Here is a 72,089-nt window from a genome sequence, read left to right as displayed (position 1 = left end):
TACAGCTAGTCATTTTTGTACATGTAAGATCCTGTATTTTAGAATTTACAAAAATTGTGCTTTGCCGTTCTGAAACGCTGCTGTTCTGGCTTTGGTTTGGGTTTATACCGTGAAAATAAGTTAAAATCTCCAGGCTTTCCTGACACAATTTACATAAGCACATGTCTGGTTAATCATCGAAATATCACTGATTAGCAGACAGTTTCCATTCTGTGGCTTGTTTGTGGCTTTTCACTTTTGATTTGTAGAGAAGGTTTGGAGCAAACCACTGTGCAGTTGTTTATTGGAACAATGGTCTGCTTGTAAGTTCTCACGAAATATCTTTTTCTGCACTATGACATACTGTACAATGTATGACACAGAAATACATCATGCATTGGAAATTAAATGTTTTTTTAACAGGTGAGCAGAGAACTTTGAATGGAGACTAATAATGAAGCTATGGGAAAAACTGAGGAAAAACTCAAGAGACAGGGTGCAAAATCATTCAAAGTTGGTCTTAAAACAAAAACAGGACGCAAACTTGACAACCACATGGAATGAGAGGTCATTACAGCACAATCATGCTGCAAATGAGTCTTTCAGAGGCAACGTTCAAGTCATGCTGGAGAGCTTCCAGATTCATACAACAAAATGGCAGTTTTATTAAAGATGACTGTGGTTTGTTATACTGCACTTGGATAAACCTTTTTTTTTTTGTCTAAAATGGCAGCCAGGACGAGTAACTGTATATTACTTTAGGGAGTATGTTTTTTTTTTCAATGGTCTACATAACTTCCATGCAGATAACAAGTACTAGACTCTTGAGATATAACGGTCAGATACACACATGTAAGCCCATCTAAAGCACCAGACCATCTGCAGGGCCTCATCTGTTCTCATCATATTTCTCATATATATTTTACACTCAAATATATTCAGACACACCCACACACTTGAATAAATGCCAAAGTGTTGGACTTTTCCTTTCCGGATGAAGTAATATCAAAGCTCATTTCCGAAGCAACCCGTATTGCAGATAAGCATGGGTTAAGATGGCGTTTCACTCATTTCAAAAGCATATGTTCTTAATGCACAAACTGTGGCTCGTTTGTTATTTCAGAATTGCATTTGTGGCCGATTAACAGACTTGTTTAAGACCCCATGAAATCCAAAATTGTAGTTTTGTGGCTTTTAGTCAATGTTGGCTTTGAATCCAACTATATATTAGTGTACTCCAAAAAGTTGACAGTTATCTTTTAGCAGATATAAACATTTACAATTGATAGTCTTTCTCTACTGGGAAAACCAAATTATTAATGTTTCATCTTGTGCTTTTGCCATTGTTTTTAATGCTACTTGCAAACATTCTCATTTTAGACAGCAGGTTATAGTTTATGATGTTGTTTTCAATTCCAGTAATGCTTGTATAAATAAATTAAATAATATATATATAGTTGAGTCATGAATCTCTAGATGGCACATTCTGACACGGTGTTAACGTAACTAATGATATTCAGAGAGTTAAATGACTTGGCACAAGCTGATTGGTTTATGCTGCATATGTAGCCAATGAGCTTACTGCCTTATATTAATATGACTGGCTAGCATTCACTTGACATTCCTGCAGTGCACTTTCAGAGTTTTCTGAAACCCTCCTCCTTCTCCAGTTCCACCTGTATTGATCTGCTATGGGGTTATTTTATGGGCAGTATGTCTTAAATACTCATGGCACCGTATCGCCATATGCATTGGCAGTAGCAAGTTCCTGTACTTGCTTTCAGCAGCAGTAATAATCTACAACTACAGCAATAACCAACAGTAGCAGCAATTCAGCAGCAGCGTAGCAGATCTGTTCCGCCAAGACCAAATACATTAACATTGTAATATCCATCACCATGCTAAAATGTTCAGAGAGTTGTCATGATTGAAAAACATGCGCACCCACACACACACACACACACTGGGGTTGTGGTGGTGAGGAAATTTTCCCACCGGTTAATTGATGTGTGACAACACTGGTAATACCGGTATCACCGTTGGGGTGGGGGTGTTAGTTCGATTGAGTTTCCCTGTTTTCTTCGCTTTCAAATGGCTTGTAAAAGTGCCGTGCACATTTTACTTTCACTTTCAAATTATCGGCAATTGAATAGTTGCAATTTGGCGTCAAGCAATTGTTCTTTGGGGTTTCCCTCTTTTCCTCTGATTTCTTGGCTTTCAAATAGCTTGAAAAAGTGCAGTGCGCATTTTACTTTCACTTTCAAATTAGTGGCAATTCGGCATTGATTCAATTCAAGCAACAACAACATCAAACTCATAGAACTTTATTAACAAAACAAATAAAAATACACAATATATGCCTAATAAAAACAAATTACTTAGGCTTGGTAGGCTATGTAAAACTGAAAATCAGCAAACACTGTGGAACCAAATAAATAAGATACATTTGTTTATTAGCAAAATGAATAAGAAAACTTGGAGGAATGGCATATACACCTTGATGTGCAATAAAATAAATAGGCTAAAATACACAAAGTTTTAATAAAGTAATCAGCAAACACTGTGGAACCAAATAAATAAGATACATTTGTTTATTAGCAAAATGAATAAGAAAGCTTGGAGGAAAGGCATATACACCTTGATGTGCAATAAAATAGGCTAAAATAGTTTTAATAAAGTAATCAGCAAACACTGTGGAACCAAATAAATGTTTAAAAAAATGTCCAGTCAATAGGCTTTTCAAAATCTAAAATATTGCCAAACAGGCACCTTTGCATTTCCTTTCTAAACAATCTTCTGCCACCGTCTTGTCTTTCTCACTTCACTCTTGTCATTCAGCTTGACTCACTTTCCCCACGTGATTCACAAAAACTGCACACTGTTCGGCACGCTACATTGATCATTTAATTTTTAAAAGTGTCTGTCCTTTAACTGTACTAGGCTAAATTATTTTTGTTAATATAAAAAAATCTAAACGATGGTGGGAGGCGGTGCCATAGTAGGCAAATGACGTAACCAATGTTCCAGCTATATACACCGGTATAACCAAAAACATCATCTATTGTATATATATATATATATATACAGACCAAAAGTTTGGAAACATTACTATTTTTAATGTTTTTGAAAGAAGTTTCTTCTGCTCATCAAGCCTGCATTTATTTGATCAAAAATACAGAAAAAACAGTAATATTGTGAAATATTATTACAACTTAAAATAATAGTTTTCTATTTGAATATACTTTAAGAAAATAAATTATTCCTGTGATGCAAAGCTGAATTTTCAGCATCATTACTCCAGCCTTCAATGTCACATGTAACATCCAGTCTATCACATGATCATTTAGAAATCATTCTAATATTCTGATTTATTATGAGTGTTGGAAACAGTTCTGCTGTTCAGTGTAGTTTGCCCTAAACAGTAATTCCACTCACTCATGTGAGTCATCTGTTCATAGTAAAACCATATAAAACCTCCAGCCTGATCTGTTTCAGCTCGGGTCTCTGTGGGAGAGTGGGTACCATCCATGGAAGTGGTCGATGGTTTCAACCACAGGGATTGTAAATTTTAGTCTGCATTAATTTGTAACAATGACGGCAGCAACTCCTAAGCACACAGAACGTGGTTAAAAATAAATAAATAATAATATTTGGGTATTTTACAGATATAGATGTACTTAGAATTAATTTGTGAAAGTCTTCTACTGTGTTTCTGTGAACAGGAGCAGCTCTTCCAGTATTTAAATGCCACGTTACATATGCTCTTTTAAGTTGAACCGTACTTTCATAACACATTGTTAGAGAATGCTATGATAGATTCCCCTCTTTTCTCTCCAGATGTTTTCTGACAAGCGCTGGACGGGTCAGGTGTTTTTTTTATACAAGCCTGTCTTTCTGTGTATGTACTTGTATGTAAGACATCCTTGTAGCCCCTCAGGGTCCAGAGAAAAGCTCCCTCGGTCATGGAGCCTGATGTTTTTGTGTGCAGTGGTGCGTGAGCCAGTGAAAACACACCTGGATTCACCGTCAGAGACCGAGAAACTGATCATACCAGCTCTTAGAACGTGGACATTCAGGTCATTCTGTGTTTTTAGTCACTAACAATAACTCATCAATTGAGGAATGTGGACAAATAAATCTGAAGTTATCTTGAAATTTAATTTTGAATTACCTAAACCTTCCCCTATCCTTAGTGCTCAGTGTTTGTGTAGAATTTATTTAGGGGATACATCTATGCATACACACATACAAAAATAGACATGTGGCTTTACTTAAGCTATCAGCAGACATGGTCTTATCTCCAGCTTCCAAACTTTTAAGATAACATTCCTTTCAATTTCAAGGGTTTGTGGCAAATATTATTTATATCAGAGTTTTTAGATTAGATTTTTATCACTGTTTTTTGAGATATGAGTTGAAGCTTAAGGAAAAGACATGCCTCACCTCACTGTATGAAGCTAAAAGCTTTATCTGACTCAGACAGACATTATGGCTGCCAAAACAGCAATGCGTTAAGACAGATTAAGAACAATCTCAGCTAAAAGGGTGTGCTAATGCATCTATAAAATCCAGCATGGCATCCAGAAGAAAGCCTGGCAGTGAAGTAAATCTTGTCTTGTCATGACAGTCCCTGCTCTGTAACTTATTTTGTTTGGCTTTGAATGTTGCTTCTGAAGAAATGCAGTAGTTCAACCCAAAATATAATTATGTTGTACCAATGTTTTTTTTTCTTCTTCTTTTGTTTAGCATGAGAAAAAGCTGACACCAAGAGCAAGTAAGATAACTATAAATACAACGACATATATTTTTTCGTCCACACCACCGAACGATAACTGTCTGTTTAGGCCAAACACACGCTCATCTGCGATTTAAATTCTCGAGCTTGTTATAGCAGGTTTAATTCTGATTGGGTGTCAATCTTTTTATTGTTCATCAGCTGGAAAAAATCTGAAAGTTCTGAAAGTGATTCCAACGATATTGTTTCTCTGTGCCTTTATAGTTATAGCTGTGGCGTGGACACTTTTATTTAATATTGAGAACGATTTCTAGAACTGTCTCTTAATCTTTATCTTTATAGTTGTCCTTGGTGTGAACGGGCCTTAACAGCCTATTCTGATCCAGTTATAATAGGCCTATAAGATTAAAGCATGAAAGTCATGAGAAGTACTTTCTAAAGGTTCTTTTATGGTGTTTTTGGTCTATTTAGTTATGTTGACTTGAAACAGCGTTGCTTAAAATAAAATACAAAAAAATAATAAAATCTTTGAATAATATTTTTAATTGAATTAATAATTGTATTTTATGTTAGCATAAATTACGATACTAAAAATCTTTTAAAATAATGGAAATGGTAAAAGGAAAACATCAAGATTTTTTATACTAATAAGAATTATGAGGTAAAATATACTAAAACGTCCTGGGAAAATAAGGTCCTAAATGTAGGCTTAAATTTCTCTCCTTCTTCTTTCCTCTATGCACACATGCAGACTGAACACGTAATGGGCATGTGTATGCATCACCGTTTTCACAAACGTGCATTTTTGTAGTCTACACAGACAACAATGGTATCGTTTTCAGAAATTTGTACCATTTTCAAAAGTTTGCATTTTCAGGACCCAAAACGCATACGTTTTCGGTTTCATTTATTTTTTGTTTGTTTCGTTGTTTTCTCTTTTATGTTTCACAGAAAATAAAAAAGACATATGGGTTTTGAACAAAATGGGAAGTAAATAAGGACAAAATTTCCATTCTTGTTTGAACTATCCCTTTAAGAATGTGGTTTAGTTAGCCAATATTGTACATCAAATAAGTTTGTAATTGTAATATTTGATGAAGATGGGTAAATAACATGATGCAAGTAAAACAAATATAGACTCTAAATGTTTTAGTCTTACCATAAGGCAGCTAGAGACTGACCTGCAGAGCATGAGATTGTACAGAACAGTTAACTTAGTTAACTTCTAAATCGTGTTATCAGCCTCCAGCATTCACCTTAATACTACTTTAATCCTGTCTTGTTGTATTCTAGTTCAGAGAGGCAGAGATCCAACATTGTAGACTTCGTTGGCTAGGTCTCAGTGTTTTTTAGAGAGGTTGTGTCTTCTGACGGTCATCTAATCTCATGGAGCTTTGGGCGGATATTAAAACAACAACAACATCTCCTTAATGAAAAAAGTGCTGAGAGTTCTATTTAAAACAGTGATACCTGATCAACTGTTTGAATCATCCAGGCATCTGCGTTAAAATCAACTTACAGGCTTTCTTTTGAAAATGGACCTGCAGCTGCTGACATTTGAGAAATCACCTCAGCTGAAATGGGTTTTATGGAGAATGGTCTTGCCAGTAATCTTCTGCTCCGCCATGGTCCTACAGAGCAAGGCTTTGTTGTGGTACTGACTGGAAAGTTGCACTTCATTCTGTGTTAAGTGTAGCGGAGAGGCCCTTCTCTCGAGGCTCTTAAATCGCTCTGCCTGCTCAACCGTGGCATTGTGATGGATACATACTCAAACTTTAAGGGGAACATACTACTACTTGGTCATGGCCGATCCATTTCTCTACGGCTCTCCATGTGTGAATTTCCATACTTCTCTCAAACAAGTGATTTTTTGCCATTCAAGACCTTTGAAAAGCCTTGAATCAAAGACTTGCATTGAGGGATTGTCTTTGATCAGCGTTTTCTTTATGCAGACTGCCATGTTGATAATGTAAGGAATAACTGACAATAGATGCTTCATGTCAGAGTGGCATGTTACGGTATGCATTACATTTTCAATAATTCAATGGTTCATTGATTTGATGATTCTCACAAAACCTTTCAAGAAAATGTTTAGGTCACATTCTATAAAAAAAAAAAGTACTTAATTTTAATAATAAAAATAGGTTTAATAATTTGAGTAAAATATTTTATTTCTTGACAAGCTTTTCACCCTTTTGTTCCTTAAATGCTTTCTTTCTTTTTTCCCCTTTTTTTTGTAATTGTAATTGTTAACAGTTACTGTAGTTATCTTGCGTAAACAGTTGCCATTACAAATTCTAGTGTCCACAATAATGTAAAGTGATATGCAGCAAAAATGTGGATCTTAAAAGCTGTGCAATTGCTGAATCAATTAGACAATGCTATAATATGAGTTAATGCATACAATTTAAGTATGCATAATATTTTGTGATAAATTGTGAATGCATGCAACAAAGAGGACGTGATGCACACCTGTGTAACTAGATGAAGAGCGAAATTCACTCTGAAGATGAACAGAGCTTTTGTTGCAGGCCATAGACTAGCACCCCTATTGAGCCGTCAGTCTCTCGTCCATGTGTTTTCATTACAGGGTGCGTGTTTCACCCTGTCAGCGCGCTCCTCCCACCTCTGTGGTATGGCTGTCTGCTGGCGGAGGATGTTTTCATAGCATTTACATGAGAGAAAATATTTTCACTACTGTGTGAATCATGAAAGCAGCGGCTCCAGACAAGGTCAGTGGGAAACAAATCTCTGACATTAACACAGAATTAAACTGTCTTTTTTTCACACAGCAAGCCGTCTGGTTTGACAGGAGATGTGGAAGGGGGGTTTAAAAGGGCACTGCGAAACAAACTTTCCTGGGTTATACTTGGAGAAAGATCTTTGTGCTCGACAGATTAAGTGTGCTTTTTTAGTATTATTTCACATGTTTACAGTATTAATTGGGGAAGTCATGGCTTAATGGTTAGCGATTCGGACTCATAATCCAAAAGTTGCGTGTTTGAGTCTTTGGCTGGCAGGAATTTTGAGGTGGGGGGAGTGAATGTACAGCGCTCTCTTCACCTTCAATACCACGACTGAGGTGCCCTTGAGCAAGGCACTGAACCCCCAACTGCTCCTGACCCTGGGTTCTGCAGCATAAGGGCCGCCCACTGCTCCGGGTGTGTGTTCATGGTGTGTGTGTGTGTGTGTGTGTGCACTTTGGATGGGTTAAATGCAGAGCACAAATTTATTTGTTTCAGCTATATTTAAATGACCCAAAATGTTTAATTGTAGTCTTAGTTTTATTTCACATCAACAACACAGGTAGAAATTAATTGTTGTAATGACATTATGCCACAAATGCAGTATTTGCACTGAACTCTGAACATTCCCTTTTCTCCAGGGAAGTGGGGGAATTAAAGACCCTTGTAATGTCACCGTTTTAAAAAATCCTCTTATGTTTGTGTTTGTAACTTAATTTAGTCACCTTAATAAAAAACTTTGTATATCTCTTTATATCACAAATGATCGTTTGAAATGCTGTGTCATTTAAAATCAGTGGTAGTGAGTTATCAACATTTTTTCTTCAGCTAATCTAAGAAAAAGACACATGTCCCAAGAAAATGTATGACAGGAGAGATATAAAGCAATACTATATAGTATACTATATCAGTATAATAGGGGTGTCAAACATACTGGCACTAGCAGAGTGATTGCTGATGACTTCCTTTGCGCTGGCACAGCTGCCAAAAGCCTTCACTCTATTTCTCTGTCTCTCATTCAGCTGGAGATTGTAGGGTGACTGTCTGTATACCAGATAGCTGTTATTATAAAAGAAAATGTGAAATAAGTGGATAATGAAAGGTTAGGGGAATGGGCAGCAGGCAGATGGTGACTGACATGTATCAACTCATTCACAAGACTGAAACACAGCCAATGCTGTTCAAATGGCAGAATGCAACACAACACTACACACTCACTCAAGCTGGGATTTCATGCTGATTGTATTCAAAAGGAACCAATTAGTCATTGTTCAATAGCCTTGCCGATTTTATTCTGATGCAGTCATCCTATGGAATAGTAAGATGAGAATGTCTTTGTTTGCACTACTAAAATTGAAAAATCATTTTTAAAGTATAGTACACAGAATTCTTCTAAATTGTGAATAAAACTGATTATTGGACTGTTTGACAAGAACATTTTATTTCAGTCTCTTCTAATTTGATGTGCAACTTGCCATTTCTCTCACTTTTTTTATTTTCACTCAAATTGCTAGTAAATTTCATTTTTTTTCATGTTACAGTATATAGGAATACTCCATTCAAAAATCAAAATTTAGATCTCAGTTTTTCATGGACTATTTGTTGAAACTAAGCTACAAAAAAACTTTTTTTTTTCTGAAATTGTTCAGAAATTGTTGTTCAGAAAAAAGAACTCCTTGTATGTTCTATTTTATGATTTGTAAAAAAACTTTTTTTATTATTATTGTTTATATGTTTTTATATTTTATTATTCTGATTTTTTTCTTTAAATAATACATTCATTTTCATTTGTGTGATCTTGCTATCTTCATATGTTTTGGCAGAAATTTTGTTAATTTTATTTTTATCCAAGTTTATTTTTTTTTAAGTTTGCTATTAAAATATAAGAATATTAACGACTGGTTTACGCTGTTTTTGGTCTAAACTATATTTATACAGATTTTTGAGTTATAAGCTAAAGTGTTTTTCAGAATTTTGTGGCCAAGTACTGTATTTCCTACAGATGAGGATAAACTGATTTTTAATGAGTACTAACAGTGTGGTGTTGTTTGAATGGGAAAGGTTTTTTTGATCACTTTTTGATGAGGAATAAAAAGTTAGAGGTCCAGTAGAGTATTTACAAAGCAATATGATGTCACCCAATTCAACAAGCGCAACCAGTATGCCATATGTGGACATAGAATGAGATCATCTCAGAATTTAACAAGGATCAGCTGCCATTGGTTTACGAAATAACACAGTGCAATGAACAGAGTGACCTAATTTCTTCTTAGATGACAGGCGAATGACATCGATAACTTTTTAGTTGATCTAAGTGCTGAAGGTCTGATCAAGTAATTCACATCAGTCACAGGCTGGAGGAACTTAAACTAAGAGGGACGTGTAGATATGAGAATGACAAAGAAAAGGAGCTTGAAAGAGAAATGTTAAGTACAGTTTAATGGTGCTCACAAAAATAATCATAGGTAAACACATAGCTGCTCTATAATGCAGCATTAGGCTGTGTAATCGCAGGCGCAGATGAAAGTGATTGCCACCAAAGCTCAAGATCTACGCTGTGAATTGATTGTTTGGTCATTATCAGAGCATACGCGCTCCCTCTCATTTTTCATTGGTGGTTTATATGAATGAGTGCACATCTGATCTGACTTCTGTCCTTCATTTCCATCTTCTTTTGGCAAACTAATGTGTATAATATTTGAACACAACAAGATGGAATCTGTAAGGCTACTTATGTTTGCCTGGTTCGAACCCGAGTTCAGTTACTCCCCCATCCTACTGCACCCGCTGGTTTGTATTCATACTGTGTTTTTTCGGGATGTTTGTGTCATCAGAGTTTGTTAGGTAATTACTGTGCAAAGGACGGCAAAATAAATGGATACTTGCTTCATTTTTTGTGCTTCAGATTTTGAATTTTTTTATTCATTTCCAAAGTGCCAACACAGAATGGCACATGTGTCTATCTGTCATGACTGTAATGCAAAAGTTCAAAAGGACTTTTAGGTGCACACCCAAGTTTAGAAAACAGCTTTCACATTATCCAGACAAACCATACTGATGTTTGATATCAGATGAACCCAGGTTTGCACCAAAAGTGCTAGTGTAAAAGCCCACTAAGAGGAAGTGATTTCCTGCACTGTATTTGAATTTGTTTGAGATTGTTTTGTTACCTTGAGTTATTGCTTGCTTCAGATGAACTCTTCATGCTAAAAGTGCACTCTATTATTTGCAGATTTGGGCCGTTGCTGCACTCTTTACACTGCTAAATAGATAATGGAAATATTTTTTCCCCCTCTAGCTATATTTCTAATGGGTGCAGTTATATGTTTGCAGATGCATTTTTGAAAAGACAGGATTTCACCTTTGAATATTGTCTGAACAATGGTTAAAGAAACACTACTCTTTTTTTGGAAATAGGCTCATTCTCTCCCAGAGTTAATAAATTGAGTTTTATCATTTTCGAATCCTTTCAGCCGATCTCCGGGTCTGGGGATAGCACTTTTAGCATAGCTTAGCATACATCATTGAATTCTATAAGACCAGTAGAATCGCGTTCAAAAATGACCAAAGAGTTTCAATATTTTTCCTATATACAACTTGACCCTTCTGTAGTTATATCGTGTACTAAGACCAGCGTAAAATGAAAAGTTGTGATTTTCTAGGTCGATATGATTAGGAACTATACTTCAAAACTCAATGTATTAACTCTGGGGGAGTTGTAGAATGAGCTTATTTTCAAAAAGTGGAGTGTTCCTTTAACATGACTGCACCTTAACATATACATATTGCATAAAGCTAAATTTAATCAAAATACACTATTGCCACTTGTGCCAGTTATAAATTTGATCAAGTACAGCTGCTATAAAGATGGATATTCGGGTGCTTTGATTTGATGGTTGAACATATTTTCAAGGAAAAGTAATTGGGATCCCTGCTTTAAATTAATATGTTTGCATAAGAGAGAAAGAACGAGGATGAGAAATTAATTTTGTTTACTTAGTAAAATCCAGAATTTTTATTAGGATAAACTGCTAAACCACTGCACAGAAAGAGAAAGCGAGCTACTGAAAGAGAAACTGTCAAATATATAATAAACAAATAATGTACAGTGATATGATGCAAAGATTTGGTCCCAGTCTTGAATGCCGGTTCCATTTGGTCAGTGGCTGTTGCTTAAAGTCCCTATTCTTTTAAGGACATAAAGGAAATACTGGCATTCATATTTAATTATGTAATACATTTTTAGCAATTCATGATCTTATTTAAAGATATATTTCAACAAAAATGTAAATTCTGTCATCATTGAAAGTCAATGGACTTCAAAATATCATTTCCACAGGCTTTTCAACAGAAATTTCATTTTAGTTTGAACAATACCTTTAATTAAATCTCGTTCATTGATTTATTTTCATATATTTTATTGTTTGGAAAAAAAATGTTTATTTCTTACTCCAAACATTATTTCTTTGACTTGACTTTGAAAATGTTTACCCCCCCCCCCCCCACAAATCTAGCATAATTACTTTCATTTGGACATGTGCATGAATAAATATATTATATGTGGATATTCTGGGGAAGAAGGGTTTATATGACACAGATTTTTGATTAATTAAGTCATTTGCCAGCTGTCTTATTCAGATTTCCTGAAATGTCTTATATTGTCCAACTGCAGTTGTAGTAACCACAATATGACCGGATTTCAATATTAATGATAATTTTTAGTTGCATGTAAACACGATCCATAAGATGAGAACAAAAGTATGTCATAAATAGAGGAGAACGCAAGGGTGGAACTAAGAGAGTGAAAGAGAAGGGTGGGGGTGGATGAGAATTTTTGGCTGTTGTCCATGTGTGCAGCAGGGGAGTTGAAGCAGTCAGGAAGGGAGAGAAGGCTGGCACGTGGAAGGGCAGTATTTTACAGAGACAGGAGAGAGAGAGAGAGAAAAAGAGAGAGAGAGAGAGAGAGGGGGGAAAGAAAGGAGGCTTCTTCTCATTAGAGGAGGTGGAGGCTCTCCCAGATCAGTGCGCTTGTTGTCTGACACACGCTTGCACTCACACATTCTTATGAGTTTGAGGAATCCATCGCCTGTGGTAAGAGTGACAGGAACAGTCAGCCAGGGTTGAGTCACAGCGTTGCGCATTGTTTAGACACTTTCTTCACACTGGAAGCATCTCAAAACACACCTTAAGTGTCATTGAAGTGAGTTTCAGCACACTGCTCTAATGACAGCAAACTAATTTTTCTGTAACCGGCAATTCATTCTGTCAGCGAATGGAGGCTGCTCATGGTGGATTGTAAGGAGTCTGTGTGAGACTTGCGTGAGGATGGCATGGGGCATGTGGACCTTCATGCTTTGCGTGACACTGTGGATCTGCTCTGCAACTCAATCAGCAAAGACTGTGAATCCAAGATTACGACTGTCTCACAAAGGTAAGGCAACAGGTGTGTGTTGGTGTTCGTGCAATGCTTGAGCATGAAGTTCACTCAAGTTGAAGCTCATCATTTTAGACTCAATATGTTTTAAATGGACATCCCAGTACAGCTCTTCCAAATGACTTTATACAGGTTAAGCATGATTACTCTAACACTTTCTTCGACTGTTAAAATAGAGAGTTGTCTTAAAGAATTAAACAAGTAAATTTATAATAATTTTTTAAATGCTATTATTAAATTTATATGTATTAATATTAACATTTGTTTTATAGTTTCACGGTGGTACATTTTTAGTTTCATACTATTTCATTTGTACAATTTAATACAATTTCATTTGCAAAGTTTTATATGATCTCATTTGTACAATTTCTTTTGTAAAATTATGTACAATCTCATTTTGTATAATATAATTTATACTATTTCATATGATCATATTTTATACGATTTCATACGATATTAATTATAATCTACTTTTATATGATCTCTTTCATACAATCTCATTTGTACTATTTGTAGTATTTTATACAATACTTTTTTATGATTTTCTTTGATCTGCTTACGCTCCACTAAAGATAAGGTTTAGGGGTGGACCTTCGTGCTAGGTTTTTTAAATAATTTTTTTTTATCTTGACTCAAATCATTTACATTTTATACAAATTCACCAAAGTGTAAAATAGATACCAATATAATAAAATATCTATTTTTTGAAAATATTTTTTGTATTTATTTATGCTTTTGAGTGTACTACATATTTAATCTGTTAGAAAGTGTGAATGAATGACAATGAAGTTGATTATGGACATTTGGAGGAAGTCATAGATGCTGCCATAAATGCATATGGATTCTATTTTATTTGTGTTTTTCCTCACCATTGCGGTGGTTGAGCTTATACAATGTGCTTTTCTGCCAGCTTAAGCGGTGCACTGAAGGAATGTCAACTGTTCTTTTTACTATCCTGGTCTCCAGACATGGGGACTTGTGACTTGGTGACTTGGACTCGAGTCGCTATTTTTAAGACTTGTGACTTGACTTGACAAAAAATAAAATACTTGAGACTTGACTCGGACTTGGAAGTTAAAGACTCGAGACTTGACTTGACTTGAGACAGGATGACTTGAATGACTTGAGTGTTAATCACATTATGTTTTCAGTTTGAATATAAAATATATAAATTATTTTTAAAAAATAAAATTGATTACTCAGCTGGAGCGCAGGCTGAGAATCGCGTTGTCATGTCATGACATCATCAGTCATGCCCTCTCTACCTTACGCAGACCACGCCCACTTAGATCAGATATCACATCACATCAACATCTCAGCTTGAGGGGTACTGAGGGTCATCGCTTTTGTCGTCAATAATTCGCGCCTAAAAACGCGTGGAAATCGCTAGTCGCGCCGCTTTCTCATTGTTTCCAAAGCGCTCGGGCAGTTGCGCCCCTGAGGCGTCGAGCGTGTCGCACCGCGTGTGCGTCGCGACCGCGTTGCTTCCATTATGAGCGCGCATACCGGTGGCGCATACATGGTGGGATGGGCCTCATCGTGCTCGGCTTGCAGACAAGACTCTCGAATCTTATATTTTGCAAGTGCAATACCTTGTAGTAGAGGTAATGACTTACGGATGTACTCTGAGAGAGAGAGAGATTGTGTGTGTGTGTGTGTGTGTGTGTGTGTGTGTGTGTGTGTGTGTGAGAGAGAGAGAGAGAGAGAGAGAGTGAGAGAGAAACACACTCGTGCTTCACCTGATGAAGGAAACCCAAACTGAGTCTGACTCCAATCACAACCCCAACATTCAGAAACTAATTGACAAAAATCTGAAGTATAATTATGATGAAAAATTAAAAAAAAAATGAATTTGAGCTCCAAACCAAACTCCAGTGTTATTCGGCCCTAAACAGAACCACAAAACTGGCAAATTACTTATCACTCAAGCAATTAAAAGAAAGACAAATCCTTTCAAAATATCGACTCAGTGATCATGATTTGGAAATAGAGATTGGTAGACATAAAAGATCCTGGCTACCGAGAGAAGAGAGGCAAACACTGTGAGCTGAATCAAACAGAGGATGAGAAACACTTCCTTCTTGTCTGTCCCAAATACAGCACTACAAGAGAAAACATTCTTCCCACAGTTTGAAGCTTTGAATCGTTCATTCTTGTCTCTAAATGACTCAGAGAAACTACTCTATATACTTGGAGAGAATGAGACGGCAGTCACAATAGCTACTAAATATTTATACACCATACCATACGAAAGGGATAATTTATTGTATTCAAATGTTTTATTTTATATTCTTAATTCTATATAATTACTATTATTAATATTAGAAATATCTGCTGCTGCTATTTTTATTGTATTTTATTGTAATCATATTTTATTCTGTATCTAAATGCTAAATTTGGCAATACTGTAACTCAAATGTCATGCCAATAAAGCAACTTGAACTTGAACTTGAGAGAGAGAGAGAGAGAGAGAGAGAGAGAGGAGAAATGTAAGAAAGTTTAATGTTGTATGTAAACTGTGTTTGAGGGGAAGTTGTGGCTTAATGGTTAGAGAGTCGGACTTGCAATCGAAGGGTTGTGAGTTCCAGTCTCGGGCCGGCAGGAATTGTTGGTGGGGGGAGTGCATTTACAGTTCTCTCTCCACCTTCAATACCATGACTTAGGTGCCCTTGAGCAAGGCATCGAACCCCCAACTGCTCCCCGGGCGCCGCAGCATAAATGGCTGCCCACTGCTCCGGGTGTGTGTTCTCAGTGTGTGTGTGCACTTCGGATGGGTTAAATGCAGAGCACGAATTCTGAGTATGGGTCACCATACTTGGCCGAATGTCATGTCATGTCACGTCGTTTGAGGGAGAGGGGGGGGGGGGTGTTCAAAGAGGAGTCTGTTGGATGTTTAGCTGTTGTTTTATGGACTCAATGTTGAAAATGTAAAACATTTCTGTTGGCAGAAGTGAAAAATAAATAATTTTATGAAGTTACAATTTTGTTTGATTCCATGATGTATTTTACTGAACATGAGTATTTACAATGCAAATCCAAATTATTTTAATTTACTGTTACTTATATCTTGTCTTTAACTTTATTAAGATCAGATTCTGCAGGTAAAATTACAATAATAAGGTGACTTGACTTGACTTACTACAGGACTTGACTTGACTTGACATAACTTGTGACTTGACTTGACTTGACTTGCCCAAGAAAAAAATACTTGGGACTTACTTGAGACTTGAAGGTTAAGACTTGAGACTTACTTGAGACTTGCACATGTGTGACTTGGTCCCATTTCTGCTGGTCTCTCATTGGCATGTTTACAGTGAAATTTGGGGATAGATGGGGGCACCCTTTGTAGATGAACTCCTTACCCCGAAGCAAAATAGCCCAAGCCTCTCACTCTTACTCTTTGATCAGAATGCTGTGGAAACTGTCATATTAAATCCACACCCCAGTGTTGGTCATGGTCGAGAGTCCTTGTGGAATTTCAGTGCATGGTAAATCTATGAGCTATGTGTAAAACCTGCTCATGGAAACAAAACTTCTCCTTTGAGAAAACACTGACACTATGTGCCCTGGCCAAAGCTTTTAGACTGAGGTGTGTTTGAGTGGCTTTTCTCATTAGATTTGTCATAATATTGATTCTCAGTGTCATATTCAGTGGGTTGAGTGCATGGCTGCTGGCAAACTGAAGTGAATTGGGACTGACATGTGAAGAAGGAACCGGCTGGCAGCAGGGCAAATGTCCCCAGGCAAAGATAAAATGTGGAATTTCTTTCCCAATCCTCTCAGTTTTTTTTTTTTTTTTTCCAAGGTTGATTTTGAGGGGAAAATTTTCTACCCGATGTGACATGAAATGGCTTTTATTGGTGTAAGGTTGTTATATTCATAGAATTGTTCATTTAGATTAACTTTATTTTTTTTTACTTGTACTTTTTCAGATTTGTTTTAGACATCATTTTCTCTTTTATTAGTCATTTACAGTTCTTCTCAGTTCTTCTCTAAATCTTTTTTTTTGTTCTCTGCGTGTCTAGACTGATAAAGTGTTCTCTACTCAGCAGAAGAAACATTTCTGTTTGTATCCTATCATTATGGAATGAAAAACATATATGCTTTAAATTTTGAATAACTTGAAGACCTCAGAGGTATTTGAGGCATTTTTGTATACTTTGGAGGCAATCACAAGAAGTTGACTTGTGGTTAAACCCATTGAAATTCTCCTCGTAAATTTGAAAGATGTCTTAAACTATAACTGGAATTAAAACCAGTAGTTGATTTAATTAAATATTGCCCTGATCTGCCTGCGGCTGCATGTGTTGTGCTAACCAGAGTGGGAATTTTTTTGCCTATATACCAGACATAGTACTTGACTGCCCAATTTACCATACCGTTAATTATAAAACTGAGTAAAATTAAATTTTCAAACGTTCAAAGGATTAAGTGTCAGTACTGGTTTCACATCTAAGTCCTTTTTAGAGTCTGAGTAAGTATTTTAGTCTGAAGATATTGTTAGTAGCCCAAAAATGAAGGTAAATGGGTGGTGGGGTCTCTTTTGTCCTGTTTACTGCTGTATAGTCTTGTGTAGCTAAACCTTTGACCTTTTTGCAGCTTATTATGGGCAAGAATTACCAACTTGGATGGAAGAGACTGTACGTATATCAGACATGATAATAATACAGACTGGTTTGTCATATTTCATGTCCTGAAAAATAGTAATTTTTCGAAAGGTAGCCTACTGTTTGTGGACTTGTGAATTCTCCTAGCCAGTTTCTTGTAACAACCTGTGTTTTGTTTGCTTGAGTGGAATGTATTTTACATGCTTATCAATATCTATAGAGCTTGAGTTTTTCTCCTCTGTGGACTTTATGAATTCACTTTTGCTTCCTGCTTGACTAGAACAAGCAGCTCTGGTTATTACATTTTGGTTTGTTGCATTGAAAAGCTACTACAGTGCAAAGTGCTTTTCTTCTTAATTAAATACATTTTCAATTGTGTAGGCTGAAAAGTTTCAGTGGGATTTTAAGCTTCTAAATTTGTTTCAGTAAGCATATTAACCCTCGGTTAGGGCTTGACACACACTAATAAAAAGACAATGTAAAGTCTGGATTATTCTATTCTTGTGATTTTTTTTTTTTCTCTCAATGTTGCAACCTTTGCGGGATGCTATTCAAGTGGAAAATAAAGTTCAAAGGGAAATTCGCAATTCAAATTTAAGGGCAAGGTGCTGATCTGCTTTGATTTGGCTAAGCTTTGCTTAAATAAATAAAAAATAGCTACAGCAAATGTTAATTAGGTGTAAAGGAATCTTATTTCAAAAAGCCATGTTTTGGCTTCATTGTCTAACAGCTGAAGCAACAACTCATTCAGCTGGTTTGTAGGTGTTTGGGTGTGATTGTGTAGGTGGTTGCATATTTGATATTTATTTTTAAATGGTTTTGAGGGTTTAATCAGGCTAAAAACATCAAAAGTGGGAGTTAAGAGATTGTGATTGAAATTGGTTTAATTAGTAGGAGCTACAACTTGGTAAAAAGTTTGTTTATGAGGGAGAATAACTCTCCCGTGATTTCAGGCATGAAAATTGTCAGCTGGATCCCAATGGTGTATTCCAAGTCTTATGGCCACCTTGATTATATATGTGAGAGAATTGGATAGTGAGGCCGAATTATTTAAGCTGTGTGAAAGCAAACACGTCCCGGGATTGATTCCGGCATTGAACCCGGGTTGGGAACCTAGTAACATTGCCGGGTTCAACCCGGGCCGAGCGCTGTGTGAACAAAAGCCAGATCTAATGCCGTGTCGTAGATGACGCACGTTATCGCACGACTCTTTTACCGGCTGTTTTGAAGGAACATCAACGTTCGCGACAAAAAAATATGTGCAAACTGTAATGAAGCAGAGATCAGGTAGTTCCTCACTTTCCGCGCTGATGCCGAGATCGTTCGCCAGCTTCAGTAAAAGTATAACGTGACTCGTATATTACACGTCACGCCCTGATGTCACGTGTTGTTACGGGATCTTTACGGGTTGGCTGCATCCGAAAACTTAGGCAGGTGACTTGCTGCCTTGCTGTCTAATCAGGCAATGACTTTGCAGGCAGCGTTTTTGCCCAAAGGCACCTCATGAAACGGATTTCGGACAGGCTTCTGAGGCGGAGTAATGGTTTAATGATCTACAGCAAAATATAGAGAGCTTTGGTGATAACTAAGTGGATATTTCATTACTGCAATATTAATTTCTCGCTAGAAATTACATAAAAAGTGGAAAACGTTGTTCAGAAACATACATTTACACACAAACTTACCACCGACCGCAACTTTCAGACGCCATCTTTATTTTTTGGCTTAACTGTCACAGAGTGGAATGCACAGGATTGTGGGATATCGAAGGCAGTGAAGGATACATCTATTCTGCCTTCAAAAACCGGCCAGATGAAGGCATCTCAGGAGACAGGAAATGAAGCTGACATTGATTTTGGACGTGCCTTGATGCCTTCCTACCTTGGAATGCGTCCTCCGAAGGCAGCATTTTTCAGATTTCGGATGCAGCCGTTGTGTGTGAAAGCACGCACATATCCCGGGCAATCACTGGCAGTGTGAAAGTGCAAAATCTAGCGACCCGGGAACAATTGCCGGAAAACTTTACCCGTGTATTTGCCGGAATCGCAGTGTGAAAGGGGCTTTAGTGGTGCGATTGTACGTTCTTCCCTACCGCAGGGTCCGAGGGGCAGCATGTTAAGCACATGATCTGCAAGAGTTGTATATTTATTCGAGAGTGAATTCAGTTTCAATCTACTCTAAACATTATTTCAAAACACTTCCAACTGGTTTTGGAGTGTCTGACCCCGGTTTGAGGTAATGTCATGCTGTTAAGACAGAGTTTGAGTTTCGTGCATCAACTTGTACAAATAAACCATGCTGGCTTTTGTGCGGTATTACTGAACAGTTACCCCTTGCAAAATGTCAACAAGGAGCCCTCCAAAAGCTCTCCAGAGCTTTCAGCCCTTGTCCCAGCTACTTATAAAGAGTGTCAATTTCTTATCCTGAGTCATTCAAACATACAAATCCTCACGGACCTCCAGTTGTCCCTAGCATACAGTTTTATGAGTTTTTTTTAAACAACCCAAACATATAACATGTTAGCCCCCTATTCATGGGAGAAAAGAGACATATTTTGAGCTCTCTGACACTTTAGTACAGTCAAATAGGTAACATACTTCAGTTTCACCATGTTATGTGGTCTATAATAACAAGCTATATTAGCTTTTCCATCGTTAGTCATTACTAAACGACTAATCACAGTTTGAACACTCTAAATCCGTTTTTCATCACCTTTTACTGGAGAACATGATCTTTAAGTTTTGAATTCAGCCTTGGGATTTGTTTTACAGAGCTTTTGGCTTTTAGAAAGGAAAGGTCTGTGTTTAATTTTTTTTTAAATTCTGTTTTAAATTGACAGTATTACAATCCATTAGACAGCTCATTTTACGTTTAGGCTCGGGTCATAATGACTAATGTGCATGTCTCTTCTGCAATTTTCAACCTACTTCAGTGTAGACAACAAGGCTCATATATGTTCAGATGACTTTAAATGATTTTGCCAAGGTTTGTTTTCTTTTTTGGTGAATAGGGGAATTGTATTCCCAAACGGAATACTGTTTTTGTAACATTTAGAGTAAAATATCATATTCAAATGTAATATATTACCAATCCACATGATTTCATATGAAGGTTTTCATGTACCCATTTCAGTGTGCCATCCTTGTCCGTGTTATAAATTGGCATAATCATTATTAATGTGTTTTCCCTCATTAGATTGCAATCAGATAACTAAAACTATTTGGAGGTGGTCTGGAACAGATGCTGACCACATTTAAAGGGAAAATTCACAATATAATTTTTACAACACCACAATTTCTTTTTTCCCCCAAAATTCTGTAATTTACTTACTTTCATGACATTCCAACCCTGTATCACTGACTGATTTAGAAGATATATTTTGAAGATATTTTGAAGATATTCTGAAGAGCATTGTGGTTCAAACAACATTAGACCATATTGACTTATATTGAATGAAAAAAGAGAACTTTTACAAAAAGCCTTAAATGATCGTATGTAATATTTTGTTATTCCAAATGCAAGTTTTGCTTTGAATCCACAGCACATGAAAGAAGGACTTATACAAGCAAACCTCATGCTGTTTCATCACCCAGTCATTGTATCCAGATAGCGCTGCCTGTGATTTGCATGGCCCGCAAGTCATTGCATAATTAATTATGTTCTTTAAAACGTTTGTTCTTGCTTTGCTCTGTTCTTGCTTCTTCCTACCTGTCACTGTGTCTTTCTCAGTATTTCTTCTGACAGTTCCGAAAGGTCTGTTAATTATAATCATAATTTCCTTTCTAACGGGGCATCTGAAGGGTCTTCATGGAGATGGGTTCTTCAAAGGCGGCAGGACAGGAAGGAAGAAATCCTGGGTTTTAATAAACTTTACAGTCAGTACAATCAGCACAGGACAGCAGCTCAACAAATGGCCCCAGAGAACAATGGTTTCCTTGACTTAAAGTGGCTTTAGTGAATGCACATTGTTCTCTGGTCAATGAAAGATCTCCAATGTCAGGTAATTCACAATGTATCCATCAATCAGCTTGTTTCTCCACATCAAACAGCCCGAACAACCATTTTCAATAAAACAATGGTTTGGAATTTCATCAAACGTTGAAGATTGGCGGTCTATGTGACACACTCTTATCTTTGATATATTGTACTCCATTGAAGGCAGTTGAAGGTTTTTGTTTGGAATGTCTCTGTCCTTCATGCTCTTTGTATTCATTCCCTCACTTTGTGCCCATTTGGCAGTCATTTTAGAGGCGAGACGCAATGACTTTATAGTGTAATTTTCAGTCATCCTGAAAAGCTTTCAAACTACTGTTCCTCTTAATCCACAGAGAAACATAGCGTCGATAAATGATTTCATACTCCTGAACTTTGGTTGGAAGTTGACCTCTTTTTTTGGCACCCATCCTCTACAGACTTTTCTCTTGAGGTATTTGTGGCAGTTCTTGAGGGAGGACGTTGGAGTAGAGCTAATCGTCTTATATCTGTAAGTGAATTACGATGTGGCATTACTCAGGAGATCTACTTAGTCAGGTTTAATCTACTATGACTGACAGTCCAAGAATTATGATGTACTGTATACTGTAAATGTCAATGTTTATTGTTATTTAAGTAAGTAGTAAATTTGTTCTTACAACATTTTTTGCTCTCATGTTGTCCAAGGCTCAGTCAAGGTTAAAGAATCTTTGCCGTCTTTCAACCCATCTGCTTTGGGATGTTGAAAAGCTTTTTTTTCTTTTCTTCATGAAGTGAGTGAGCGATAGGCCTTAATGTATTCAACACTTGTGTTTTTTGAGAGTTTGGCAGCTTTTAAACATGAGCGGTTATTCCAGGTGGGAGAAAATTATAGGAAATAAAATCATGGAAAGCTCCTCAGTTTGTTTTCAAAGGATACCACTTAAAATGTGTGTTTATCTCCGTACATGCCGAGACATTGAACTGAACGAGTATCTTAATAAAACATTCAGATGGTTGAGGTTAAAAAGTGAAAAACTCATCCTGTAGAAATCCTGTTTCCTGTAGAAACGCTGAGAGTGGTTTTCTTTTAATCACACATGTATTTTAAAATACTGTGTGAAGGCTGACTCACCTGGCATTACATTAATGTAACAGGTGCATAGGCTTTATATTTATTTATTTGTAATTTTTTATTTTTGTCTTTACGATTTTTGTTCCAAGTACTTTAGGAAATAATAAGTACACAACAGTAACTGATATAATTTTCTTTATTGCTGATTCCATATACTGCATGACACAAGCAACAAACATAACAATTGCTAATATTTACTAAGATCATTTGACAATATAATTTGAACTTGCTAAAGTACAATATATATGTAAAATATATTTTACGTAATGATTTAGATGGCTATTTTTTGATAATTTAAACAACCAACACATCTATGCATCAAACCATAGGTTTGCATGGACAGCAACTTGCTTGACAGCAACTTGTTCTCTTGCTAGAAGTTTCCAGTTTTTTACGTGACAAGCCAAATCTGGTGATTTCCATGTGTCTGTCCATGAGCCTCATACGGTCCACAGCATGTTCCATCAGGAGGATCTGACCTCTGTCTGCTTAGCCCTGCCTACTGGATGACTGACATACGTTTTGTGTTTGTGCATTTGATAATTTGTTATGTATCAATATATCATGTGTTCTAGCAGGAAATTGAAGTTTATTTCTCAGCCACTGTGGAATCACCAGTAGCATGTTGTTTCAGTCATCACTGATGTTTGAAATAAAAATACCTTTCTGTCTTTGTTAACTTGATTGACAGGTCAGAAAGACCCTGGCCCATAAAAAGGGCAGCAGATGGGGCTCCCCCCCCCCTTTTTTTTCTGTGCAACATGATGGGCCACACTGCTCTTCATTTTTTTTTCATACAAAGCTAAAGCATAATATCACACTCCAGTGGCGGCTTGTGGATATTAAAATAGAGGAGGCACACTAAATTGTACACTTTTTACCACTTAATAAAAGCCTACTTTTGGCTACGTTCATGTAGGAAAACGACATTGTGCATATACAGCAAAACGTCTCAGGTTACGACTGTAACCTATGTTCCCTGAGAACAGGGAACGAGACACTACGTCAGAATGACGCTTTGGGGAACGCCTCAGGCGTGACAGGTGTCTGAAATCACTATCAAATCACGGCAATCATAATGACCGGCGACAGCCCGTGAATCATTAACGTGAATGATTAACGTGCGACCTGCAAGTATAAAAGGGAGCCTTGCAAACATGACAAACATCCTATCGTCTGAAGGGACTGTTGCAGGCAGGCCCCGAGGCATGGCAGGAAGACGTAGTGTCTCGTTCCCTGTTCTCAGGGAACATAGGTTACAGTCGTAACCTGAGACGTTCCCTTTCGAAAGGGAACTCTACACTACGTCAGAATGACGCTTTGGGGAACGATATACCAACGCCACCATGCTAAGGGGAGTGCCTGCCAAGCGGCAGTGACAACTGACAGAACTAGCAAATTCAAATGAAACGCTAGAACCACTCACCCTCAGGTCACACTGGGCTGTCAGTGACAGCACTCCCTACGGTCATAGCCCAAGCTATATGATACCACAGAAAAACCTCCATAAACATAGTTTTAGTGAAAGGTCTACCTGGGCCTGCTCAAGGGCCTAGGACCACACTTCAACTTCTTAGAAGGGGTCCCTTCTAGGGAATGTGGCTAGGGAACCTGAGGGAACCCCAGCCAGTCACTATTCAGGGGAACGTGCCACCTGAAATGCCACCAGGCAGGCCTTACCTGGTGTCACCATACAAGACACTATAGTCTGGCCACTTCCTGTCTGTCCGAAGACAGAGCCTCTGGACACTTGCCTTTAGGAAGGCATCCAACCCGAGGGACTGCGAAGCAGGCAGTGAACCACTCGGACCGGATCTCAGAGACGGGATATCCTGGAGAGTATGACTCAGCATAGTGCATTACAACCCTTGCCAGCGAGGGGAGTTTCTCTACTCGATCCACGGATCAACCCAGTGTTTGTGTTTCAAAACACTAAGGAGGCCTGTGAGGGCCTAAGGACTGATCTAACTGGGAGGCCTCATGAGAGGCCTACGACCGACTGATCAGACTCAGGAGACCACATACTCATACTGACCCTCAGTGAGGGGAGCATTAGATCTACCTGGTAGGCAACCAGGCTGTAGCAAGATAAAGAGGTTCCAGGAGGGAACCCGTAGCAGAGAATAAAAACTTGAGTCGAGCCAGGGCGCAAGCTCACCTTTGGTAGCTGCCTGATAAGGTCTGCTAAACTGAAAGTAAGCGGCCACTAGCTTACAAAACCCAGCACCACTGTGAAACTACTCAGGGAGACCTGGAGAGGCCTACTACCTGACAACCACAGTATGTGGGAGCTCACCATCAGAGAGGCCTGGTGCAGCCTACTATCTGATAACCATAAAACGTGAGAGCTAACCTTCCAAGGAGGCCTGGAGAGGCCTACTACATGATAACCACAGTATGTGGGAGCTCAACTTCAGGGAGGCCTAGTGAGGCCTACTACCTGATAACCACAGCGCATGGGAGTTCACTTACAGAGAGGCCTGGAGAGGCCTACTACCTGACAACCACAAAACCTGGGAGCTCAACTTAAGGGAGGCCTAGTGAAGCCTACCACAGTACATAGGAGTTCGCTTACAGAGAGGCCTAGAGAGGCCTACTACCCATTACCAGAAACCCCACATTAAGTGGAAACTCAAAGTATGTTGGAACTCAACTCCAGGGAGGCCTGGTGAGGCCTACTACCAGAGAACCATGACATGAAGGAGCTTACTTTCAGGGAGGCCTGGAGAGGCCTACTACCTGAAAACCACAGCTGACAGTGGGCCAGACTGGCAGTCCAGTTGACTGTCTATGGGGCTTTGCCTTCAGGGAGGCCTTATGAGGCCTACTACCTGATAGTTCAACCTCAGGGCCACTTAGTACCACAGTATGAGGGATTCAGCCCTCAGGGAGGCCTAGTAAAGCCTACTACCTGATCTCCACAAAAAATGTGGGAGCCCATCTTCAGGGAGGCCTGAAGAGGCCTACTTCCTGAAACGGTCTAATCAGCTGGATGTGTACTGCTGCTGGGGACTCGCCTAACAGGGAGGCCCGGTCGAGCCTACTAGCTGATAGCGAGTCTTTCTGCTACTTTAATGAACACTGCTGGAACCATACTAATAAAAAACTTTCCTAAAGTTTTGACCTAGTGTATGCTCCACAATGTTGTGACCCACCTCCGAGGAGGCCTGTTAAGACCTACTACTCGGTAGTGAGTCTTCTGCCCAAACTACCAGGGCCAACCACCAAAGGTGAGCTGGCCTAGGAGCCCTATCTTAGGGGTTACCCAGTCAAGGAGGCCTGCTGGGGCCTACTACCTAACTGTGCAGCCTTCAAGGCAGAAAAACTGTTACTACAGCGCTTACAGCATCCTGGTACCTAATCACATTGCCAAAGGCAGTGTACTCAGCAAAAAGCAATACCCTCATAGCAGGGGAGTACAACATACGCCACTCTGCCTAGTGGAGGCCCCATTTTAAGGGCCTACCTACTAAATGCAAGGGCATCAGCTCATGGCAATGCTCTGGCTCCAAGGGAGCGGAGTTCAAATACCGGAATGAAATGTAGTTAGAACTCCCTGCTCAACCGGAGCCATCATGGTGTGAGGTAGATAATACAGAGCTGAGAATGGATTACTCAAAACTACCCTGCGTTAGCGGGGGAGTAACACCATATGCCCCTGAAATGTTAGACAGGGAGCGGGCCTGCAAGTGGCTCCAAAGGGTGACAGGGATTTGGCCTGTGCCCAGCTTGGGGGAGCGGAGCTTGCTTGCAAGCCAACCAACTTTCACCCATCGTCCGAGCGGTTCAGCTCAACGGGCTGAGTGGAGCCAGCTCTAGAGGCCTAAAAACAAGTAGCTCTGTTCGGCAGGGTCTGGCAAACTATCACATCGCAGAGCGAAAGACAGCCTGACCCGCCTGAAGGATCATACCTCAACTACCACCCTGCATTACTCTATCACCCCTGAATGCAGTGAAAGGGGCGGGCTTTGGCCAACAACTCCCATTTAAGGGAGGAGGCTGAAATCTCGGGGAGGAAGCCTACACATAATAAAATGCGGCAGCTATACTTAGCAAAACGCCTCCAACATCCCAAACATAGCCTAGGCCAGCTACAGAGGCGGCCCGGGTTAGGGCCGACCTACAAGCATAGATCTACCTGAGGGCTCGGAGGAGCCACAGCCTACTTGATTGAGAGGCTGTGAAACACTCAACCTACTGCCAGGGGAGCGAAGTACTCAGGATACCAATGTCACAAACCGAAAGGTAGGACATAAGATCTATCTGAAGCGCCAGCGTCAGTCTAAACCTAAAGTAAAAAAGTTTTTTTTTTTTTTTTAGGAAGACCAACTACTCTACCCCTAGGCGGCTTAAAGCCCTGAGGCTAACATAGAAATGAGTGGTGGCCCACCACGCATAAAAATGTCATGACAGGAAGGCCATCACCTACTCACACGGGAGTCAAATCTTTTTTTGAGCTTCTCCCTAAATCGTTCTAGCCACAAGCTGGGGGGGGGCTTCAGGGCCCTGAAGTTCCAATACCTTACCTCATTGCTCCTCTAAGAATGACTCCCTAGGTCTATACAGGGAACAAGGTCTGTAGAGAAATACAAATCAGTGTTAGTATACACACAGAAATTATATTAAAAACCAACCAGTTCACCTGCGGCGTGCAGAGTGAAGACTCGCCAGAGAGTTCTCTATGAACCTGGGGGCCATCACTTTACATGCCTGAAAGAGGCGCTCTCACCAACCAAGCCGAGGCGGGCCATCAGAACCTTGTTCACATCCTAGACCCAGCCCCAGGCCTGGTGTAAGAAACGCCTGGGGAGTCGGGAAAAAGAGGAGAGGGCTAGGATAGTAACAGCCCTCCAGGAGATGATCCATCACTAACGCTGTGATCGTTTGTACTGGATCACCTCCCTCAGATCCTTCTTTTTCCTGCGGGAGTCACGCCTCCTCTGTGACCTGCTCCTACATGGAGGGGGTGCACGAGAGGCGACACTAGCTCTCTGGCCCTGTCTACGGCCCTCAGGTCGTGAAGGGCCAGGCTCTCCCGCCTGTCTGGGCTCGGATCCGGATCTCAGCGGTATACAGGTCTTAAACGCCGCTGAGCGCGCCTTCGCCTCCCTGAACTTTCCAACCACCGCCTCCGCGGAGGTGCCAAAAAGTTCAGAGGGCGAAACCGGTGCATCAAGGAGAAAGGCCTTCTCTTTCTCCCCGATGCCAGCCAGGTTCAACCACAGACGCCATAGTGTGCAGGGCAGCACCGGCCTGACCCGCTGCCGTGTATGCTCTGCCATTCAAACGCGCTGTGGTCTTGAGCGGTTTGGATGGCAGGGCTGGAGCACTCAGTGTCGACGCCCGCCCAGACACGAGATGGTTCAATGGGCGGCATCGACACATACCCATACTCGCCGATCCCCTCAACATCAGCGAAACTAGCCCGCTGATGACGGTGGATCCGAGCAGAGTATGGGTTCTTCCATGCCCTCTCGATCTCAGTATGGAGATCAGGAAGAAATGGAAGGCTCGCCTGAGCTGGTGGTCTATGGCCGGGGAGAAATCGATCGTCCAGCCTGCCACGAACAACTTCTCTCCTAACGCGCCGCCATGGCAGTTGCAACCTGTCAGTGGCGCGTTCCATTACATCCAGCAGCTCAGCATACACGGGGCAGGGTGGCTGAGAGGGTTCAGGGTCCACCTGAATGACCTCCTCCTCATCCATCACCTGCCCGTCCTGAAGAGCATCTGTTGCAGGAACAGTAGGAGAAAAATCCTCTTCGTCATCCACCTGCAACTCACCCTCGTCATCCGCCGAATCATCTGAGAGGTTAACACCCCTCTCAAGACGATCGGCGAGATCCCTCTGGGAACCCCATGACGCGAGTCGCCGCTCTGCCTCAGCGCGAGCGGGACCTGAGCCACGAGGTACAGATGGTGAGCCCTCCTCACTCGAGAAGAAGGCTAGACGAGAGCGGAGCGTTTTCAAAGCAAAACGCTCACAGTTTGCACAGACAGCTCCCTCAAGAGTCGCCTGTGCATGCTCTTTGCCCAGACAGAGAACGCACAGTTCGTGTGAATCACCCGGCGTCAAATACCTTGGGCACGGATCCGCACACTTCCTGAAGCTTTCAGCCTTCTCCGTGCGTTTCATTTTCTTTGCCGACTTTTCCAGCGATATCAAACAGACAGTCCCTGAAGACGAAAAGATGTTTGTCATGTTTGCAAGGCTCCCTTTTATACTTGCAGGTCGCACGTTAATCATTCACGTTAATGATTCACGGGCTGTCGCCGGTCATTATGATTGCCGTGATTTGATAGTGATTTCAGACACCTGTCACGCCTGAGGCGTTCCCCAAAGCGTCATTCTGACGTAGTGTAGAGTTCCCTTTCGAAAGGGAACAATATATTAAAATATTTACTCACCTATTACTTGAAGAAAAAATCCATGCTCCTGTCCTTCTTAGCGGCAAATGTGTCTATGACTCTGTCATATAATACACCTGTCATCTTTAATTCATCAATTTAGGCTGACTCCAGAGAAATTGTTTCTAAGTGTGACAGTCTTTCTTGTCCACACTTACTGTATATATTTTCTCACCCTCTTCAGGCCAGAGAAAGACCTTTCAGCAGACAAAGTTGTTACAGTTGTTACAAAGTTGTTTAACAGTTCTGGCAGGGTGCTATGCAAATCGTCCTGTATGATCATCTGAAGCAAGTTGCTCGGTGCTTTATGGAAATGCATCTCTTCATAGACCACAAGCATTTTTCAACCTCCAACTGTCAAAGAGTGTACACTTTTAAAAGTGAGGCCAGTTATGAATCAGGAAACCCCTTTGGTTTAGCAAAATCCACAAATGCAGAAAATTACAGAAGTCAAAAAAAAAAAAAAATCAGACTTTTCATATCGCTAAATCTCTCTGTCATCTGACATATAACTGCATCCATAAACGATCGCGTCATTATCCCAGCCTGATTCAGTCACGATTCGGTCAAAGACAATGTTCAGCCTTCACATACTGCATTCATGGCGCAGCTGTAGCCTAATGGTAAGAGAGTCGGACTTGTAACCAAAAGGTTGCATGTTCAAGTCTCGGTGCTGGCAGGAGTTGTAGGTAGGGGTGGAAGTTTATGAACAGCATTCTCTTCCACCCTCAATACCCATGGCTGAAGTGCCCTTGAGCAAGGCACTGGACCCCCGGGTGCTAGATATATAGCTGCCCACTGCTCTGGGGGTGTGCTCACTTCTCACAGCTGTGTGTATGCACTTGGATGGGTTAAATGCAGAGCACCAGTTCTGAGTATGGGCTACCATACTTGCCAAATGACATGACTTTCACTTTTTTTTCAGCTATTAAAGTTCCACTGAGTAGCCGAGCCTCCAGGAATTTGAACTGAATTGTCAGCCTCAGTCAGTAAAGTATTCCTTTTGAATGATTGAGTGAAAAAATTGTGGAAACAGTCCAGTGCGGCAAAAAACATCTTGGCATCTTGAATATTTTTTGTCCTCTGGGCCAACACTAAATTTAACCTTTGGACATAACAGTGCCCAAAAAGTGCATGTGGGCATTGTTCTTTCACACAGGCCCTCACATCCCCTCGTTGCCTACTCATACAACTTGTGCCGTCATATGTTTGACAAATTAACTTGTTCTACTTCTGAATTATTTTCATTAACACTTCAGAAACTGATTTGGCATCTCTGTCAGCGCTAACATCGTGGAAACACAGAAATCTCTCACAAATAGCGCCACTGACATTCACACAATGGAGAATTACAGACAGCTGGCATTTACATGAGACATCGGTAGTGTCATCTGCTTGTATGGCAAAGAAATCAGTTGACTGAATTTCTTGATCTATTTCATTATTTACAACAGTGGCTATACAGTCAATTATGTCATTTTGAATTGATTTTGAAGTACCTTTGAAAACGGTGGATGTTTTCAGATGCTCTGCAAGTGCTGCGACAAACTCTAAAAAGGTTTCTGAAAGTTCAAAATGCCTTTGTTTTTACTTGTAGCAGATTCATCGTGACCAAGAAATGCTGGTTCTTGTTGGTCCAAATATAAAACAGCAATGATCAGTTTGCACAAAGAATCACGGCTTTTCACATCCTGCTTGTTATGCCTCAGTACCCCAGTGGCAGTGGCCTGGCTGAGATTCCTCATAGATTCGAACCAGTCGTAATCCATGGATTGAATCCTCCATTAGATTTATCAAATAGAAGACAGTGCCAGAAGAAGAGTTTTTTCACTGAGCCTGTTAGCTACTCGGTTTTGCTAAATTATTAATTTCTAAAGCAGCGCGTTCGGACGCATAATGAAGAATAATGAATGTTTTATATCCAGATTAGGCATGGGTCTTCCTTAATTTTAAATTTTTAGCTGCTGCTCAAAAGGGAGCTTTGTAAATGTATTTGCGATAAAATATTCAATATCTCGTCCCTCCATATTTACTACATTATAGGCGCCACAGAGTCTTTCAAACATATTACAACACCATTGAGATCTCAATGGTGGTTAATTGATAAACCAAGGGAGGCTAGCCTCCTCTGTAAAATAAGAAATAGAGCCGCTCTGCTGACACATAGAAATACTTGATGCCGATTGGTTAATTTTTTATCAACGGAGGCCAAAACCTCCGTTTTTGGATTGTTTTTCCCCCTCCACTTCTCTATCCACAGAGACGTTCACAAGAAATTTAGTAATATTAAGTAATATTTTATTGTTTGCAATGGTGAAATTACAATTAAGAAATACACATTATGAAGACATTATATTATCTTGAGATTTCATTCAAATTAAATTGTAAGCTACTATTACTATTTTTCACCTCAAAATTGTTGCGTAGGCTGTGCCTCCCCCGACGTGCCACCACTGTCACACTCCATGACTTTGGTCACATTATACCATCACTTAAAGCTTCAGCACAAGGGTTTATCATTCAGCAAACCCCCATTTCGGCTGCTCGCTCATGTATTGTCCAAGCATCACTGAGATTGTTTATGGAAATAATCTTCATCTAAGTCCTCCCCATCTGATATCTTCACCCTTAACTGAGCGTTGCATCTAAATGTGGAGTCAATGTGCCACTGTTGCTTTAAATGCTTTGGTAAAAGCTTTAATCTCAAACTACATACCATGAAACACAGACAAAACACCTCTTTGCAATGTGCTTTATCTCTAAAAGAACCATTGTTTCATCATAGAGATAAAATGAGAGTATGGGATTATAAGATATTTCCCATGACATATTTAGCTGATGTCTACATAAATGTTTATAAACAACTGCAAACACAATGCAAAGGATGTGTGTGTGTGTGTGTGTGTGTGTGTGTGTGTGTGTGTGTGTGTGTGTGTTATATAAAAAAACATTACAATTTCATATTGTCATTAAATGTGGTTAGTGCCTATACACTGAATCCATCAAGTGCATCAATGTGATGATCAAAGGTCTGGTGCTGCTGTGGTGCTTGAATGTGCAAACTGAGTCAGAATCTGTCTTGTTTCACCCCTATATTTCATGTTTTCAGTCTCCTGTAGTGTTTTGATGAGCAAAGGGCAGGTTGATGTTAGCCAGCTTCACTTCCTCTGTACTGGTTCATTGAAGTATGACAGCTGCAATTTAGCGTAGATTGAAAGTACAAACAACATGCGTCATAGCTAATTATATGTACATAATACACAATGCAGTAAGAACCTTTAATGTTATTTAAGGCCCCAAGTCATATTACCTTTACAAGGCCACACCGAAACATCTCCATTCCAGTCCACCCACAAGAAACAAACCCCTCCGGGCTTCATATATAAACCAAAAACCTTCACCATTCCAGAGCAGCAGAAACTAATGTTTAACAAGCTGTTGAGTTTGTTAGGGAATAAATATTTTAAATATGGTGGATTGGATTATGTTCAGGCTTCACAACTTTGGATTTTTTTTTTTGCTTGTTTTTTTCACTTTAACATGTATTTTATTATATGGAATCTAAACTACAAATCAGTGTGTATTGAGTTATACAGGGCAGCGTTTTGATTGCTCATTGATTTTGTTTGATTGTTACTTATTTATTTTATTAGTAAGCAATAAATATTGAATCCACTGATTCCATTACAGAGAGCTGAAATTGCGCATGATATAAAGCCTAACACAAACATGCAGTCTGGAAGAAGGCAAAGATCATATTCCCAAATACAGGATAACCCTTACGATAATTACTAGGGTTAGCAGGTTAATGCAGTCAATATGCTGTGCTAGAGGACAAGAGTCTCTTGGTCTTCTGCTCAGAATCAGATCTTTTACAATAATTAGCTTTGTCTTTTTGCCTCCTTGTTGACTGAAATGAAATGGACCCCGGTTCGTACAGACAAGTTCACCTTATACGACAATGAGGAAAAATATGATTTATGTAAAGTCCATCCATCGTGGGGCCCTTCAAAATGACCTTTCCTGTTAGACAAAAGATGGGGAACTCAGAGTGACAGATGAAAGAAGGAAGCTCTTTTCCTTCCTAGGATGAAAGCACTTCCCTATCTTCGATAGCCGATAGCCCCTCAGCAAAGGGAGTAGACAGCCACATCCGCAATCAGCTCTCAATAATTCTGGAATCTTTCAGCCTCCAAAGTCCTCTTTAGGGAGAATTGGCACTTCCTTAGACCTGCTCACCCCGGCTGAGGTTCAGACGACTTAGGCAGAGGAAACAGGTCTTTAGTTTGGTTTACGGGGAAATACAGCCAGTTCAGCACATGGGGATTTGGATTAGAGAGAGTTTGGGTCATTTCACTTTCAATAACTGCTTTTTCAATTTTATTAGCTGACAGGCCTGAGAATGGGATTGACAGTATTTTCAGTGAAGAAACGCAGTCGCTTCTTGTCTTATAAGCATAGGGGGGCCCGTAAAAAAGACTTTAACTTACAGTTTGACTTAATAAATTATTTTCCAACAACATACACACAAATTATTGTTTATCCATTAGTTCTGTTCCCCGAATTTGATTGTCCAGTCAGTATTACGAGAGTCTTATTTGTGTTTTTCATACTAGTGGTAGATATTTATCAGCAACTCTTTCTGCAACTGTGGTTTTACCAGTAGGTGGCAACAATTGATTTTGGCTTTTGTATAAAAGGAGTATGAATCTCTAACTTAAAACTTAGTTCAGGAACAAAACAAGTGACTTTTTGTGCAAGTCGTGGAATCTTTTGCTCAACCAGTTTGTTGAAAAATGCTATTCATTCAGTAATGCTGAGCTGTGTACTCAGAGATCCAAGATGTAGATGATTTTAATTCTTCATTGGAACAGATTTGGAGGAATAATATACATAATATACATGTACATACATAAATGCTCATTGTAATATACCTGCCATACATTGTCAATTTGTATATTGTCATTCCTTACCCACCTATTTGTATTTTTTTGTATTTTTTATTCCTTATTGTGTTTTTTGTTCTGTCGCTGTTATGTTGCACTGAGGAGCTTCTGCCACGAAAACAAATTGTGTGAACATATGTGTGAACATACCTGGCAATAAAGCTCATTCTGATTCTGATTCTGGAATTTAGCATTACACAACTTCCTCACCAGTGGATTCTCTGCAGTTAATGGGTGCAAAATGAGAGTTCAAACTGCTGATAAAAACATCAAAATGATCAACAAGAAATCCACAAAATTCCAGTCCATCACTTAACATTTGTGTTTGTAAGAAACAAATCCATCCTTATATTATAATTAGTTACTCAGTATCACACTCACACATATTCAGGCATTGAGTATAATAAGGGTACATTGCCCATGTTTTTAATTTATAACAAGAGTTAGATGATTGTCTTTATTTCTTCCCCCACACCTTCTCTGAACAGTCTAATGGTACGACCCTTGCCCGACCAGGGGCATTGTGTTAATAACGGTGAGAGGTTAAAATGCTCATTGCCTCTGGGAGTCCAGGATGATTTTTTTAGCTTGTGTTGGGACATGTGCAATTTGCTGGTTGTTCTAGAAGTAAGGTCTCTTTATAAACATTATTATCCTATATGCATCTCCATTGTGGTTTCTGCTGATAAATGGAGTATATTAACTAAATATTTATGGTGGATGAACCGTCCCTGTGAAACATCTTGTATAGAGGCCAGTCAAATCATGAGCCAGGTCTGGTTTTCTTTCTTTCTTTTATCTGTCTCATTTAGGGCTGAAATGATTCCTCGAGTAATTCGATTACAAAAAATGATCGAGGCAAATTCCTCTGCCTCGAAGCCTCTTTTAATTTATTTTAAATCTCACGTCAGGTTCTTTCGCAATGATTTTTTTTAATGTGACACAACGCGTTTACGTTACCCACAAAGCGGAAGGAAACACAAGCGCTGCGTCCGAAATCGTATTCTGCAAGGAGTCAGCAGTGTTTTGATTTGAGGGAAAACGTAAAGAGAACGTGGACACACGTCGTGACGCGGAGGGAATCGCGGAATCCAGTCCTAAAAATGGATTTTACAGTTTAACGCGGAATGGCATGGAAATTTGCCAAATTATGAATGAATTAATCAAAAATAGGTCAATGCACTTACATCAGATCACGATATGGACTAATATCTGTAAATATTAAGCCTATTTAAAAGAACAGTCTATTTAAATATGATTCCTGCATGTTCTGCATGTCTCTGTTAATGAATGGAGCAGAAAGCACGTCTTCCTTTATTAACACACACTGAAGTGCGCGTGACGCCGGTGATTTCAGCGTCTGCTGTCTCACTAAATAAGGACGTGAACACATGAACCACATCTCCAGAACTGCTCTGACAGAAGAAAAAAAAATCTAACATAATTTTTTTTTTTAGGTTTGATCACACAACATTTCTTCCATGTTTTATTTTTAATAGTAAATCCCCTTTGTTTACCAAAAAGTTAAGTTTGCTTAATTTTCAATAATTAAAAGATAAATTAAATTAATGTTTTATGTGTTTAATGTTTAATGTGCATCTCAGAAAATGCTTTATTTAAAACCCCAACTGAATGACACTTAAATGCACGTAATTCATCTGTCAACTTTATTGTCATTGTTCACAGTACAAGTACAGACAGGGAAACAATAGGTAATAATTAAATGTTTATTTTTTGATGTATGCATTGCATTCTATGCATTTAAAAAGTAAAAATATTTTTTTTCTAAAAAAGGAAACTTAATTCTTCGTTTTAAGAGACCCAGGAGTCTTATTTTCTCTTGCATAATTAAAATTGCACTTTAATTAAGCAAAAACACATTTTATCCGATTAATCGATGGAATTTTTGGTAGAATACTCGATTACTAAAATATTCGATAGCTACAGCCCTAGTCTCATGAACAAGAGGCCAAACCCATAGACTTAGAATGAGAAAAAAGCTCATAATCAAAATGAATGAAAGAGGTCTAGTGGATGTAGTTGAATGTAAATAAAACAATGACAGGTCAAATAGACTCAAGGGCAAAGACCTTGGATTAATTAGAGTGAACTGTGAAATTATTCATCCGATTTGTTTATTATTTTACTGTATATATGGTCATTGAGCTGTAACTGATTCCTGAAGGCATTCAGCGATTCTTTTCATTTTTCTCCTTAGCACAATCTTGGTTCTTTCAATATGCCACATGGGCACCACAAGTTGTGTAAGGTGCTTGATACTTTATAACTGATAGTAATTTGTAACAGCTTGGAAGAAAATGTTTCACTGGCTTTCAACATGAGGACACCATATGAACATCTAAATAAACATATGATATGTTGCACATACACTTACTCCAGTCCAACATTTGAGACCACTAGTAAAAATGCTTTTATTTAGCATTTGTCTAAGCTAATTTATTAATAATAATAAACTTTCTTCTTCTTTCTTCTTGTCGTCTTCCTTGTATTCTTTGTCATAATAGTGGTTGTCATCAACTTTGTCTTCCTCATCTGTTTTTTTCTTCATTGTTTTCATCTTTTTCTTTGTCATATAACATTTTACACAAATGTTCCTTTTCATTTTATGTCATAATGCTTCAAAATCATTCCTAAAACTTTTTTAGATCTTGAATCCCAGATTTTCAGTATTGTCTTGTCTTTTAGACCCCACGGTAAAAGAGCAGACTGAGGTATTAGACTGCTTTCCAAATGAACTTGAACAGTTTTGGTGTGTGTTTTTGTGAGTGTTACTTGTTTTCATGTTTTTGAGAATCCTAAGGCATTTCTATTAACCGCAAGACTCATAAACATAATAAAAGACACGTTGAGTGTCTTTCAGAAGAACTGCTCTCAGACACTAAAATGTGATCAAAGTATGTCTTTTTAAATGTCTGTCTTTGAACTTGTCGTTCACTTTCCACTTTATCACTTCTGCTATCGTTTCACTAATCCAGTTTTATCCTTTATCTGCCTGTCTGCTTCCCTTATCTTCTTTACATACATGGTTTCGCCCTTCAACTTTCTAAGTGGCTCTTTTAAAGAATTAGTTCACGCAAAATTGAAAATTTACTCCCCCTCATTTCATTCCAAACCTGTATGACTTTCTTTCTTATTTGGAACACAGGAGGAGAAATTTTGATCTCTCTTTTGTGCGTACGACTGGAGTGATAGATTTGGGTGAAAACTGTGAAATTTAAGCCATTATTCAATGATGGTTTTCTCTTCCATTGAGCTATAGCTTCTTTAATTTCAGTTTGTTTCATTGTAAGCTTCATATGAAGCATTTTTGTGATTTTTATGTTGCTTTTTGTCCTTTTGGAGCTTGAACGCCTCAAACCTTGTGCACTTTCATTATATTGAAATAAGTGGTTAGGATATTCCATTAAAAAATATGCAAATTAAAGGGTTACTCCACCCCAAAATGAAAACTTTGTCATTAATCACTTACCCCCATGTTGTTCCAAACCTGTAAATGCTTTGTTCATCTTCGGAACACATTTTAAGATATTTTGGATGTAAACCAGGAGGTTTGTGACTGTCCCATTGACTGCCTAGTAAATTACACTGTCAAGGTCCAGAAAAGCAGTCAGCGGATATTCTCCAAAATGGTGCTACAGTGATGCGGAGAGACACAGAGGAGACAAATCGTAAAATAAAGTCGTTATTTTTGTTTTCTTTGTGTACAAAAAGTATTCTTGTCACTTTATAACGTTACGGTTGCACCACTGATGGTAGATGGACTATTCTGATGATGTCTTTCATACTTTTCTGGACCTTGACAGTGTAAAGTTAATTTACTTGGCAGTTAATGGTACAGTCACAAGGCTCCCGGTTTTCATCCAAAATATCTTACATTTTGTTCCGAAGACGAACAAAGCTTAATGGGTTTGGAACGACACGGGGGTAAGTTTTTCATTTTGGGGTGGAGTATCCTTTTAAATGAAAGAAGAAGTCATACGGGTTTGGAAATTTCGTTTATAGTGAGTAAGTAATGGGAGAGTTTTCAATTTTCAGTTAAATTGTTCCTTTTTTATTTCTCTTTTAATTTGTCTCTTTTTCCATGTGTCACTGAACTCAGCCAGCATCCAGTGGTGTGTGTGTGTGTGTGTGTGTGTGTGTGTGTGTATACACTCATCGATGGATCTGCCTGCATCTGAGTGTATTGGGAGGGTGCCATTATTATTTTTTTTAAAGCAACCAGAGAGCATTTAAAATGAAGAACACATTTTATCATTGGGTGTGTATGACTGGAGGGCCAACTCACACACGCTGAATAAATCAGAAGGTCAAGACCATTACGAGGGCAACTCCCCACGGAGCAACCCAACGCACACACGCAAGCACGATCAGGAAGTCACTGACATCCCATACTTTGATTAATCATATAATACAATTTCTCTCATATCACGATTCACTGAAGCATCTTTGTCTGATTTTGGTCATATATGTGGTCTGTTTAATCCTGTTCCAGCTGCCTGACTTCACCCTGTGGTGGAAAGAAATGCAATGGATAGAGATTAGAGTCATGAGCTTTATAACAATTCAACATACATGTACACTACCGTTCAAATGTTTGGGTTCAGAAAGTGTTTTACTGTTTATATATATATATATATATATATATATATATATATATATATATATATATATATATATACACATATATATATATATATATATATATATATATATATATATATATATATATATATATATATATATATATATATATATATATATATATATATATATACATACATATATATATATATATATATATATATATATATATATATATATATATATATATATATATACTTTCATTTAGCAAGGACAAATTCAATTAATCAAAAGTGATTGTAGAGACATTCATAATGTTACAAAAGTTTTTAATTACAAATAAATGCTGCTCTATTAAAAAAAGAATGTATTATGGTTTCCACAAAAAATATTCATTAACAAATCCCTAACCCTACTTATTCAAAAATAGCATTTTCAGATGATAAAAATGCTTTTTAATTTCCGTCTGTAGAGTTATGGGAGCTGAACAGGACGAGGGTGTTCCAGTCTGGAGAGGGGCGTCTGCAGCACTACAGTATGTTACTGGATGAGACTCAGGAAAGGCTTTTCATCGGAGGAAAAGACATCATGTACTCTCTCAATCTGGAGCGCATCACTGCCCCTCACAAAGAGGTTTGTTCATTTTCGTAGCTGTTCTTAGGATTTGGGCGTCATGTCTGCCCAGCATTGCCATCAGTGTGTCTGTGTGTGTGTGTGCATGTGTAGAACAGTTTATCATCTCATTTGGCTCATGACAGTATGATGCTCAAAGCAATTTACGTCTGTTGCTAAATAAATCTCAGGATAACTTCACACATACTTCTACAAAATACTTCTACTCCTACAAAATAGAACCCAGCGATTGTATTGTAACAATCTGCCCCCCTTCAATTCACAAACATTCACAAATCCTTGTTCTCATTTTAAAAATTGTTGCCCTGAAACTGTCATAACTATATATAGTTGAAGTATCTATCAATGTACTGTATTAACTGTATTAAGTATGCAGTTAATACTTATGTTGTGCTTGGCATGGACGGAGCATCAAGCAAAAGTAGGCATTTTTGGTTATTGATTGCATTGTACTGTAGAAATACCAGAGGTAACAGATGTCACCCATAATTTATGCCAAAAGAAAGCGTCCGATTTTCATATTTCTGCCCCTAATGGCAGTTTCGCGACTTTCAGATTGGAAGCAGTCATTACCCTCTGCTTTTTTGAAATGGTAAAATGAATGAATAATAAATCAATATATCCATCCACAAAAAAAGTGGCTGCTGATACATTTAAAAGAAAAGCATTGTAGGTTTTCTAAGGCTTATCTACATTAATACGTATGTAAGAATTAAAAATAACGATTTTGGATATAATTATTCCTAACTGCAATTTTACAAAAAAAAGTGTTTAGCAAATTACATTTTAGTGAGTGTCCCTGTACTATTTTCCACTGGAAATTAATGACTTCTAGTCCTCTTATAGCATCTTCATCTCATGTGAGTGTATATGATTTTAGACACTTTTCTTTTTAAGTGAAAACATTATTTTTTTTTGTAGACTTTTAGGGAGTATCTTAATTAAGGGGTTGTGTAGAGGTATAATCCACTCCACACTCTCAGAAAAATAAAAAATAAAAATTACAAAAGCTGTTACTGTGTCGGTACCCTTTCAAAAGGCAGTAATATGTACCTTTTAACATTTTAATATATACCCTTTAGGTGCAGTAAGGCACAAAGAATATATATATATATATATATATATATATATTTTTTTTTTTTTTCTTTTTCTGAGACTGTAGTGTACCTGAAATTACATTTATGCATTTGGCAACACTTTTATCACATTCAAGGTGTAGCTACATTTGATCAGTTCATGCATTATCTGAGAATTAAACCATTGACCCTGTCTTTGCTAGCAACATGCTCCAGTGTTAGATCTACAATGTGTTTTTTATGCAACCACAGGTCAGGGTAACAATGACTGTATTCAGCCAAGTACAGCAAGCATATTTCTGTGCCAGAACAACATGACCAGAACTCATGCGCTTGTTTTTCTGTTTTAGATTCACTGGGTGAGCTCTGAGGAGCAGGTGGGGGATTGTTTAATGCAGGGCAGAGAGAAGGTAAATCTGTTATACATCCTGTAAAGTATATATGATACAGTGATATCCTGTTACATGGCTACAGTGTTTATCTTTAAATATTTTAAAACAGTTCTTAAAACGTATTTTCTTTATCTGATCATCTCTGCCTTTATCTGTCCCTCTCTCACAGCCTGAGTGTGCAAACTACATTAAGTTGGTGCAGCGTTATAACAGCACCCACCTGTTAGCATGTGGGACTGGAGCCTTCAACCCAGTGTGTGCCTATATCAGAGTGGGCAGTGGAACAGAGGTACATCTTATTACATTTTATAATGTATTAAATCAGAAAATAAATACTTTCAATTGTAAGGTAAATAAATAAATAAATTCATCAGATTTTAATGGTTAGATTTTTATTGGAAAACATGAAAAAAAAAGTTGCATTCAAAATATTATTGAAACCTACACAACAGCATTGGCATGTTATAAAACTGTAGTGTTAGTCAAAGCTGTTGACAACAAAGTTTCAGCGATGCCTCAGTGACCGCAGCGTCTTTGAATCTTTTTATTGTATCGGAAGCAGACTGCGGTCGCTTGTAGGGAGAGGACTGAAAATGCCATGGTGTTGCCTTGTTTCCTCTTTCTGTGTTATTTTCCAGAAAACATGTCTTGAGGAGGTCCAGTTTGTCTTCTAAGGAATGTGTCATAGTGACTCACGGATGAATTGTGTCCAGTGTTGTGCTGTTGTTTGTCACCAGAGACCATACTGGAAACTAGCCCTGCAGTCTGCGACTATCACTCTCACTCTATTCCACACATCCTGGAGTCCAGCAGAGAGATTTGCGATAATTGAAACCAGTCAGAGTGGTAACAAGTTAAAGTGCTTAACATCTCAAGACACTAAAACATTGGTCTTGTTTTGAGTTCTAAAGTCTTTGATTTGTAAAAAGATCCAGATGCTGTGTGTTACCGTGAGGTTTAGGAGAGTTCTTTGGCTTGGAGGGCTGTCTGATAACATGGTAGCTTGTATTCAGTTCGCTGAAAGTCTGAAGTTTGCAGTTGGAAGGAAAGAAATACTTAAAAGCATATGGAATTGTATTATCATAAGGAATGTTAAAGTGATAATATAAAAGCTAATCCAAAATATTAGTGAATACTATAATATTATATAAATAATACTAAAATAAATCTGGTCAACACATCTTTAATTTATTAAAATTTGTTGATTTCTGTTTCACACAGCCGAGTTAATGTTAACGATTGAGTGCAAAGGTATATTAAATGGCATCTGAACCACCTTAAACTTTTGTCATTGTGAAAGAACGTTGTTCAGTCGATTGAGTCAGTCTTTGTACTGACAGGATTTACAAACCATTGATTAAATTGTGTGATACACAGAGCTGCTTTTATGTCTGTAAAAATAATTGGTGAATTTACAGACATTTTTTTAGATCTTAATTTGTATCTTAAATGTTCACATTCTAACATTTTGCTCATGTAGGTGATGTGGGTTTGAGTCGAGTCTGCAACGTATCTTGATCACTTGCCTTCTTCTTTCTCTCTCTCTTCCCAACAACTTCCTGTCATTATCTCTACTATCTCTCTAACGAAGAGGCAAAACCCCAACAATAATAATGTAAAAGTGACAAAAAGTAGTTCTGACAGCACTTTCTTTCTGAAGCAACTTTAACACACTTCAACTGCCTGTGATGAAAGCCTAGTCTCCAGAGAGACAGTTTGTTGTAGTGTACGACGGGAAGTTTGATCATTTTCACTTCATTTAAAATCTCCAACCAAACAGACAAGCGAAAACAAACATCTCCATCCTCCCAGGAGAGTCCCAGTCAAATTACAGAGCGGCTAATCATAGAGAAGCGAGCTGTATTTGAAGGAACAGGCAAGAAGAAAAGAGCAAAGAGAAGACGTTTATTTGAAGGAAACCGAGAATCTGGATTCTTTCTTGTGCTGCATCGTGGCAGGTGGCCTACAGGCTTGCTTTCACATTTTTTTTTCACTACTTTTTAATCTTTTGGATGTTTTCAGGCTGGAGAATTCCCTTCCCACCTCATTCCGGCTTTTTATTCCAACCAGGTTCAGAGATCACACTCATGGCTGGGAATAGGAAGCACTGGCTCCCTGACCCTCCGGCAGAAGTGAAGGAGAGAGCCACAGGCATAATGGGAGCCATAGGCAGGAGATCAGAGAGGGTTTAATTAGAGTAGACAGGCTTCAGCAGGGTGCCTGATAACTCCTGCGTTGAGCTGCAGGCCGCCAGCACACGCCTCAGTCTGGAGCAGCTACACCCAAAACACTCTGAGACATTATTGAGACTTATGCGAAACACATATGCATCTATGCACATAAGACATGGGCTTCACATTCACATATAAACATGGCGACAAATATGGCTACACATACCTGCACAATTATACACACACTCTGCCCTGGAGTGCTGGGATGACATGTTGCAGATGTAGCTATGATGACAGGAAAAACTGATAAAGCTACAGGGACACAGTGCAGAACCAGAGAGAGTGAGTGAGAGGCGTGTACATGAACATACAGGCGTACACGCATTCCTTCTCTAATATCAGGAATCTAAGCACCATTCCGGCCCTTTGCACCCATATGCACATCACCTGACACATCACAGCACACCATTCCTTCTCGCTGTCTCCTCTTTTACCAAAACCCTGCATTTTCTCATGGGCTTTACACATACTTGTATACTAATACACCCCCATCATACATATGTTGATCACAATTAAACTAAAATGTATTTTCATTTAATATTTGTGCATTTAGCAAATTTTTTTTACTATTATTAAAATGTATATAATATCCAAGTGAAAGATATATCACCAGCATGTCAGAAAAAAATGAATAGAAACCAGAATCACTGAGTTTTGCAAAAAAAAATCACCTCCTTGTGTCAGTATTTTGTTGAACCACCTTTTGCTTTACTTACAGCCTTTAGTCTGTTGGGATATGTCTCTACTAACTTGGATAAGTGTCATTTCAGGCTGAAAAGCAACAAAAAGTTATTATTTTATAGGGGGGGTCTTTTCTTTACCCACTGAACATTTTATTGTAACTTCTATTCAAACTTCTATGTCATGTATTTAAATATATTTGTAACTATACGTCTATATTAAGGACATTGCTAAAATATACTTTTAAGATTTGAAGTTCGGGATGTTGGATGAGGCAGAATAAATACTATTACCGTAATTTCCGTACTATAAGTCGCACTTCTTTTCATAGTTTGGCTGGCATAGTTTCGACTTATTTATCAAAATTAATTTGACATGAAACCATGAATAATGAACCAAGAAAAAACATTACCGTCTACAGCCGCGAGAGGGTGCTCTATGCTGCTCAGTTCTCCTGTAACTGTTAATGTGTTATGTTCAGCCTGTTGTTCTGTCTACTATTGTGTACCGTTAGCTGAATAACCTGCCTTTCCAGATTACAAATATCTGTTCTTGGACTTGGATTTTGTTAAATAAATTAAGTTTATATTTTAGTTAACAGTTTTCAGTTCTTTTCAGTCAATGTTTTCAGGGGGAAGCGACAGGAGCACTGAGCATCATAGAGCGCCCTCTCGCGGCTGTAGACGGTAATGTTTTCTCTTGGTTCTTGGTTCTAAATAAATCCAATTTATAGTCCAGTGTGATTTATATAGGGGTTTTTTTTCTCGTCATGACGTTTTTTTGGACTGATGCGACTTATACGTCGGTTCGATTTATAGTCCGAAACAAATGGTTATATAAATGCATTTATTTCCATTGTAAAAAGTGTATATTAAAAAATAAATAAATTCATTCAATCTAATTAAAATTGCTTAATGGGTATTTGTGTATGCCGTGTATTTTTAACTATGCATAATTGCTTAATAATTTTATAATTGCTTATTATTTTTATCTTTATAAATTTGAGTACATAAAATTGGGCGTTTAAGACATCGCTTAATTTTTGTGTACTTTTTCACCCCTCAGTTGTATTTGGTTTTGAACCAGCCCTTCACACTAACTCTCAGATTTGGTACTCGGTGGCTGTCAGTTTCAGCTGATCTCTCAACTAACATTTTAGCCCTCCTGACAATACGCAACACGATCCCCAAACCTCGTGCAAATATGAACCATGTGTCCTTCCACAAGGTGTGCATGTGAGTGTGTGAGTTTGAATCAACAGCCGTAAGGTGTGCTGATTATCATGTGAATCTCGTACAGTTTCATCACATCTACGGCCCGGATGTTACTTCAGGAACATTCACAACCACGTGTGCTTCCCACAAGGGCTGATGCTCTCTGTCTGATGATCACAAGACTGTGTTAAGTAAGATTTGTTCATTTGCAAAGGACCTTACGGCCCCCTCGGCATATACCAACATGTCAACAAAAGCCAACCTATATGATTTATACCCAGAATTCTCCCATGTAACAGCAGGCTCCATAAAATGAAACTGAAGTTATGGGTTCGGCTAAGGATTTATTTCCATTCCTGCCTCGTATTATAATGATCGGAAAAACGTCCACCTGCGGAAAGAGTAAAAGAACAATCCTAATACAGGAATGATGGATGGATTGGTGTTACATGTCTGGTGTTTGTTTCTCCAGGATCACATGGTGTAAGAACACATAAATCAAGCTTGTGAAAGCCTGTTCTGTGACACATGTTGCACAGTTTATACCGTCACCTTCTGGTAAAAGTGAGCTTTGCAATAACGGTAGAGAAAAAGTGATTCTTCAAAGGGCTTTTCATGTGGGGAAGGACTCTCCAATCTCATTTGACCCTCCATTACTTCACCTGGATGTTATATTTCCCCTGAGACTGCAGTGAAGGCCTGTATGTTTTTGATGAAAATATTCTGTAATATACACTGATACTGATGTGTTCATACATTATACTATGATACAAGCTGCCCGCAGGCTGATTGATTATTTTGAGTGCTAAGAACTGCATAGTGACAGATTTCTATTTTCTCTACCCTGCTGAAAATACAAGCTTACACCAGCATGACTTTCCATGCTGCTGACCAGCAAAACTACTGCTGGAGCTGCTCGACCAGCATGATCTTTCTGTTGAAGCTGGTTGACCAACTCTCACTGGAGAAGCTTTTTAAGAACCTAGAGAGGACGCCAGCATATCAGCAACTCGTGCTAGAGATATCATGCTCAAGCATACAGAAATACCAATGTATGCTCGTGATGAACAGATGGAATTTTCAGTGGGAATAATGTCAAGAGAAAAACAAATCACAAACATTAACAAATTAACACAAACATTAATGCTTTTTTTTTAGTTAAATAAGCTTAATGATTGATTGATTTATTATTATTAAAGAGTATAAAATAAATAAAAAACTGTTATTATTATTATTATTATTATTGCTACCGTACTTCAGTAAATCATCCAAATCATGTTTTACTTTGTCAGATAATGCTACTGTAAATATAGTATATAGTAGTATAGTTAGTAAATATAACTTTATTAGTCTGAAAAGCATTGTGTTCATGAAAGGTTCTTAATAAACGGTGTATGTGCTGTATGCATGCGTTTATTTATTTATCTGTAGTGTTATTACAAAAACACAATGTATGCTGGGGATGAACAGTGTGAAAATGTCATTAAAACATTATTTTTGATGGAATAACTAAATTTTTTCTGTTAAATCATCTGACTGATTTATGTAGTAATGTTGTTAAAATTATATTCGTTTTTTATTATTATATAGATTATGCAATAAACAACATACTATTTTATTACTATTATTGAGTATAATTGAATTTCTGTTGATGAAAGGTTCTTGATAGATATTTGTTTTTTTATTATTATTTAACAAAGAACAACTTTAATATTATTATTATTATTATTATTATTATTATTATTATTAAAATGTTTCTTCATAAATAAAAATCTATATTTATTTATTGAAATGCATTATTATATTTGGCTTGTTAAACGTGTGTGTTTGTGTTCCAGCAGGAAGAAGAGTTCCGGTTGGAGTCTGATCACATACAGAGTGGCAGAGGAAGATGCCCATTCCATCCCAGCAGCCCTTCAGCATCCACTGTGCACCGTGAGCATTCATCCATTCCTGCAGCTTTCTACAGAAAAACCTCTCCTCTAGTCCTTTTTTATATTTTCAGTCTTTTCCTCCTTTTGTTTACATCAAAATATTTTTTATCCCATTATATCTTTATTCTTCTGTAGCTTCCCCCCTTCTCCTTTTCATATTGATGTTCAGAATGTGTGTTCTTGAGTTTTGAAAGGAAGAGAGTGCATTTTGAGCCCTGGGCCATACAGCATGGAAGCTCTACATAACACACTTCAGCTCCAATCCTTCAGAGCGCTCATTCACGTTGAGGCAGGAATTTGATTGAAGGAGAATTGAGAGATGAATTTGATGACTAAGCAGCTGCTGACTGTTATCACCCGAGTTATTAATTTAGTCTTGCTCCGGCCCAGCATAAGGATCGTTCGCAATAAAGAATATTTAGATACTAAATTGATATTGCCATTTAGTTCATTACCTCGTGACTTACTGCAGGATTTATGACACACACTGCTGAAAGAGTATGGAATTACATTTGCTTCAATAAAAATGAACGAAACTTTATAAAACTGAACGTAACTTTTTCAGAAACTATCGAAAATATGCCATTACAAAAGAAGAAAAGCACAATGAAAATGAAAAAAAAAATTAACACAGTTGCACAAATGTAACAGGCTCTTCAAATATGCTTCATTTTTGTTCATGTTTTTCAAAGATTAGTTTTCGCTGATCGTGGATTCTGAATGCATTGCCACAGATTTCGCTTTTGCTTCGTAGTTTTTCGTTTGGAGTTTTGACACAAACCTCTCGTGGGGGCGGGGTTAACAATGATCTACTCTGATTGGATAGTGAGCTTTTGATGGACAGGTGCTCTCTGACCGGGAAGTACAGGCGCCACCCAGTGGCGCCAGAGAGTGGCGCGCATATTGAAAGCTCTCGTGGTGATTTGTATTACTAAATCATAGCTGCCAACTCTCACGCATTCAGCGTGAGACTCACGCAATTCTCACGCTCTCACGCCACACCCCCATATTCTCACGCAGACTCGTGCAGCAGTGAGGAAACAAATTGCGCCGCATAATCTCGCAAAGCAACTCTCAATTCAAATTGTGAACGCTGGCAGGTCAGTGGGTTACAGGTCGCTTCTTGTCTCCGTCCAGTTTAGGCTAGTAACTAATAGGCCTATGCGGTTATATACTGCAGTTTATATAGAATTAAGTTAGCATTAGCAGAGTTGTTTGTTGCAACAGCACTGAGCAGTTATTTTACATAACTTTATAATAAAAAACTGTATCTGGACACATAGGCGCCGATTTATGTTTTTCTCCGTGGGTGCTCAAGGGCGCACGCCATTTAAAAAATAAAAAAAATAGACTAGGCTATTCAAAAAATATTGCATTTCAGAACCTTAGGCTAATGGACAGCGGCCGATACAAACAAACACAACAGCGTCACTTCTCAAAAATACAAACAGGATTGGAGATGAAAAGTTTAACTGACACGTAACCGCTAATGCGTTCAGCTTCTTGGGAAATTAATGTTTTGTAAATATTGATTAAAAAACTATTGCAAAGGACAGCGTTTCCATTAACCGATTGTTGCGACTAAAATAATGAGTTTCTGGGATGTCTACCTCATTTATGTTTCGAGGTTTCTTTTGATAGTGGCATGGCTTTTCTTTGAGGTTTCGAATCCATTATTCATATAGGCTAAAAAAATATTTTTTTATTTTATGTATTTAACAAAGAACTCGTATTCTGTCCAAAAGTAGGCTACTTTTGTGTCCATTAGTTTTTCCTCTTTTAAACCGTACATAGGCCTATACTTGAACAGAAAAATGTTCCCATTTAAACCCTGTTACGAACTTTAAGGAGTCTACGGAATGTACCGTAACATTTACATATTAACGTAGCTACTGCTGGGTATGAAATGAGGTGGAAGAACATGACAGACAAAACTTTGAAAGAGAAAAAATACTGGACGTTTATTCACAAAAAGCCAAAGCCACTAGATCCAGTAAAATAACAATAATAATGTGCGCTATGTACAAGGTGAAAATGTAAACAAACAAACAATAAAATGGGAAAAGAACGAAAGCGGCGCCAAAGGAAAGAACAAAATATAAGAAAACAATCCTTAATCTAAACCTAATCTAACCAAAGCAAAATGTAGAAAATAAACCGAAATCTTCAGTGCATCCGCCCGGCACCTTAACTAAACTGTCTAACAAAAACAGAAATACAATGTGTGGCGCTCACTTCTTACCTAGTGTGTCTATACAATATGTACAGTGTATATCGCGATATACTGACCTGCGTTCTCTTCCCTCTGTACTACCAGCTGTTACTCAAGGTCTCATAGCGAACGAATAACTCTTAGTCTGATTAATGATTAGTGATTACGGAAAGCAATAAATGATTACATACTCGCACGGCACTGTATAGTGGGGGATGGGACGTTTTCAGAAACGCTGTGATTGGTGGATAGGATATGGAACATGCATGCGACTGGTTATGTCACTGTCACTGACAACAACATAACCAATCACAGTGTGGCAGACGCTTCATAGCGCCAACTGCAATGTTTAATTTTAAATAAATGTAGCCTACTGGCAGTCTGGCACTGGCACACGTGGGTGCTCGGTATTTTCCGTGGGTGCTCGAGCCCCGGAGCACCCACGGTATCGGCGCCTATGTCTGGACATGCCTAGTAATGTTAGGGCTGTTAAAAAAAAAAAAAAAGATTTTCGAATATTCGTCAAATTTTAAATAAAAATCCACATTTTTAGGTGTGCATTAGGGAGGCTGCTTTAAGGCCCTGCCCGGGTATACTTCACATTCCAAGCTTTCCAAAGGTGGATGAGCTCGACACGCAGTACCACTTCTGTCTCATCATTCACCTCGTGCATGCACTGTTGTACGTCTCATAAATTGCCTGCACACGGGCGGGGTGTGCAGCTGTCCGCGAGCCCTCTTGATGATGAAAATGACATATTGCAGCGTGGATGCGGACGGCCCAAGTATATTTTGACCTTTATCAGTGCAGCTCGAGATGCGATGACAATGTAAGTTTCATTGCATTATAATTTTCTTTTTAGCCTTTCCAGTTAAAGCCACTAGATGCAGTGCTGCAGCGACGTTCTTTCAAAATATTGCGGAAAAAAAGAACAACAATGTGGAGAAGACGTTGTTTACATCAAAACCTAAATCAAGCTGTTCACCTAGAACACATTTCGCACACTCGTGTCTCTCACAAGAGAGTCGGATATTTAGAAAGCCATGTAAAATTAAAATTAACTTTTTAAAAACTTATCTCGTGAATTTATGGTGGGTTTTTCCCATCCCACTGCATCTCATGTTTTTAAATGTAAAATGGACTCTGTGATTGGCTTTCCGTACTCTGTATTAAACTATGCATGTATACATGATGCTGTTTTGTTTATAGTTGTTTAAGCAACTTAATTATAATTGGTTTATAAACATTTTTTTTTAAATATCATTCACTTAATAGTCATGTATTCTAATGCATTTATTAAATGTGCATTAGTAATATTTTGCTCGATGTGCCCTCTTGTGGCATCAGGATAGAAGCAAAAAGCTTCTCTTCACCCTAACTGAAATTATGCATTTTAAATTCAAATATAATTAGAATTGTGATAATATAGAATTAAAAATTCGAAATTAGTTTTTCAGCCATTTTGACAGCCCTAATGTAGTAAATGTTAATTATTGTTATCTAAGAACAGAATGTCAAGTCAACGGCATCCCATATTAAAATGATTTTATTTATATCAATCAAAACTCATCAATCATGTCCAGATATTTGATATTTGGTGGTGTCAGTATGGATAAATTTGAATTTTCTGTTATAGGATGTTATCTAAAGTGTCAGGGACAGGCAAGAAAAGAACGCTTGTATCAGCCGTCCACACTTCTACTAATGCAAGGATTTTGTGTTTGTATTTTTTTCCATACCAAGCATAAGCCCCTCTCCCATAACAAAGCCACGCCCCCAGAATCTCACTCTAAGCTGAACTCAAAAGTTGGCAGCCCTGCTAAATATGTAAATAATATTTGACCTTCGATCGTCTCAGTCTGTAAAGATGAGCTCTTGTCCTTCAAGGCAGCTTGAAGTAAGCTTGTGTTACTGAATGACAATAATTACCTGCAACAACTGTTGCACATTAAAAATTGTAACATTAAAAACTTGTATCGATGTTATTGGTTACTTCAGTAACACAAGCTTACTTCAAGCTGCCATGGAGAACAAGCGGAGGAGGAAGATGACGCCGCTCCGTGTCTCCTCCTGAGAGCTCATCTTTACAGATTGAGATGATCGAAAGTCAAATATTATTTACATATTTAGTAATACAAGGCACGACGTATTGCATACAAATCACCACGAGATTTTTTTTTCTCTTTCTTCAAATTCTAACAGTCCTTATAGCTTTCTTATTAGTAGATACTGAGATGACATCCAAATGGTTTTCCATTTCTTTTAGAAAAACAGAGAAGACAGGTTTACAGTTGGAGAATTTGCATTTGTGAATGTGAAATTTGTTTAGGAAAAATTTTTTAATTTATAACAAAACTGATATTTTCGTTTGTGGGGTCAGAGTCATAATACCCAAATATAATGTCTTTCATATGTACTGAGAAGCCTGGCAAAATATTACACTTGACCAACACACCAATGTCATCCCAAAGTTTCTGAGTGTAGTGACATGAGCAAAATAAGCATACAGTTTAAAATAAATGTCTTTCACTTTGTCTGTGAAAAATAATTTTTGGGGTAGAGACCAGATTTAATCACCGCGAGAGCTTTCAATATGCGCGGCGTGCGCCACTGATTGACGTCTGTACTTCCCGGCCAGAGAGCACCTGTCCATCAAAAGCTCACTATCCAATCAGAGTAGATCATTGTTAACCCCGCCCCCACGAGAGGTTTGTGTCAAAACACCAAACGAAAAACTGCGAAGCAAAAGCGAAATCTGTGGCAATGCATTCAGAATCCACGATCAGCGAAAACGAATCTTTGAAAAACATGAACAAAAATGAAGCATATTTGAAGAGCCTGTTACGTGTGTGCAACTGAGTTCATTTTTTTTTCATTTTCATTGTGTTTTTCTTCTTTTGTAATGGCATATGTTTGATAGTCTCTGAAAAAGTTAGGTTCAGTTTTATAAAGTTACGTTCATTATTATTGAAACAAATGTAATTCCATACAAGAGAGACAGTTCTTTACAGTGTCAGCAGTGCCACCTAGTGCTATCTCAATATATAACAAACACAATACCAGATATACCTGTTATGCATTAAGTGTTCAAGGATGCAAAGTTTGTCATTAAATGTCGATATACTATTGTTTAATGCTATATGAAATATGAAATCAAAACACCACTGAACTGATTTAAGTTCATAGATTGAAACTGAATAAATAAATAACTGCTTAATTTAAATACTTGACAAAAACACTTCAGCTTTACAGTATAAAATCCAATAAGCATCTCTCTCTCTCTCTCTCTCTCTCTCTCTCTCTCTCTCTCTCTCCAAATCATGTTTGATTGACAGGTGGGGAGTTGTTTGTTGGCTTGTACACTGATTATTGGGAGAATGATGCCGCTCTATATCGTCTAGGCAACCACAGCTTCATTAGGACTGAAGTGGGTGACAGAAAGCAGCTGAATGGTAAGAAAAAACTGTTGAAAATACAAGCACTTTGTGCTGTAATGCTTCCTGGTGTGCTTAATATATATATAAATATATTAGCTTAACCAGCAACACTTCTGGTTGACAAACTTTGAAACTGGAGCTTGCCAACCTACAAACCACACATCAATTGAACTACAGTGAAGCTAGCAGTTATTCACACCAGGGGTTTTTAAATAACATGGACCCCCCCCCCCCCCCAATTTGATTATTTGATTAAGTTTGAAATGCAGCTATATATTTTCATATATAATTACCCAATTTGTACTGTGAAAATTTATGTAATGAGCATGCATAAAACATTATTTGGAAATTGTATTACATTGAAAGGAATATTACATTGCATTACTATGTTTTTTCGTCTCCTTATAGTACTGTACTGTTAGCTGTATCATTTATTTTATCAATTTTAATTAGTTATTTGAATATTTATTTATTTGACATATGTTTTATTATTTATAACAAATGTCTCTATAAACATAATTTACATTAAAGCTATTTAAAATGGAAATTATCTTTTTTTTGTGAGGCCTTTATTTGTTTAAAAAATCTTTTTAAGTAAGCAGAGAGGATTTTTTTTATGTTGACATACTAATCACTTATAACACTTAATAAAACAATTTTATGCTAAAAGTATAGCTACTGGATACAAACAATCGTACACTTAAATGTGTGTACATAGAATCAAATAGAACAATAAAAAAGATTGATGTACAGGCTATCCTGTGTGTGGTTTAGAGAGGCCTGCGGCATCCTGCTGTGAGCCAGTTTAATGCTTCCCTTTGCTGTATGTCTTCTCCTGTAGCTGTACGGGAGATCTGGCCTTCAGCCCAGACCGATACGACTGTGAGGGTGATGATTTTACCATGAGTATCACTGTAGCAAGGCTTGTGGCCTCATTGTGGGTGCAGTTAACACATCAGCTCCAAGCCAAGTGTGACTAAAGATATATTCACAATGACATACTACAATACTATTATTGTTACTATTTTTGCTATTCTGTATGCATACTGTGAATAGATGATCTTCAACAATTGCCAGAATGTGCATTTTAGAGCAGATAGTTTTGGATTTTAAGTTATGATTGGATAATGCGTGATTCAAGCTTTTGTATTCATTCTGAAAATAGCCTGAGTGTGTGTAGAGTAGACTGTGTGTCAGACAGATGTTAAGTCTGTGTTAAGATTACAGTGTTGTCTCACGTGTGATTCCAACCCCTGCTGTGATGCATTAATCATACAGAGAAACTGAGTGCTAGGTTTTTGACACATACCATCCATCTCTCTAACATCCATTCAGACATAACAAACCACGGTTAAATACCATCACATCCTTAGGTCATCTGCTCGATATCATGCGAGTGCATAATGACTCATGAAGCGCTGGAGATATAATCCCACTCACATTCACTGCACAAAGCTGTAGCGGCCTTCGACATGCAGATCACACTGTATAAGATAGTGGGTTTATTCATATTAGATTACATATAGCAAATGCATTTTGCACATTGCACAAATGACAGATGTACAGTGGAGATCAAAATTAGAGAACATGCTACAATTTACTAAATTCCAAACTTCTAAAAAAGGAGAAGGGCAGTTTTTAAGCATGTTTCATACATTAATGTATTCTGAAGCACAGTATAAAAAACTTATGTGAGATATATATATTAAAAAAAAAATATATATATATATATATATATACTTTTTTTTTTTTTAATCTAAAATAGAAAAACACTTACAAATGCCTCCAAGTTATTGGTGTTAATCTGCAATTTAATGCATCCTTGCTAAATATATGTTTTGTAAATGGTGGTGTATAAATATTGAGAAGCAACAAACAGTTTTCAATGTTAATAGTAAGAATCATTATTAACAATTGAGCACCGAAAATAATTGATAAATTGATCGTTTTCACAAAAATATTAAGCAGTGTTACAGTTGTAATAATAAATGCTTTCTGAGCAGCAATTTTAGCATATCAAACTGATTTCTGAAGGATCATGTGACACTGGAGACTGGGGTAATGATGCTGAAAATGCGGATTTGCCATCAGAGAAAAAAATAACTAATTAAAATGGAAAAGTTTTATTTTAAATTGTAAAAAATATTTCATATTAAATAAACTGAACCTTGGTGGGCACAAGACGATTCTTTCAGAAACATATATATATATATATATATACACAAGTGTATGTTTCTATGTAATTCTAACCATATATTTTTGTATTTCTTTTTTCTACTAGAGCCCAAGTTTGTTGGTTCGGCAGTGATCCCTGACAATGATGATCCTGCTGATGATAAGGTCTACTACTTCTTCACGGAACAAGTGGCCAACATGGAGGGTGGAAAAAAAACAGTTTACACCAGAGTGGCCAGAGTCTGTGCGGTACGGCACATAAATACCAAAAACATGCTTGTTTAGATCAAATTAGTTTTTTTTATTATTTTTATTTAAAGGATGTAATTTAATGCTTAGAAGAAACGTTCACTTAGCTTTCCTCTTTATCTCGGTAGCATCCTTGTCAGCTGATGCAGGAAACTAATTTTTTACCAGTTTTCTTTCCATAAATGCCAATGACCTCAACACTTATTGTGTGGCTTCATCATGGCTATCCAGTGACGTCAAAAGCAACAGACAGGGAAACTACAGTATAAGCAACTTCTATCAAAACATTATAATGTAATGAAATGCTTGCAAAAATATATATGAAACTTTTTTTTTAACGGTTTTCAATGAAGAACGATACTTTTTTTTCCCCAGAGTGGTGCAAATTTTGCACCATAACAGTGTTGACCAGTAGGGGATTCATTTCTGAAGTAAACCAGCCAAGCACTGGCCAATTACTTTTTGTCTTTGTCAAAATCTTTTGCTGCAAGACAGCACCTCCCATATGGGTCAGGTGAAATTAAGTGTCTTTTTATCTATTCCTGCTGTCAGAATGACCAGGGTGGTCAGAGGATGCTGGTAAACAGATGGAGCTCTTTCCTGAAGACTCGTTTGATCTGCTCAGTGGCTGGACCCAACGGCATTGATACACACTTTGATGAGCTTGGTAGGGGACATACTACTTTCTGTCTTCCTCTCCAGTGGTCTTTTTCAGGCCTGTCTCAAACCATGAAAGTATTTCACCTTCTACGTCATCATGGGATTGGAATTTGTGCCGATAATTGCCATTTCTAATGATAATGCAAGATATGGGATGAAACCTAATTTGTTTACTTTCACTCCACTTGAAAACTCCGTAGCCTTGTTTAAGATATGGAGAACATATTACACTGGTAATTCAGTACTAGGATTAAAATTGTGTTTTTGATGTGTACTGTAAGTATTTTGAACATGTCAGAATAATCTAGTTCTGTAGTGCAAGGGATTGTGTGAGATATTAGCCCAAGTTTGAACATATACATGATTGAAATATGCTTGCACTTACACATACAGATAAAATTACATTTATGCATTTGGCACATACATTTAACCAAAGCGACATACATTGCATTCAAGGTTTTAAATTTCCTTCTTTCCCTGGAAATCAAACACATGATCTTGACATTGCTAGTGCCTTGCTCTGCTGTTTGAGAATGATGTTTGTGATGCAGTACCGTAATATTGCTTACTATATAGAGAAGATAGTATGCAACTTTTGATTTAGCTCGTGTTGGTAATATAAAGAGAAAGTCACTGTTATGCTCTGAGCTGTATCTGTAGTCTGTCAACATAGGGATGCTTAACTGAAATGGCCACAATAGCACAAAAAAGAAAGGAAAAACAGCATTTTAAGCTTCAGATGAACAGTTTCTTCCAGCTCAGTGATTCTATTCATCAGATGCCTCAGAGCAAAACTGCTGTTAAGTCAGTTTTTACTTTTCATATTTTCATAGAGATTTCATCAGGTATTCATCCATCCATCTGTCCATCCAGATGAATTTGTAATAGATCTCCATGTATTCACTGTATAAGCCAGCTGTGTGAATTGAAAATCCAAATCTGTTTCACCAGCTGTGCTGTTTAAACATCATCAAACTTTATAATTTTGGAGGAACTCTCTGATAGGCCCTTTGACTTTCAAATGAAAGCTCATTTGTTTCTGCACTGACATCTTATTAAACATCTGTTCCAAAGATGTAAAGTGCAAGATGGAACTATGTTCATTTGGCATTGTCATTTTTGGTGCTTTGTTGATGTTGATGTAAAAATCTAATAAGTAACATTTTGAAAAAAAAAATCTATATATATATATATACAACCCGAATTCCGGAAAAGTTGGGACGTTTTTTAAATTTTAATAAAATGAAAACTAAAAGACTTTCAAATCACATGAGCCAATATTTTATTCACAATAGAACATAGATAACATAGCAAATGTTTAAACTGAGAAAGTTTACAATTTTATGCACAAAATGAGCTCATTTCAATTTTGATTTCTGCTACAGGTCTCAAAATAGTTGGGACGGGGCATGTTTACCATGGTGTAGCATCTCCTTTTCTTTTCAAAACAGTTTGAAGACGTCTGGGCATTGAGGCTATGAGTTGCTGGAGTTTTGCTGTTGGAATTGGGTCCCATTCTTGCCTTATATAGATTTCCAGTTGCTGAAGAGTTCGTGGTCGTCTTTGACGTATTTTTCGTATAATGATGCGCCAAATGTTCTCTATAGGTGAAAGATCTGGACTGCAGGCAGGCCAGGTTAGCACCCGGACTCTTCTACGATGAAGCCATGCTGTTGTTATAGCTGCAGTATGTGGTTTTGCATTGTCCTGCTGAAATAAACAAGGCCTTCCCTGAAATAGACGTTGTTTGGAGGGAAGCATATGTTGCTCTAAAACCTTTATATACCTTTCAGCATTCACAGAGCCTTCCAAAACATGCAAGCTGCCCATACCGTATGCACTTATGCACCCCCATACCATCAGAGATGCTGTCTTTTGAACTGAACGCTCATAACATGCTGGAAGGTCTCCCTCCTCTTTAGCCCGGAGGACACGGCGTCCGTGATTTCCAACAAGAATGTCAAATTTGGACTCGTCTGACCATAAAACACTATTCCACTTTGAAATAGTCCATTTTAAATGAGCCTTGGCCCACAGGACACGACGGCGCTTCTGGACCATGTTCACATATGGCTTCCTTTTTGCATGATAGAGCTTTAGTTGGCATCTGCTGATGGCACGGCGGATTGTGTTTACCGACAGTGGTTTCTGAAAGTATTCCTGGGCCCATTTAGTAATGTCATTGACACAATCATGCCGATGAGTGATGCAGTGTCGTCTGAGAGCCCGAAGACCACGGGCATCCAATAAAGGTCTCCGGCCTTGTCCCTTACGCACAGAGATTTCTCCAGTTTCTCTGAATCTTTTGATGATGTTATGCACTGTAGATGATGAGATTTGCAAAGCCTTTGCAATTTGACGTTGAGGAACATTGTTTTTAAAGTTTTCCACAATTTTTTTACGCAGTCTTTCACAGATTGGAGAGCCTCTGCCCATCTTTACTTCTGAGAGACTCTGCTTCTCTAAGACAAAGCTTTTATAGCTAATCATGTTACAGACCTGATATCAATTAACTTAATTAATCACTAGATGTTCTCCCAGCTGAATCTTTTCAAAACTGCTTGCTTTTTTAGCCATTTGTTGCCCCCGTGCCAACTTTTTTGAGACCTGTAGCAGGCATTAAATTTTAAATGAGCTAATTAAGTGGATAAAAGTGTAAAATTTCTCAGTTTAAACATTTGCTACGTTATCTATGTTCTATTGTGAATAAAATATTGGCTCATGTGATTTGAAATTCCTTTAGTTTTCATTTAAGTAAAATTTAAAAAACGTCCCAACTTTTCCGGAATTCGGGTTGTATATATATATATATATATATATATATATATATATATTTTTTTTTTTTTTTTTTTTTTTTTTAAATAAAGAATAAACAAAAAAGTAAAGTAAGTATCTGTCATTTTAGAGGATGTGTTCGTGCTACGGAAGAAAGATGAGAAACATCCAGAGATCTTTGGTCTGTTTAGCACCACCAGGTGGGTGAGGTCACATGTGTCAGAGAACAGAGCAATATACACTTACATATTCTCAGTTTATTTTGACTGACAGCTGCCTGGACGCTCATCTGCACCTGTTTTTTTCACTCAGTGCTGTGTTTAAAGGATACGCAGTGTGCATGTATAACATGGAAGACATCCGTGCAGCATTTAACAGGCCTTTTGCACACCGGGAACGGACTGACCACCACTGGAAAGTGTACAACGGCAGGGTCCCCTACCCACGACCTGGATCAGTGAGTAATTTTTGCTTGTATATTGGGTCCATCAGTCACTTTGTGTCATCATTTGTTATATCAGAAATCAAAGTGTATCTCTGACACACAGTGTTATTTGGAGGCCCACTTGAGTGAATGTAGAATTTTGGATTTCTTAGTTCTTCAGACACACAGAATCTCTCTCATGACAGATGAGTCTATTTTCAGCATGACTGTGCACATCACTATTCTCCTCGAGTGTGTCATGCCAATTCTTTAACGTTAATGCCTGAAGCCGAGCACGGAGGTATTGTGAAATCGAGGTGTTTAAATTCCCGTTGTCAGAATTATAATCATACCTGATTATTGTCCTTCTCTGGCTATTCATCTCCAGCTGAAAAAAAAAAGATTAAGATTGGTTTCCAATAGTTAGTAATGACCTGTTACTCGTCTCAATTGAGTCTCGTCTCATTTTGAAGAATCAGGGTATATCCATTGTTCACATCTCAGAATTTGTCTCAATTCTTCAATTTCCATGTGTGGTTATTTTTGGGAAAAGCATATGAAAAAAAGTATGTCTCTGAGAGCTGACCTTTCAAAAGGCAGTTTGGTAGATTTAGTTGTGCACCGCAGGATTTCTGATTAGACTATTTATGAGGCTTGAAAATACTGATTAACTAGACTATAAATGGATTAACAAAATTATGAGAAAATTCGAAATATATTCATTTGTGTTGTAAAGACAGACAAAAGACTTGAAGGCAATGACATGAGGGCAATTAAATTATTTTTTTGTGTGAACTTTACCTTTAAGAGGGAAGACCAAGAATGATGACTCTCCAAATCAGACATCTCCAAAGTTAGTTTGAGTTCTGCAAAGAGAGACATCAATGGTTTCAATAAAATATGAACATATAATCACACTGTTGTTGCATCAAAATGTGAAGTAAACAGGCAGGACACAACAGAAACATTAATAAAAAAATAAAAAATACATCAGTCTCAAAAGAATGAAGTTATCTTGTCACTGGATTTCAACATCTACAATAACAAACATTATTTTAGTCTTAGTAAAAATAAAGATAACGATGTAATTCTGATGTTTACTCGCCTTAAACCGTCTGTCCCTCTCTTCAGAAGAAGCTGAGAGCACCTCCTCCTCACACACAGTCAGAGATTCTCACACAAACAGCTTCTGTGTCTTTAACTCTCAGTGCAGACACAGTGAAGACACGAGCTCGACAAGTCTGAAATATTACATGCAAAACATACTTTTAACAATTACCACTTCAACAGCTGCTGGGTTAAAATCGAGACAAATTTTCAACCCAAACTTGGGTTAAAACAACTCAAAGTCCTACGCAGCGGTCTCAACCCAGCATTTGGGTTGAAAAGGCAACCCAGCTTTTTTTAGAGTGTATTCTCAGATCAGGAGGAACAAAATGAAAGACCTGAGAGTCTTTGGTGTCATGGCGAACTCAACCTGTATTCATATTTACAGATTTCTCTCTCTCACAGTGTGCCAGTAAAATAAATGGAGGCCAGTTTTCCAGTTCAAAGGAGTATCCGGATGAGGTCCTGCGTTTTGTGCGTTCCCATCCCCTCATGTTCCAGGTGGTGCAGCCCATTCACAGGCGGCCCATTCTGTTGGACACTGAAGGAGGACGTAAACTCACACAGCTGGCGGTGGACCAAGTGGAAGCTGAGGACGGACACTACAATGTTCTCTTCATAGGGACTGGTACTCAATTTTTGTACCTATATTTACTTGTACACTATGATTTGCAGAGTCATATGGGTTTTATGTAATGACTGTTGCTTTTGTCATGCTAAATATTTGCAGCAGCTTGTTTTATGTAACAATAACAATACACTATTTTCAAGGCCAACTATAGGCTATTGCATTTCTAGAAAATTATCATAATTTCCAGAAAACTACAAAGCAGCACAACTGTTCAACAATAATGAATAATATATATATATAGATAATAATTAGAAATTTTACTTCAGCATCTTATCTTAAATCAGCATAATAGAATAAGTTTCTGAAGGATCATGTGACACTTAAGATTGCAGCAATGCATGCAGTGCATCACAGGAATAAATTACATTCTGCATTCTGCTAATGTTTCACAACACTGTCCAATTACCGTTTTGATGATCACATAAGAGACTTCTTTCAAGAACATTACAAACATTAATATAAAATGTATTTTATCAGTGCATAATTCAGGTTGTCTTTCTCTTTAACTCAGATGATTCTGTAGTGTTAAAAATGATCACAATCTACAACAAAGAAGCCGACACAGTCGAAGAAGTTCTCCTGGAGGAATTGCAGGTTTTCAAGGTCATCAGAAGTCCTTTGGGTGACTTTTAATCTATATATTGAAACCATTTCATTTCCAACAATCTTCACACTAAACACTTTTCTTCTCATTCCAGGTCCCTGTTCCTATTACTGAGATCCTCATCTCTACTAAACGAGTAAGTCTTTGTCAGTTTGTCCTCACAGACACCTGGAGATGGTGGTATTGAGTAAACTTTTCATGCATGAGTTATCACTTTAATACCTATGGCAAATTCAGCATTTATAACAAGTCTAATGCTTCATAGTTAATTATTAATTCTTGCAGTCATTAGTAAACATTATGAATCAAATATGTGCATCTTTTGTTCTGTGTTATTACTGTATTATATTGAATTATTTAGAATGCACACAAATAATGGGCTATTCAGTAGAATGGTTTTATCTGCGTCATTATGCTAACGTGATGATTTGAAAATAATAGCATTCATCACCTGTAACAAAGCGGCTGACAGCAGTGTTTGTGTCTCCATAGCAACAGCTGTACGTGGGCTCTGAGCTGGGTGTAACACAGGTCCGTGTGCACCAGTGTGGGCTGTACGGTTCAGCCTGCGCCGACTGCTGCCTGGCCAGAGACCCCTACTGTGCGTGGGATGGGTTGACATGTTCCCGGTACTATCCTGCTGGGCTGTATACAAAAAGGTACCAACAATTTCATATAGATATATAGTAAATATATAGCTTATATTTAGTCAAGTCATATGTATTTGTATAGCACTTTTCATTGTACATACTGTATTGTTCAAAAGCAGCTTTAAGGAAATTAAGCCTTAAAGAGATGGTTCCCCCCAAAATATAAATTATTTACAATTGTCATTACATTATATGCCTCTTAACAGTTAAAGCTCTTTGAGTTTTATCAGTTTTGTACTGGTAGTGCATACAGTATACTGACAGTACTGAGATGGCAGATTGATTTTATAATAAGAAAAGTTGAGGCATCTTGACATTTGGAAAATATTATGTACTTTATTTCCATGTCTTGAATTGCAAAATTAGGTTTTTAAAGCATTTCATGATTAAGCAACTTTTTTTAGTCTTGCAGTTTTAGCTTGTGTATGTGCACCGTAATCTCGTTCACTTTGCAACACAGTGTTTCCATTTGTGAGCTCAGTGAACGGAGAGTGTGTGGGTTTTTGTGAGAGCTCTTTTGATGTTTCACTTAGCTGCAGGAAAGTGTGTGTGCTTGTGTGATTGGAGTGTATAGGAGCGAAGGCAGAGTGGGAGTGTTTCCCTAATCCCCACTCAAAGACCTGTCAGCTGTCTCAGTGTGGTCATCAGTTTGAGCTTGTTAACGATTGATGCTAACACCTCTCGCCCATATTAATACCCATCACAAGCTCACTTTGTATGCAAAGCCAGACAAGTCACGCACAATCGGCACCAAATGCCTGTCAGAGTCATTACTCAAATAGTACAGACAGTGAATTTCTGTTACCTCCCTGTGCTGTTAAACAACTTGGGCGGTAGGATGATATAATGACAACTGCAGGCATACAGGCGGGTTGTGTCTAGATTATATCAATGCCTAATTTTTCTCTTTTATTCTTTAGGCGCTTCCGACGGCAAGACATCCGCCATGGCAATGCAGTTCAGCAGTGCAATGGGCTTCAGCTTAGTGGTATGTTCTGGCAAGAGCTTGATCAATGGAGGATAGGATAGAGTCGTAGAAGCTTTAGAGGGGAAAAACGAGGCGGATGAGATCTGTGAAAGTTGAAGAGGTCAGAGTACAGTTAATGAGAGTCTCTGGCTCTTTATGCGCAGATGGTGCTTTTACTTTAGCAGACAGACATCACAGTATATTACAATAGAGTGTGGCAGTGATGGCCCAATTCCACAGCGGCCTTTGTTCCGGAAGTATTTTGCCCTTCATTTTTCTCCATAGGCATTGCAGTTTGAATCAAATCTACATCCAACATAAACTCTGATATTAAACATTACAATTAAATTCGATTTTTGGGGAAAAAGTCAAAACGTCTACATTTTTAATGATTGAATTGACATTGTTTATGTTGGGATGAACTTAGAGGTCAAAACTATAATATAACTGTAATATGAATCTGTTTGCCATAACGAAGTCATTGATTATAAGCACAGCATGTTTTATATATTTGGTGGTAAAATATTCAGATGTGTACTACTATCAAAAGTTTTCGGTCAGTACAATGTTTGCTAATGTTTATTTATAAAAGCACATTTAAAAATAACCAATGTTGAACAAAATGCTGTACAATATTAGAATAACTAGACATACAAGTTAAGATATATGGTAACACTTTCTATGAAGCCCGTATTTATAATACATTATAAGGATATTCTTAAGGCATTATAATGAATGCATAATGCATTATATATAAAAAAAAAAAAGCTTATATGTTGTATCATCTCCTGAATATTCATAATAACAGTTTTAATATATTATAATATTTACTTATTTGTGGTTATAGCTTTTAAGAGTATGATGTTCTATAACACAGTGAACACATTGAATCCACTTTTACAATGGATTATACTTCTCATAGTTATAATGTATTAGTCTCATATCTTGCCATTTTTCTGATGCTACTTAAAGCGGTCAAATAGCATTTATATGTAGTAATAATAATAATAATAATAATATATATTTTTTTCTCTCAAACAGCTATGAGATCAGATATCAGATCAGATGAATGTGTAATATGACACATTTGCTTTGAACTATTTTAATTGTAATGTCAGTTTGATTATTTTGATGGTACCCCTTAGACAGTTGTTGATAAGTAACTCTCCAACTACATGTCAACTAGCAGTCATTAGAGTATTAATATGCTACTGTAAATACATGCTAACACTTTATTTTGATGGTCAACCAACAGATAAACTGACTATAAGTGTCTTTGCAAGTACGTCAACTTATTCTACCATACTAGATTCTACCTGTCACGATTATTAGATGGAGTGCCCATGAACTTCATTAGAGGGCACTCCACTCAGGACCATTCCACCCATCAACCACCAGATGTCACTTGGACACTAGCACCTCTCATACTGTTGCACCACACCCGAACTACATTACCCATGAGTCACTGCATCACAATCACCCTGCCACACCTGCACCTCATTCATCAGCCAATTTCCTTGCCACACCTGCACCTCATTTACACACACACATAAAAGCAGCACATTCACTCTCACTCACTGCGAAGTCTTGTCTAGCAGTCTGACATTTCCGAGCGTTTTCCCTGTGTTTATTATTCCTTTGTTTTGACCTTTGGACAGTTTATTCCGACTCTGATTCTCCGCTGCCTGTCTCGATCCCTGCTTGTTTCTGATTACGATTCTGGTTATCCCTGACACACCTGACGCCATTCCTGATCTCTGCCTGTATGACCATTCTGTTTAATAAATGCTGCATATGGATCCGAACGCCTCCGACTCCTTGTTACAGAAGACTTCGCAAAACCAGGATCCAGCAGCTTTAAGGAGTAAATCCAGGTCAGCCATGAATCCAGTAAGCCAATTTATGCGTTTACGTCAGGGAATTAGGCCCATCGAGGACTATGTGAAGAACTTTATTGAGTTTGCCCATTTATCTATCATGGACGAGATGTGCCTGATGATATTTTTTCGTGGTGGCCTATCTGAGCCGCTTGGCTCACTCATGCCTTTGCATGATCCTCACTGGACTCTGCAGTATTATATTGATCTGGCACTCCAACTGAGCAGCTCTGCATATACTGTGGGTGTTGTGGAGGAGGAACACAGCACTTTTGCAGTATCCACCACTCCTGAGCCTTGTCCTGTTATGGCCGCCAGCCCAGCGCCTCTGCACAAGATGGCCGCCAGCCCAGAGCCTCTGCACAAGATGGTCTTCGCTGACCTTCCAGAGTCAGGGTTAGTTCCTGTTGGCCTTCCAGAGTCGAGTCAGTTGACCGTTGAATTTTCAGAGTCGAGTCAGGTTCCAGTGAACTCTCCAGAGTCGAGTCAGGTTCCAGTGAACTCTCCAGAGTCGAGTCAGGTTCCAGTGAACTCTCCAGAGTCGAGTCACCAACGATCTTCATGAGCAAAGTCGAGTCACCAACGATCTTCATGAGCAAAGTCAAGTCACCAACGATCTTCATGAGCAAAGTCAAGTCACCAACGATCTTCATGAGCAAAGTCAAGTCACCAACGATCTTCATGAGCAAAGTCAAGTCACCAACGATCTTCATGAGCAAAGTCAAGTCACCGTTGATCCTCAGGAACCAAGTCAAGTCACCGTTGATCCTCAGGAACCAAGTCAAGTCACAGTTGATCCTCAGGAACCAAGTCAAGTCACAGTTGATCCTCAGGAACCAAGTCAAGTCACAGTTGATCCTCAGGAACCAAGTCAAGTCACAGTTGATCCTCAGGAACCAAGTCAAGTCACAGTTGATCCTCAGGAACCAAGTCAAGTCACAGTTGATCCTCAGGAACCAAGTCAAGTCACCGTTGATCCTCAGGAACCAAGTCAAGTCACCAACGATCTTCATGGGCACAGTCAAGTCACAGCTGATCTTCATGAACCCAATCAAATCACCACAGATCTACCAGAGCCTCGTCACATCTCAGCCGAACTCCCAGAGCCTCGTCACATCTCAGAGCTCTCGTCCTATCCTGTCACGGCCAGGGAGGCCGTCAATGAGCTCTCATTCATTCCGGTCTGGGCTATGGAGACCATCCACCAACTCTCTGTCTGTCCTGTCATGGCCACGGAGGTTCTCCATGAACTAACCGCCTGCCCTGTAATGGCCAAGGAGGCCAGCTACCATCTCATCACGGCCACGGAGGCCGCTATTAACCTGTCAATGTTCTCTGTTTCAGTCCCACCTGAGCAGACTTGCGGTCCGGTGCCATCGACTCCACTGTGGTGGTCCTCTGCTTCGCCCTGGTGGGCTTCTGTCCCGTCTGCTCGGCTGTGGTGGTCCTCTGCTCCGCCCTGGTGGGCTTCTGTCCCGTCTGCTCGGCTGTGGTGGTCCTCTGCTCCGCCCTGGTGGGCTTCTGTCCCGTCTGCTCGGCTGTGGTGGTCCTCTGCACCGCCCTGGTGGGCTTCTGTCCCATCTGCTCTGCTGTGGTGGTCCTCTGCACCGCCCTGGTGGGCTTCTGTCCCGTCTTCTCAGCTCTGGTGGTCCTCTACTCCTCCCTGGTGGGCTCCAGCTCCACCTGCTCTGCCTTGGTGGACCCTTGTTCCAGATTTAGGCCCAAGGCGGGCTCCCGTTCCCGAGTTAAGCCCATGGCGGGCCCCTGTTTCCTATGCCAGGCCCAGGAAGGGCTCCTGTTTTCCTGAGTTAGGCCCAGGAAGGGCTCCAGTTCCACCTGCTCTGCCCCAGTCCACTGCACTTCCTCATGGAACTGGCCCTCCATCCCTCCCCCTGTTCCGCCTCCGCTCCACCGCCCTCCTAGTTTGTTTTGAGCATCTGGAAGCAGCTCCTTTGGGGGTGGGCTATGTCACGATTATTAGATGGAGTGCCCATGAACTTCATTAGAGGGCACTCCACTCAGGACCATTCCACCCATCAACCACCAGATGTCACTTGGACACTAGCACCTCTCATACTGTTGCACCACACCCGAACTACATTACCCATGAGTCACTGCATCACAATCACCCTGCCACACCTGCACCTCATTCATCAGCCAATTTCCTTGCCACACCTGCACCTCATTTACACACACACATAAAAGCAGCACATTCACTCTCACTCACTGCGAAGTCTTGTCTAGCAGTCTGACATTTCCGAGCGTTTTCCCTGTGTTTATTATTCCTGTGTTTTGACCTTTTGGACTGTTTATTCCGACTCTGATTCTCCGCTGCCTGTCTCGATCCCTGCTTGTTTCTGATTACGATTCTGGTTATCCCTGACACACCTGACGCCATTCCTGATCTCTGCCTGTATGACCATTCTGTTTAATAAATGCTGCATATGGATCCGAACGCCTCCGACTCCTTGTTACACTACCATTCTTGAGCATATTAATACTCTAATGAGAGTTAGTTGGCATGTAGTTGCAAAGTTGCTTATAGTCGATTGATTAAGGGGACCATGAAAATAAAATGTAACCATATAAACCATTGCATTTTTTTGTTCAGTTGGAGTATTAAACTCACATCAATTAATTAACATTAGATACACAGAAACACTCAAATAACACATTATGCATTAAGCATTCATTATAATGCTTTAAGAATACCCTTATAATGTATTATAAATACGGGCTTCATAGAAAGTGTTACCAAATATATTTATGTATAATATACAACTGTGTTATGTATCATATATATATATATATACATATATATATATAAGGTAATAAATACTAATAAAAAAGATAATAAATAATAATAATAAAGACTTTTACATTTTTACAGAGCATTTCTATTTCAAAGAGTTCTCTGCCCTTCCACAACTGTACCATTGAGCTCCATTACAAAACATATTATAAAAGTCTCTATCGCTTGAATACTAACAGTGTCTGTTCACAAGATACTTGAGTATTCGGATTGTGTGTTTAGTTACCTACTGGAGTCTCCGCCATGAGCTAAATCTTTGGATTTCTTGCATGTGAGACTGTGTTTACTGAGAGCAATTAAAAATGAAAACACAATGTCAGCAGTTGACACAAGTTTGAATTCTGTTGCATCAATGTATTGGATTAGGCTGTTCAGTATGTGGTTGTGTGGGTGTGTTACAGAAGAACAAAGCATCTCAGAAAAGCTTGTATATGGTGTGGAGAACAATAGCACCCTACTGGAGTGCAGACCACGATCACTGCAGGCATCTGTAACATGGTACATTCAACATGGTGTGGACATGGAGGAGGTACAGACGCATGCATCTAGAACATACGGACTTTTATTGTTTTAAATGAAATGTATTTCTTGTATTATGTTATGTTATGTTATAAAACTAACCTAACCTCTAATTCTATTTATTTTTTATAATTATAGAAAGAAAAAATGCTAAATTAATTTATTATAAAATAAATATTTTTTCCTCCATAATATATAATTGTATTATTACACTACATTACATTACATAACAGTTACCTGATCCCTAACACTTAGAGAAATTTTATGATCACGTGTGTGTGTGTGTGTGTGTGTGTGTGTGTGTGTGTGGGTTATTCCATAATCATAAAAATTAAAACATATTAAGATTTATTTTCATCATATTTAATCAAATAATGAGCAGAGTATACTTGGATAATATAGAACTCTTCTCTCATGGTCAGCCTCAGAAATGATTTCATCACAAGCAATGGTCTGAACTCCTGCTGAGAGAGGGTTGTTAAATATAGATTAAAGCTTCATTTTACTATTCTGACAACAGGGAGGCTGGGTAATATAGCCCCCAGTGATTCAGTTCATCTCAAATAGAAAAGAATAATGTCACTCTGACCATCTCTGGGCACCAAGACATCTCTCTTGTGATGGTAAATTAGACTTTAAATAATAAGGAGAGCAACACTATTACGGAGAGCAACACTATTACAGTTGCTTTAACTTGAGGTTAGGTCTAAAAAAAATGCATTAAATTACTTTCATGTAAATTTGTGTCACCTGGGCTGGAATTGCTTACTTGGATTAGATAACAGAAAACCCAAAGGTTGTATTTTTTGACAACTGTAAAACTCCTTTCAGCCTGACTGATGGATGTCTCTGCACCAACAGGAGAGGTGTCAGTGAATAAATGGGAAAACAAAGTAACATGCTTTACTTATTTAAAAAAGTAACTCAGATATTGGGTTGTAAATTTAAAAGTAATGCGTTACTTTACTAGTTACTTGAAAAAAGCAATCTGATTATGTAGTTCGGGTTACTTGTAATGTGTTACCCCTCAACACTGCATATGCTTATATCGAAGGAGGCATGTGAGACTTGGAAATGGATTTTATGAACCTAGAATCCACCCAGAAAACTCTAGCATCCTAGCAAGCTAAGTACACAAATTCAATAATGTCCTTTGCATGTTGTTTCTCTCCTTCCCTCCCTCAGGTGAAAGGCGATGATCGTGTGATTCAAAGCCCCCATGGCCTGCTGCTCCTTAAATTGGCAAAGGGAGACACAGGAGTCTACGTGTGCCAGTCCACAGAGCACGACTTTGTCCAGACGGTGGTGCGTGTCACTTTGGAGGTGCTGGATGAGGCCAAAGTGGAGGGTTTATTGCATAAAGGGGAGGAAGGCGATTCTGCACACAGACCTCAACCCTGCCTCTTCCCCAGCTTGCCCTCCTCTCCATCCTCCTCAAAGCTCTGGTACAAGGATTTCATGCAGCTGATCGGCTACAACAACTTCCAGCAGATGGAGCAGTACTGTGAGAAGGTGTGGTGCGTGTCTGACAGGAAGAGGAAGAAACTCAAGGGAATGGCATCTAAATGGCAGTACACACCTGGGACAGAGCAGCAGGGGAGAGCACGGGCGCCTCGACACGTACAGGGACAGTAAAGACTGTTAGATGAGAGAACGAAACTTTTCAACCAATTCTCAGTGCAGGTGATCATATATAGACATTTTTATTATAAACAACAACAACAAAAAAAGAATAATTCGTAATGTCATTAATTCACAAGTCTTACTGTTTGGTAGTCAGTATGCCAGATATTTAAAGGTGCACCAAGTCATTTTTTTCATAGTATTAATAAATGTGTGAAAGCAAAGTGAAACCATTTACACAATGCAATGACACAAATATACTATGTCGCTGTATCATAATTTTTTTCTGATGATTTAAACACTCGATCAAAAATTTTGAGTCATTAAGATTCTTTTATAATGTGACACTGAAAACTGGAGTTATGGCTGAATAAATTACGTTTTAGAATATATTAAAATAGAAAACAGTTATTTTACATCGTTAAATAATTTAATATTAAAACACTTTAACTGTTATTAGTTTGGTCAAATAATTAAGAGGATTAAAATTATGCATTATGGAAACTAGACTTCTTTAAAGCGGTGTACTGTATGTTACACATTTTAGAAAATATAATGCATCACCTGGTTATTCCAAGCGTACAGAAAATTTGTACAATTTACATTTAGCATGCGTGCCACAAAAGTAGGAAGAGGAGTATGGTAGCATACTGTTCCAGACATATTTAATTATAATAACTTGGTGTACCTTTAAAATAGAAAGAAAGAAAGAAATGTGTAATCGATCTGAGTATTTATACAGGGCTCTTGTGTGACATTTGTCTTGCAAAGAAAATACTAAAGTTGCTTCTACGGGAACATGCAGTGCTACCTGACTGACTGGGCCATTAAAAGACAAGGGGTTCAAAGACCCTCTCAGGATGTAAAAGGCAACATTTCCTTTTGGACAGCTCTGAACAATGACACATGGCAGAGACCAGCTGTCCTCTTGTCAACGATGTGAGATTTCCTATGAATGACTTTTCCACTGTTGACAATTCAAGAGTTCCATTCAACTGAGGAAACATTTCCATTTCCATTTCTGTGAGCAGTTACTTGGCTTCAAAAACGCTCCTGAGAGAACTTACGCACACACTAAGTATATTTATCTGTATTTTCAGTATTATATAAATTATTCAAGTTGGTGTAATATTTGCTAGTGTTTTTTGTAGTGGTTTTAGATGTTCTAATAGTTTTAACTGGACATGAAATGCTGCATTTCAGCTGTGTATATAGGTTGATCGTAATGCATTTCTAGTGATCACACCTTCAAACATATATATATACAGTATATATATTTCTTGGTGAGTGTTTTAAGACATGCAATGATATTTTTGCTGTGAACTACTAAATTAGAAACAAATTAACAGTATATTTCAGTGAGGTCAACAGTTTTGCTATGTATTATGATGTTTTAAAGTGTGTTAAATCTTTTAATTGCTATGTGTTGTATAATAAATGGCATACATCCACACAGGGTTGAGGTTTAGCTGGTTAGCCTGGCTCTGTTAACCCCTGCAACATTGACCAGCTGTTGCTGAGATGAATGGGCATGCTAATGGACAACTTGCAGGTATCATTGACCTCCTTGTAATATACAATGCTGTTCAAAAGTTTGGGGTTGGTAAGATTATTATTTTTTTTTTTTTTAATTTTGAAAGAAGTCAAAAGCTGCCTTAATTGCATCAAAATACAGTAAAACAGTCATTTTATTTATTTTTTTTTATTTTATTTTTTTTTTCAGTTTAAATGCATTTTATTGCTCATCATTGCTCATGTCTTCAGTGTCACATGATCCTTCAGAAATCATGCTAATATGTTGATTTGCTGCTCAAGAAACATTTCCTATTAATATCGTTGTTGAAAACAGTTGTGGTGCTTCATATTTTTGTGGAATCTGTGAATTCAGAATCATTGATGAATAGAAAGTTCAAAAGAACAGCATTTATTTGAAAGAAATAAATCTTTTGTAGCATCGTTAATGCTTTTATTGTCAATTTTGATCATTTTACATTCACTTTTGTGTCCTTTATGAATTAAATGATTCATTACTTTCCAAAACAAAAATCTTATTTACCCCAAACTTCTGAATTGTATATTATGCAAATTACATTATATAATGTTTTCGTTTGAAATGAAACAGGTCCTATATCTTATGTCTTGCTGAAACCCAACTTTGGAGTTCAGGGTGATAATGATGGGAAGAACCATATTGTTTTTGACATGATGGATGGATGTGGTTTGTATTCATGTGTCACCACAGCCTTCACCTCTCTCCGGTCTCATGCGCTCCTTGTCACCTGAGTTCTAGGACTGCAATTCCCATCCTTCCCTTCTGCTATCATTAGTTTCCAGCCCTGTCTGGTTTTCTCATCAGCATCATCATATCCACCTGTTAATCATTATCCCCCCTTTATCTGGACTGCCTGGTTCTGTGTTTCTCTGTGAAGTGTTGTTTTACCACGCTGCATGTTGCTTTGTGCTACCTTAGTGTGTTATGCTCTGTGCATCCTTGGTTTGATACCTGCTTCAATAAAGTCCTGCAGATGGAATCCGACTGCCTCTACTTCGTCATTACAGAACACTTCACCACCACAGGATCCAGCAGACTTCCTGAGTCTTGCTTCCGAGGTTCATTCCCAGGCATCTGTGTTACTCACACACCAACAGCAGCTGACCAAGTTAA

General features: G+C 38.3%; 1 protein-coding gene across 2 annotated transcripts; it reads left to right on the top strand.

The window, feature by feature from the left end:
- Nucleotides 1–12,432: 12,432 nt before the first annotated feature.
- LOC132156302 (semaphorin-3E-like) lies at nt 12,433–71,047 on the top strand. 2 transcript variants are annotated; one of them, XM_059565248.1, is made up of 17 exons: nt 12,433–12,889; nt 39,014–39,174; nt 40,601–40,660; nt 40,812–40,931; nt 46,610–46,703; nt 52,250–52,366; nt 54,633–54,775; nt 55,328–55,442; nt 58,341–58,410; nt 58,523–58,667; nt 60,147–60,369; nt 60,884–60,975; nt 61,071–61,112; nt 61,469–61,635; nt 62,547–62,614; nt 67,684–67,811; nt 68,987–71,047. In XM_059565248.1, the coding sequence occupies exons 1-17, from the start codon at nt 12,784–12,786 to the stop codon at nt 69,434–69,436; spliced, it is 2,301 nt and encodes a 766-aa protein (XP_059421231.1). In that variant the 5' UTR covers nt 12,433–12,783; the 3' UTR covers nt 69,437–71,047. The 2 variants fall into 2 exon arrangements, with proteins under 2 accessions (XP_059421231.1, XP_059421230.1); XM_059565247.1 differs by having other exon boundaries at nt 46,607–46,703.
- Nucleotides 71,048–72,089: the final 1,042 nt, after the last annotated feature.

The sequence above is a fragment of the Carassius carassius genome, chromosome 13, assembly GCF_963082965.1.
Source record: "Carassius carassius chromosome 13, fCarCar2.1, whole genome shotgun sequence".
NCBI lineage: Eukaryota > Metazoa > Chordata > Actinopteri > Cypriniformes > Cyprinidae > Carassius > Carassius carassius.
The sequence above is the reverse complement of the archived record's forward strand: the minus strand, read 5'-3'. Positions and strand labels throughout refer to the sequence as shown.

Excerpts from the sequence above, each read along its gene's own strand:
- LOC132156302 (XM_059565247.1), top strand. The coding sequence starts at position 12,784 with ATGGCATGGGGCATGTGGACCTTCATGCTTTGCGTGACACTGTGGATC. Across the intron at positions 54,776-55,327 it reads GAGTGGCCAGAGTCTGTGCG|AATGACCAGGGTGGTCAGAG; the intron begins GTACGGCACATA and ends TCCTGCTGTCAG. Across the intron at positions 58,668-60,146 it reads CCTACCCACGACCTGGATCA|TGTGCCAGTAAAATAAATGG; the intron begins GTGAGTAATTTT and ends TCTCTCTCACAG.